Below are 59,789 nucleotides of genomic sequence, written 5' to 3' on the forward strand. Positions count from 1 at the left end.
CTAGCCACAGTGGTAATGCGAACGTCACGGGCTATTCTAGGTTGTACCCCTTGGAGAAACCTTTCCCTTCTAGTCCCATTAGTGGGCACCAGTTCCATTTCAAACTTGGCTAGTCTGACAAACTTTAAAGCATACTCAGTCACTGACAGATTCCCCTGAAGTAATCTGTTGAACTCTTCAGCCTTTGCAGCCTTGATGGAATCATTATAATACTTTTCATTGAACAGAGTCTAAAACTCTTCCCAACTCAGGGCATTGACAATTCTGGTCTGGGATATCACTTCCCACCAAAATTTGGGCATCCTCCCGAAACATATACGTGGCACAAGCAACCCTTTCATTACCAGACACCCTCATAAAGTCAAGGATGGTGGTAACCATGCTCATCCATTGCTCAGCTTTAGCTGGATCTGCACTACCTTAAAAAACTAGAGGGTGTTGTTTCGTAAACCTTTCATAAAGAGGTTCCCATTTACTTTCAGCCTCTGACAACTGCTCAACTGATGGCACCACTATAGGTGGTGCCTCTGGTGGAATGTTCCCTGCAAGAACCTATTGTTGTCTCAGGAGGCAGATTTCTTCTTCCTGCCTCATAACTCTAGCTTGTAAATCAGTAAACAACTACTGCCAATTATCAGGAGTTGGCTCTGACTCTGGTTATTTTCCTGGCCCTGTCTATCATTCTGGCCCTAATCTTCCTAGCCAGCTGATGAGTCTATCTTCCTTGGAAGCATATTATCAATTTATACTGTGCTGAAATAATCAATACAAGAAATTAGGCAGTGATAACTAAACCTCTTGCCGCCTCACGGTCCAAGATCAAGCAAATATTCATCCATGTTCCACAATCATACATATAAACATATTGATTCATGATCATAACATTTAATATTTAGCATTTAGCAATTAACAATTAACAATGCAAATAAGCATGTTCTAACAATATCAATACTAATAAGCACGCTCTTGCTTATCATGCAGTAATCAAGGCCCAACCTTATTAATGTATCTCATGTAGGAAGGTAAAGCATTTATATTCTATTTAAGTAGTTAAACACATAACCACATAAATAGTTACCAAACCATGAGTCGAGCTAGTCTTCAGTGACGAGTGACATGCCCAGCCACTTTACATGAACCCTAAACCTTGGCACACTCTTAGACCAAGTTGGAACGCCATGGTTACTCCAAGACCATTACTATGGACTTTAAAGAGTGCTTAACTCGCTAAATGAGTCATTAGGTTATAAACGTGCATTTAGGTGTCATTAATAGGCCAGGGTGAAAAATCTCGGTCAAAAGGAATGGATATATTTTATTTAAAACATTAAACGGTACATGGGCCCAAAATGGTCATTACAGTATAAAAGTTACAACCCGCCGACCTAAGCGGCAAATTATAGGGTTAAACCCTAGTTCCCATGAGAAACACCTTGGCCGTGGTGCTAAAGTGACTGCATATGTACACATCGCCACCTAAGTGGTTGAGCTTTTCTTTCCCTTTACCTGCACCACATAGCATCTGTGAGCCAAGGCTCAGCAAGAAAACTTATTACTACATGTATATAATGCCAATAAATGATCATGTAACCATTCTGGGTCTTGCAGCCCTATTCAAATAGGTGACTAATGAGTCACACCCTGGATAGGTGACTAATGAGTCAGACGTTCGGGCTCCGCACCCTAAGCCATGTGACATTACAGTCACCTTAGCCTTTTGGCCCTGGCTCTATGTAACTTGCCTTTAGACTAGACCAGCGCTTTAGTTTTCTTTGACCTTAGGGTCGGTCAAGCATTTCATGCTCATGTTGATTTAGATCTAATCATTTTTTCTTGCGTTAAACACATTAATGCCGCTCTTGACTCCTAAGCTAGTACCATACGACTAGTGCTCAGTACTACCGCTAATCTTGACTGATAAGTCACAACTTCACAACCAATACTAAACACCAATGTCGTTCCCTGACTAATAAGTCAGTGTCATTCACAAGTAAGCAAAGCTGCTATGCATTTACAATGCAATAAATGTCCAAATATAGAGCACTCAACATGCCTCATCAATAACCATGCATGTCACATACTGGTTGTAGTTTTCTTACCTCTGGTTTGAGCGTGAAATAATAAAAGAGCGACCCTTGAGAATGATCGGTCCTTAAGTCCTTTAGCGATCACCTAGTCATAACTAAATATGAAATCCCATTAATAAAATAGGTAATAAAAGGTTCATGGTCTAAAACCTCGCTCTCGGGACCTCGAATCCTACTAAAATGGTTAGAAAATTTGATCTCGAGCCTTAAGAAATGAAACCCCGAGCCTAAAATCTCTTGAAAACCCCTCCTGACACAAAAGGGAGGGGCAGGCTGCGGTGTGCCACCAAGATAGAAACCTCTTTGTTTGGGATGCCAGGGGCGGGCCGCGACTTGACCCAGAGGGTCACAGCATGTCACGGGCTGCCAACTTCACTACTCGAATTGACGGAACGTGCGGCACTTGTTAGCGCTCTTAGCTAGCAAGTCAGACTAAAATTCACACTTGCAGCAAAGAAACTCAATGGTTAGCCACGTTACAAGTCTCACACATGTAAGGGCAATGACAAAGCAGGAGCAAGCACAAAGCAAGCTATCCAATGACAACATCCCACACAATAGCTAGAACATGCAACATAGGCAAGTGGCACGCGATGGCCCAACGAAGGTAACAAACAAGCAACACATAGACCATAAAGAAAGCATACATAAAGGGACATGGATAAGCATTGTTTTATTCATATAAGGCCTTGATAGGGCAAGGGAGTACACAACTTAAGCCCCTATCTGCTGGTGACCATGGTGCTTCTCTAAGTCACCAGGTCACCTCCCTCTAAGGAGTTTTCTAAGGAAATAAAGTCTTCCCAGGAACATATATGATTTTCATCTGGGAGACATATGCATAATTACAAAAGTACCATCCCCTACCCATGAGGTTTCTTGGTGCAAGACTTGACTTATGATCAAGCACCAAGGCATGCTCATATATACAAAATGGGCCCCTGGAGGTGTGTCATGTCGCAGCACACCACACTCTCCCCCACTTAAATCTTCGGCATCCTTGACGAACCTACTCCTTGCTGATCTTCAATCTTTTGCGTAAGCTTGTGCAAGTCCTCCACTCTTTCCCAGCAAATTTCTTCATCTCCGAGCCCCTTCCACTTCACTAGAAACTATTTCTTCTTCTTTCTGTCCATGACCATGGTCCTCTCTACTAGGATATCTTCTGGTTGTCTGCTGCTTCATGGCATGACGCTGACTCCTTCTCTAGAAGACTGGTTGCAAGCTGGATCTTCATGATATGGTTTGAGGTTGCTGACATGCAAGACTGGGTGTATCTTCATCCATTCTGGTAAGCTGACTTTGTAGGAGGTTAGGCCCACTTTTGAGATGACTAGAACAGGAACCTCGTATTTGCGAATGAGTCTGATGTCCTTATTCCCTCATAATCTCAATTGTTAGGGCCTCAGCTTGATCATCACTATGTCACCTACTTTGAATTCCAGTGGTCGTCTTTTCTGATCTGCCCATTTCTTCATTCTCTTTGATGCCTTCTCCAGATAGGCTCGGGCAATCTCAGTGGTTTTCTTCCAGTCTTTCGTGAAATTAAAGGCTCTCGGATTTCTTCCTTAATACTCATCCACTGTGTGGGGTAACAATGGTTGTTGGCCGTTGACAACTTCAAAAGCGCTCTTGTTTGACGAAGAACTCTTCTAAAAGTTGAAGCAAAATTGAGCTACATCTAGTAGTTGCGGCCAATTCTTTTGGTTGGCGTTGACAAAATGCCGCAAGTACTCTTCCAGCATCCCATTGAATCTTTCAGTCTGTCCATCTGTTTGAGGATGGTAGCTCGAGGAAATGTTTAGTTGTGACCCCAAAAGGCTGAATAACTCGGACCAAAAAGTCCATGTGAATCTTCTATCTCGGCCATTAACTATGTTTTGGGGTACTCCCCAATACTTAACAACATACTTAAAGAAAAGTCTTGTTGTCTCTTCTGCCGAGCAATACTTCGACACCGGTATGAAGGTTACATACTTTGAAAATCTGTCCATGATCACTAAGATCACACTCAAGTATCCTGTCTTTGGTAGACTAGTAATGAAGCCAAGCGACACACTCTCCCATGGTCGGCTTGGGACTAACAAAGGTTCTAAAAACCCTGGCATCTTGTGTCTCTCCACTTTGTCTTGCTGGCAGGTGAGACAGTTTTTGGTATACTCCACGATATCATCGTACATTTGTGGCCAATAGTACCCCTGCTTCTACAGGGCATGTGTTCTTTGCCACCCTGGATGACCCACCCACAAGATGTTGTGACACTCACTCATTAGTGTCCTCTACAAATCTCCCATCTTTGGAACATATAAACGGCCACCCTTGGCCCACAAAAGATCGTCTTCCACCCAAAACTGGTGAGTCTTTCCCTCTTTTGCGAGATTCATGATGGTCTTCACCACCGGGTCCTTCACTAGGTTCTCCTTAATGCACTCTCAGATGGGAGTAGTCACCGTGCTAGCTAACATATTTGCTAGCAATTTTAGAGCCGCTAACTCAGCTTTGTGACTCAGAGCATCAGCTGCTTGGTTTAGACGACCCGCCTTGTGTTCGAAATGAAAGTCAAATTCTTCTATGAACTACTTCCATCTTGCTTGCATATGGGTAAGCTTTGGCTGGGTGAGGAAATGACTCACCGCGGCATTATTTGTTTTCACCACAAACTTCGACCCCAACAAGTAGTGCCTCCACACTCGTAGACAATGAATTACTGCGAGAAGCTCCTTCTCTTGTGCAGTGTACCGCCTCTCTACCTCCATAAGTTTGCGGCTTTCATAAGCTACAGGGTGGCCCTCTTGTACAAGTACTCCTCCCAAAGCATAATCAGACGAATCTGTCTACACTTCAAAGGGTTTACTGACATCTAGTAAGGCGAGGATAGGATCTCACATCATGGCTTCCTTCAGACTCTCAAATGCTTCGACACACCTATCAGTCCGCGTCTAAGTTACACCCTTCTTCAACAACTCGGTCAAGGGTGCTTCTCTTCTTGAATAGCCCTCCACAAATCTTCGATGATAGTTGGCTAAACCAAGGAAAGAGCATAATTCCTTCAAATTGGTGGGGGCCTTCCATTCTTGAATAGCCCGCACCTTCTCTAGATCCATGCGAATCCGACCACGTTCTACAATGTGGCCAAGGAACTTGATTTTCTCTTGTGCAAACGAGCACTTTTCTCGCTTCACATAGAGTTGGTTCTCTCTCAATTTCTGAAACACTTGAGATAAGTGTCGTTGATGTTCTTCTATTGTGGAGCTATAAACAACAATGTCATCCAAGTAGACTACCACAAACTTATCTTGGTATTATTGGAAAACTTGGTTCATCAACGTACAGAATGTGGCTGGTGCGTTTGTCAACCCAAACGGCATGACTCAGAACTCGAATGCTCCATATCAAGTCACACACGTTGTCTTCGGTTCATCCCCTTCTACTATCCGCACTTGATAGTAGCCTGATCTCAAATTCAGTTTTGAAAAGAATTTCGCTCCACTTAACTGATCAAATAAGTCTACGATCAAGGGAATGGGGTACATATTGCGCACTGTCACCTTGTTGAGAGTCCGATAATCAATACATAGTCTCATGCTTCTTCTGAAATAGCACAGGCGCACCGAATGGTGCCTTCGATGGTTTGATGAAGCCTGCCTCTAATAATTCCTTCAACTGCTTCCTCAATTCTTCTAGTTCAGGGGGCGCCATCCTGTAGGCCGTCTTTGCGGGTGGTTTGGCTCCTGGCACCAGTTCAATCTGATGATCAATCCCCCTTCTAGGTGGTAAGGCTTTGGGGAGTTGATCTTGCATAACATCCCCATACTTCTTCAAGACCATTCGAATCTCAGGTGGAATGACTTCATCCACCGTATCCTCATATACTGTGGGTAGGATAATATACGTGGGCTCTTGTCTTTTCACGCCCTTCTTCAATTGTAAGGCTGACAACGACTTGGTTTCTGGGGGCTGCTCCACTTTAGCAGGCACCACTTTAGGTGTCTCTCCCATTATAAGTAAATTTCTCGTAGTTGGGACGAGAATGACTCCCTTCTCCGTAAGGAAGTCCATACCCAATATCACATCAAAGTCATCCATTCGCACGACCACCAAGTCAGTTTTCCCCTCCCACGAGCCGATCTTCATGTTCACTTTCTTAGCCACACCGGTTGTGGCTAAGGCTTCTGAGTTAATCGCTTTCATGTGGCCATGGTCCTTCTCCCATTTTAGTCCCAGATGTTTAGCTTCGATCTCTGAAATGAAGTTGTGAGTGGCGCCCGTGTCGATCATCATGCTTCCGGCCATTTTACTATTTAGAATGGCGTCCACATACATTAGTCCTTTTCCAAGGGTCTTCTTCAATTTCGCACCATGTTTCTTGAGAGCATTTAGCATCCGGAGGGCACCCATGTGCGTATATTCATCCTCCTCTTCTTCGTGGCTTGTTCCCCTTGGGAAAATGACGCCTGGAGGGAACTCATCTTGGATTTGTGAGGACATTCTGTCGACTTATGAGGTCTGGTACAAATCCAACATGTAAGAGGTTTCTTGAATGAGGGGTTACTACCTTTGTTAGGAGAGTTAGACTCCACACTCCTTTTCTCTCCTCCCCCACTCTTGCTCTGCCAAAACTTTCCTGACTTTTTACCCCCAACGTTGCTTCCGCTAGTCAACAGATTAGTCTTCTTCGATTGAATGTTCCCTGATGAGTAATCAGTCAGACGTTCGACAGCAGCTTGAGCAGTGGCTAGGTCAGCCACTCGTTGTCTCTCGAGCTCTTGGTTTGCCCAAGGCTTCAAACCTTCTAAAAATGCAAAGAGCTTGTCCACTTCGGACATGTCTTTGATATCAAGCATCAACCCAGAGAATTTCTTCACGTATTCTCGGATTGTTACAGTGTGCTTCAGCTCTCTCAACTGGCATTGAGCTATGTAGGCAACATTTTCAGGGAGAAACTGCATCTTCAATTCTCTCTCTAGATCTTCCCATGTTGCTATGGTGCATCTGCCATTCTGAATGTCATCGTACTTCGTCCTCCACCACACTTTGACATCCACAGACAAGTACATTATTTCCATGGCGACCTTGCCATCTTCTGATTCAGCTCTCACGGCTCTGAAGTAATGCTCATATCAAAGAGGAAGTTCTCTAAGTCCTTTGCGTCTCTAGCGCCACCGTAGGACCTCTGCTCGGGCACTTTTACCCGTCTGTATTCCATGCCAATGGGTCCAGTTGTAGGCTGATTCCCGACCACCCTCATGGTAAGGTTCAGTTTAGTGTTCATCTCCAACATCTCGTCCTTCAATTCCTGAACTGACCCCCTACAATTCTCTACGAGGTCATTTAATGCTTCTTGTAGGTCTTTCACCGCTTGTTCCACTGCCTCAATACGTTCCTCCCTCTGAGGACTATTGGATGTGCCTGAAAGGTTCTCCCTTCTCTCGATTGTAGTTATGTGGGCTAGTAGATTGTTCGTATCTTGCTCCAATACAACCACGCGATTTTGTGCGTTATTCATCTCTAGTTCTAGCCTGACAGAGCTAAGATCCCTGACCCTCTCGTCCAGGTAGCGCTTCGATCCTTTGAGTGTTGCTCACCATCATGCAGGGTCACCAAGCTTTCTCAAACCTGGCTCTGATACCAAATGTCACGGGCTGCCAACTTCACTACTCGAATTGACGGAACATGCGGCACTTGTTAGCGCTCTTAGCTAGCAAGTTAGCCTAAAATTCACACCTGCGGCAAACAAACTCAACGGTTAGCCCGTTACAAGTCTCACACATGTAAGAGCAATGACGAAGCATGAGCGAGCACAAAGCAAGCTATCCAAAGACAACATCCCACACAACAACTAGAACATACAACATAGGCAAGTTGCACGCGATGGCCCAACAAAGGTAACAAACAAGCAACACATAAACCATAAAGAAAGCATACACAAAGGGACATGGATAAGCATAGTTTTATTCATATAAGGCCTTGATAGGGCAAGGGAGTACACAGCTTAAGCCCCTATCTGCTAGTGACCATGGTGCTTCTCTAAGTCACCAGGTCACCTCCCCCTAAGGAGCTTTCTAAGGAAATAAAGTATTCCGAGGACATATATGATTTTCTTCTGGGAGACATATGCATAATTACAAAAGTGTCATCCCCGACCCATGAGGTTGCTTGGTGTAAGACTTGACTAATGATCAAGCACCAAGGCATGCTCATAAATACAAAATGGCCCCCTGGAGGTGTGTCATGTCACAGCATGCCATACGACGCGCCTGCTAGACAGCAACCAAGGGAGACTCTAGAATGGGTTCAAGTTGCGACTTGCTTGAACTCGGTCGCAACTTAACCCTGCGAACCCAGCTCCCCAACCTATTTCTCAATTCAAACATAGCCAAACCTTCAACTAATCAATCCCAAAATCACAGCCAAACATTTATACAACATCACCATCAGTTAAACCACAAAACCCAAGCTTTATAACACTTAAAACCACACCAAATAACCACTTCTACAATCAAGATTCTCAAACCTTCAAGCAATATAAAAACAAAGTAAAACCAGAAACTAAGGCTTAGAATTTTTACCCCTATTACAAATTACACCTCTTTCAATTGCTGAACTATGATCCTAAGCCTCCAAACCTTAACCTTCAAGCTCCAATTTCCACTTAGCTTCAAGACTCCAAACCGAGAAGGAGAGGGAGAGATGATCGAGAGAGTGAGAGGAATAAGCTACTCTGTTTTACCTTAGACTCTTCTACAGCCCTCTAAGTTAAAACATATCCCATGGTCAAAAGACCAAAATGCTCCTAGGGTCATATAATTCCTTAACAACCACCCAAGGGCAAAACAGTCATTTCCCGTCTATCCAATTAATTATAATTAACGACCTCCAATTCATGTTACTCCCAATATTCTCAAATAATAATTAAATCATATCTCATTGCCCGCTCATTCCCGGTAATGTACTAAGCATCAAATTACCCCCAGGCTCACCCGAGCCTGGCAATTAAACCCTATTATGACCAAACCGCTAATCTTGCAACCTAAGATCGTCTCATGCCAAATAGCTCGAACATATCCACATAACAATGTGGTGTCATACCATTATGCTCTTAACAGATCACAATTACGAAAATGCCCTTCTAACAAGAAGTGGACCCACATGCATGCAATTATCATCATATCATAATATAACTCACATAATCATGCATATAATCACATAATTGCATATTAAATCAATTATGTCCCTCTTGGCCCCCTAATCCAGGCATTAAGCCACATTAGGGAATTTGGGACAGTACAAAAACGGGGGTGATCATACAATTAGCGGATCGTTCTAATGCCTATCCAAGGGGAGTAGTAGAGGATGTATTGGTTAAAGTAAATGAATTGGTGTTTCTGGTGGACTTCTACATTTTTTATATGGAAGATGACTCAGTTCCATATTCTACACCAGTTTTATTGGGAAGGCCATTTTTAAAGACAGCTAGAACTAAGATAGATGTTCATGAGGGAACTTTGGCCATGGAGTTTGATGGTGAGGTGATTCGCTTTAATATTTTTGAGGATATGAGGTATCTAAGTGGTGGTCATTCAGTTTCTTCAATTGATATTTTGGACTCATTGTTGTAAAGAATTCTTTATTTACATGGAGAGGATGGGTTAGATGTTGTTTTGAGGGGACCAATAGAATTAAAGAAAGACGATGTCACAAGTAAAGGAGACGGTGGCTGCACTTAATAGTGGTGGCGAGGTTTTTAAGAAGGTATCGTTCTTAGAGGTACCTATTTCTCATGAGCAACTTCAACCATCTGTTAAATCACCACCCAAGCTTGAATTAAAACCACTACCAGAGCATCTCAAATATGTTTACTTGGGTGAGAAAGAGACATTACCAGTCATTATCACCCCACACCTTACCCATGTACAAGAGGGTCATTTGATAAGGGTACTTCGGGAATACAAAACATCCATAGGGTGGACCATAGCAGATATCAAGGGAATAACCCTAACTATGTGTATGCACCATATTCTCCATGATGATGGGTCAAAGCCTTCTAGAGAAGCTCAACAAACTTTAAATCCACCTATGATGGAAGTAGTTAAAAAGGAGATACTGAAGCTCTTAAATGTGGGTGTGATTTACCCTATTTCAGATAGCAAGTGGGTGAGTCCTGTTCAAGTGGTTCCTAAGAAATCAGACATCACTGTGGTAAAGAATGATGAGGATGAGTTAGTGCCCACAAGATTCCAAATAGTTTGGGGAGTTTGTATTGATTATAGAAAGTTGAACACTGCAACTCGAAAAGACCACTTCCCTTTGCCATTCACCGATCAAATGCTTTAAAGATTAGTGGAACACACTTATTACTACTTTCTTGATGGTTATCCAGGTTATTATCAGATTGTTATTGCTCCTGAAGACCAAGAGAAGACCACATTTACATGCCCATTTGGCACATTTGCTTTTCCTAGAATGTCATTTGGATTATTCAATGCTCCTGCCACTTCTCAACGATGTATGGTTAGTATTTTCTCATATTACATAGAGAACATCATAGAAGTGCTTATGGATGATTTTAGTGTGTATGGTGATTCATTTGATAAGTGCTCCACAACTTAACTCTAGTTCTTAAACGATGTATTGACATTAATCTTGTATTTAATTGGGAGAAGTGTCACTTTATAGTGCAACAAAGTATTGTTTTAGGGCATGTTATTTCGGAAAAAGGGATTGGAGTGGACAAAGCCAAAATTAATCTCATTCGTTCTCTTCCACCACCATCAAGTGTGAAAGAAATAAAATATGTTCTTGGTCATGCAGGATTCTATAGGCAATTTCTAAAGGATTTCTCAAAGATTGCTTCCCCCTTATGCAATATTCTTCAAAAGGATGTGGCATTTGAATTTAATGATAAATGTTTGTTTGCATTCAAAAAATTGAAGGAATCCTTGATATCTGTAGAGTCCAAGAACTTTACTTAGCTAATTATTTAGTAGTATTATAGTATGTTTAGTATTATCTTTGTAACTGTGGATTTTTGGTTCAGACCGGGAATTTTTTTGGACACTCATAGTAGTACTTGTAGATTTTCTAAGTTTAACCTATAGTTTAAGAATATTAAGTATAACCTAAGGTTTGATTATATGACTAATATTAAGGATAATATTTGTTATATTATAAGGTTTAGATATCAACCAATAGGATTTTAAGCACATGTTATGAATGGGTAATTAAGGATTAAGTATTTTTGAGGATTAAATTAAATAAGGGTAAAGTTTGAATGTTATAGGGTCAGTCAGCAGCTTTGAATACGTTGAAGGCTTAGTCAAGGCTGTTTACTCCATTCAAACTTAGCTAAAAATGTGTAATTTCGTGTTTAAATATTCAGCGTGTGCCGATATATCGCAGCTATAGGGAGCGATATATCGCAGCACGTAGATACGGAAAACACGAGACGATGCACGGTCGCCTCGGGCATACTGGCCCAGGCGATATATCGCCTACAGGGGGCGATATATCGCCTCCTCCAGCATAAATTCAAACACTTTTGAATTCATTTCCTTTCAGCCATTCAAACTCCTTCAACAGTCCAGCATCTTTTGAACGAGTCTTCAGCCTCTGCTGAACGATTATTCAAATGATTTTCACCTAAAAAGCCATTATTTTTATTCAAGTAAAATCAAGATACTTTCATTCCCAAACTCTATAAATAGGACCTAGTACCCAGCCATTATTCACCTTTTGCTCTAAGTTCAGAAGCTGCTAGTGTTAAGTGAGTGTGAGAGTGTAAACACCTAGTTTGGGAAAATCATAAGCTTAAACATCATAAGCTTATCAAACACTTTGGGAAGTGAGGTTCTATAGTATTTCGGTTAAGGTGTAGATTGGTCTTTCAAGTCTTTGAGGTAACCAAAACTCTAGTTCATTTCTGTATTATGTTATTTTCTTTCTCATAGTCTTCTACTCAATCTCTAACCTTAATCTTCATTTTGGTTAGGGAATCTAAGTTCTTGAGCACATAAGTTTCGGTAAGCATGTTTCTCAAATGGTTTAGTCTTTCCATCCCTTTCATTTCACCTCCTTTCTTCTTTAGACTCACTCTTTCTAATGGTTATTAGGAGTGTTCCAAAAGGTCCCAACTCAGTCCACATATCCCGGTAACTTTGGTAAGGAAAATAGGCTAGAATCTATATGTTTATGTTATCTTATGTGTTATGTTATGAAACATGCTATAAATATGTTATGAATGTGTATGTTTGTAGGCTTGGGCTTATGCCCTATTTGACTAACAAGACCCCAAAAAGATTATGGGCATATGCCTACTTAGCTAGTAGGACCCCACTAATCTCATGGGCATAAGCTTGTTTAGTCTATGGGACCCCAAGTAATAATGGCCATTATAATAAGTGTATGTATTAAGTGTTATAATATGTCTTTACGTTTATTATGAAATTTATGTGTATGACTATGTGTTAGATTTTCCTTGCTGGGCATTAGGCTCATTCCTTTTTGTTTTATGTGCAGGAAAATAAGCTTTAGAGGCGGTAAGATTCGTGACGCTTAGAGGATGTGTATCGATGGTGAATGGAGTCAAGGGGCCGAGCGTTATTCGATTCGAGGATGTAGTCTTGTATTTACTTTTTATGGTTTTACATGTATTTTCCGCATTTTCTATGTAACTCTTTTCATTTTAAGTTATTTTTGTTTTAAAGACAATGGGTACCCATATCCTACTTATTTTCATGAAAGTAACCTTTGTTTCTACAAGTTTATAATAAATTATGGTATTTTCGCAAATGTATGTTTTAGTAAGAATTTGTATGTATAGTTCGATAATGGTCCAAGAGTCTAGATTAGTGGGTCATTACAATATCAACACCTATTATTCATCCACCGAATTGGGAGTTACCATTTGAAATAATGTGTGACGCTAGTGATTATGCAGTAGGAGCGATCCTTAGGCAAATAGTTGGTAAGGTTCCTCGTGTTATATACTATGCCTCTCGGACTCTTAATGATGCTCGGTTGAATTACTCTAGTACGGAGAAAGAGCTTTTAGCGGTCATCTTTGTTTTAGAAAATTTTCGGACTTACTTGATTGGAACTAAAGTTATTGTTTACAATGATGTTGACGGTGAAATCTCGTCAACGAAATTAGATCGGAAAACTCAAAGGTGAGTATGGAGATATTTAGATAAGAACTTAGAATGAACTTATGGAAGGATAAACACAGATCAACAATGGAGTGAGCCTTTGTATATTGCTTAATAGCTTGAGTGTACAATGAATTTTCCAACCCCTTATTCTGAGGGGTCAAGGTCTATTTATAGTTGGGCTATAATGGCCCCTTTATACATGGTGGTCCCTCATGACAAAATAGTACATGAGTACACTGTCAGGGTTGCAGCACAGGTGGTAGTGGTGTTAGAAGAGTGGTGGTCTGCTCTAGTACGTGTCAGGGGTTTGCAAAAGTACTCCTGCCTAGGTATCATATTATGCCTCCGCTACTTGCCAGGTAGGGACCTCACAAGCGTGCTAAGGGAGTCCTTACCATGTACCATTCTTGTACTGCCACTACCTGTCTGGTGGGGACACCGTATCCGTACTCTGACTCCTCTAGGTTTGTAGGTACATTCCATACTCGTGCGTGTACCCTGGACCTAGTGGATGTTTCCACCTTCTAAAGGTGTGCATGTTGATCTAGCCCCTTTTATGTCTATCTAAGCATTAGATTGCTTAATGACGGGAAAGGATACATATGGGAGGTAAACTTTGATGGCTGGATTAAAGGGGTAAGGCGTGAGAGGTCCCACGGGGTGCCCAAGCATGAGGCCAACCCGCGGGCAAGCTTGGGTGTGAAGCCGTCTCACAGGGTCTTAGGCATGAGGCTATGGTGAGGCCATCTTTCGCGAGGCCCCTAAGGGCATCCATGGTGTGCGAGATGCCTAGTGGTGTCGCAAGGCGTGTGTGGTCCCTGACATGCGCGGGTGCCCCTGGTGGTGTCGCAAGGCGTGTGTGGTCCCTGGCATGCGCGGGTGCGAGGCCCTGATGCGCAGGTGCCCCTGGTGGTGTCGCGAGGCGCGTGCAGTCCCTGGCATGCGCGGGTTCGAGGCACCTTAGGGGTCTCAGGACCATGGTGGTGTGAGGCTGTTGGAGCCGCGAGACCATGGTGGTGCGAGGCACCTTAGGGGTCGCAGGACCATGGTGGTGCGAGGCCGTTGGAGCCGCGAGACCATGGTGGTGCGAGGCACCCTAGGGGCCGCGGGACCATGGTGACGCGAGGTCGTTGGAGCCGCGAGACCATGGTGGTGCGAGGTCGTGGGAGCAGCGAGACCATGGTGGTGCGAGGTTGTGGGAGTTGCGAGACCATGGTGGTGCGAGGCCATGGGAGCCACGAGACCATGGTGGTGCGAGGCACCTTGGGGGCCGTGAGATGATGGTGGCATGAGACCCTTCCAGGCGCGAGGCTCCCTAGGCTTGAGGCGCCTCCTGGTCGAGGCATCAGTGCATGCGAGGCCCTCTTGGCAGTGTGCAAGGCCTTCCTGGCCGAGACATCAGCACACAGGGCTCCTTGGCTGAATATGAGGCGGGATGGTCCCATTGGGCACGCGGGTCTCGCGTAGGTGCAACATGGTGGCACTTGGGCGTAAGGTGACTTAGTCTCCAGAAAGGCAGAGACTTGCGGGGGTTTGAGAGTTTTGGCCAGAATGTGGTCTCGTGAGACCTATTGGTACGAGCCCGATAACATGACTAAGCGACCCTTAGTCATATGTTCCGTGTAAGGACTAGAGATTTTTTTTTTCTTGGTGGATTTTCGGCATCCACAAATGACCATGCAGCTCTTAAATATTTACTAGCTAAGAAAGAAGCAAAGCCTAGACTTATTCGGTGGATTTTACTCCTTCAAGAATTTGATCTTGAAATAAAATATAAGAGAGGCTCAGAAAACCTGGTGGCTAATCATTTAAGTAGACTTATTCGGGATGAAGATAAGTTTCCATTAAATGAAAATTTTCCCGACGAACAACTCCTACCTCTTAAAGAAGTTATTCCATGGTTTGCTGATATTGATTATTATTTAGCCCCTAAAGAGTTACCAGGAGATCTTACACAAGCTCAAAATAACAAGATTAAGCATGATACAAAGTTCTACATTTGGGATGAGCCTTATTTATGGAAACACTGCGTTGATCAAGGCATTCGAAGGCGTGTTCTCGATTTTGAATTTCTATCTATCCTTGCTTTCTCACATTCTCATGCTTGTGGAGGTCATTTTGGACCAAAAAGAACAGCCCATAAAGTACTTGACAATGGTTTTTATTTGTAACGCCCTAAACTCCAGGGACCGTTACAGTGTGCCTTGTAAACAGTGCTAAACTTGCTAATCGAGTCATTTAGCCAAAATCCTGTAACTAAGTATGATTAGTGGTTTAGGGATTAAAAATTTTGGTTAACATATAACATTTCATTAGAACGTTTATTATATACATTGGGATCCCAAAAATATAATTTAAAGGTATATTACAAGAAAATATTTACAACCAGCCGATCTAAGCGGCAAAATAGGGTTTAACCCTAGTTCCTCTTCAAACCTCAGCCGTGGTGGTCAAGCAGCTGCATATGTACACATCGTCACCTAAGCTCTCCAACTCAAGGATGGTCCAGCTTTCTTTTGCCTTTACCTGCACCACATAGCACCCATGAGCCGAAGCCCAGCAAGAAAACTCAATATGCTCATGAACAGTCATAATATGTCATCAAATCATAAGGCACACGCCTAGCAAATATAGCCCTATTCAAGCAGGCAAATGAGTTCACGTAATGATGAATATACAACATCAACCGATGATCATAATAATCATCCTGGGCTTTTAGCCCCAAATAGAAGAGTGACAGTTGTAATAGTCACTAAGGTGGGTTCCGTTCCCAATAGCCATGTGACGATAGGGTCACCGGGGCTTTATAGATAAGTGATCATTTCACTAGCTTAAACAAGATAGGTGTTTAATGAACTAGTCACCAAGATAACCTATCGCATGACCATAGAGTCACAACCGTGGGATTTCGCTCCCTAGCCATGTGACAAATAGTCACCTAGGCCTTTGGCCCTGGCTCTGAGTAACTAGCCTAGACTAGTCAAGCGCTTATAATGTTCATCGACCTTAGGGTCGGTCCAGCATCAGTGCTCCCAGAGTCATTCAATGCTGATATTGATTAGATCTAATCCTTTATCGGCCCTGCGTTCAGGACGCTTATGACCTTTTTGACTCTCAGGTCAGTGATATGCGACCAATGCCATCCCTGACTAGTAAGTGCCATACACAAGTAAGCAATGCTACCAAACATATATCATATGTCAAATATTCGAATACAGGGCACGTAGAGTAATGGTAGGAAAAATTTATGAGTCACAAGATATTCTCAACACATGAGATCTTGGAATATTAGATCTGAGCCAGTTTTCAGGAATAGAGAAAAATAATACGATATATTTTTTTCTCTGTCAAAAGTCTTGTGGTATATTGTGTTGAAAAGTATATTCTTCTTATTGATTTATAAAAGAATTAATTAAATTTTAAAATTTAAATTATAAATCAATAATTAAATAAAAGAAATATCCAAGACTCATTCTTGGACTCTATTACACGCCAACTACAATGCATTGTAGTTGGCGTGTAACACATCCCTGATTTCAGGGATGTGTTCCAACTATTTTCTTTTAATTATAATTTAATAATTATTTATTAAAAAATATATAAACGTGATAACTTATTTATCAGATTAATTAAAGAATAAATATCATTTCAAATTCAAATCCAATTTGAATTATCAAAAATATATTTTTCACATTATTTAAATAAATAAAATAAAATAAATTCAAAATTAATTATCTTAATTATTTAAATGCTATTTTCTAAAATACCAAAATAATTTTTGAAAAATATAATTAATTTGTTAATTTCAAAAATTAATTAATTAATTTGTCTCAATTACATATTTGACCATGAACAACAAATTTCTTCCAAATATGTCACTTTTCTAATTTTTCTCAATTTCAACTCTTACCTTGTATAGTGTTGATAGAGTCATCTCGATGACCTATGGACTTATAATTTCAAGCTCCAATAAATTTAGATTATTAATTAAAACTATTTAATATAATAACCTTAATCTATTAATGTAATGTCCTGGTTAGCCAAGACCGTTACACTGCGTGTTTAAAATGGTACTTAACTTGCTAAGCGAGTCATTTGGATTTAAATGTGTAATTTAAAACTAAACCAAGGTTAGGTATTCAAAAAAAATTTGGTCAATGAAGTAATCATTTTCCATTAAAATTGTTTAGTTTGTACACGGGATCCCAAAAAATGTTTACAGACTGATAAAAGACTGTTAAAATACAAACTAGTCGTCCTAAGCGGCAAAAGTGGGTTCAACCCTAGTTCCTCCCAAACAATCCCGGGCGTGGCGGTCAAGCAGGTTGCATATGTACACACCACCCTTGAAGCTCTCCAACTTATGGCTGGTACAACTTACTCTTGTCCTTACCTTCACCGTAGAGCACTCGAGACAAGGCTCAGCAAGAAAACTTAAATCAATAGATTCAAATAAGCAACAAAATATAAACAACAAGCTCAGCAGTAATAATCCTACTCAATCAAATACATGGTCCAATTTAAATAGCCAATGAGTTAGACAAGTGCAAACTGCACTTCTAATTATTTAGGTGGCGTTCGGGCTAGACAAGTGCATATTGCACTCCCAGGTTGCCCTAGCCAAAATGGCCTGTGTTCCGCACGCTTATTACCAACCTCAACTCTCTTAGGCCGAGCTTTCAGACTTATTGCTGGCCCCGGCTCTCTTAGGCCTAGCTTTCAGATCAATTATAATCAAACATACAGTTTGCCTATCACACAATCAGATACAACGTATACAGGCATGCCTAATCAAGTAATCACAGACATAATTATAGTCATATTCACTAACATGTAATTCCAAGCTAATAAGCATACCAATTCCAAGCTAATAAGCATACCAAATCAAAGCTAATAAGCATACCAACCAATAGCTCTATGTGCATATACTAGTTTTCTTACCTTCAGTCCCGAGCAGATAGCGTATGGCGACCCCAGGCACGATCCTTACTCCCGAGCCTAACGGTATAACCTAGTCACAACATAATAACAGATAACCATCAAGCACTAAACTATTTCTAAGCTTTGAGATTAATTCCTAGCCTATGGGACCTTGAATTCTACTAAACCAGGTAATAGAATCCTTCCCGAGCCTTTAGGTTTGAGTTCCTGTGCTTAAAAACCCTATTTGGCCAAAATCCCCAATTTGAGTCGCGGCACCCCTCACAAGCGGCACGACCCTCTACAAGTCAACATATACCCTTGTTTCCCTAGACGCGCATTGCGGCACTGGGTGGTTCAGAGAACCGCCCTAGCCCTTGAGTTCATGCGGGCCAGGCCGCGACGCTCCAAGAACAGTGCCGTGGCGTGACCCCGCGGACTTAGATTTTTCCAACATTTTCCAACTATTTCCTTCAAACCAAAATTCCTAAATTCAGTCCCAAAGTTGAACCTAAGTCCCAATTGAGTCTAGGACTCTCAATAACACAACTTAAGCATCATAAAATGCCCCCAAAACTAAAAAAAATCCTTACCAAAACTCAAAGTCAAAAACTAAAATTTAAACATCAACAAAACTTAAACAATAAAGAAATTTCATCAAAAAAATAGAGTACAGGTCTTACCTCAACTGAGATTTATGACCCCCAAGCTGCCTCCTAATCCAAGTCCTTGCCCAAGCCCTCAATTTCTTAGCAATCCTTCTCCAAGAAATTAAAAAATCCCTAAGTGCCTCAAGGGAGAGAGAGAAATGAGATATAGAGAGAGAGAGGAGGTGACTGAGTGTTGTGTTTTTTATTTTCTAAAGGCTTCTAGGGGATTAAGGTAATCCAAGGCTAGGTAAAATACCAAAATACCCCTAGCCTTTACCTTGGTTTTATAATGTCCTCAAGGGCAAAATCGTCCTTTGCCACATTTCCCACTAAACCTCAAATAACACTATAAATTCCCGATTAACCTCGACATACCCAAATTGTAACGCCCTGGATAACCAAGACAGTTACACTGTGTGTTAATAAAGGTGCAAGACTTGCTAATCAAGTCATTTAGTTGAAAATGTGTCACTAAACCATTATTGAACTAAGGTTACAAGATTTTGGTCAGAACAGATAAATTTTCATTTAAATAGATGCTTGTTACACGGGATCCCAAAAATAAACAGGGTTAAAGAACAGTTTACAAAATCTCAAAGGTTATAAACAACCATAAGCCAATCTAATGGCAAAATAGGCATTTTAAGGTCTCATGTCCTTGTATCATCCCTCGACCATGGCGGCCAAGCAGTCGGCTATGTACATTCTGCCCCTAGAGCTCTCCAAATCAGGGTTGGTCCAGCTTACCCTTGCCTTTACCTGCACCACGTAACACCTGTGAGCCAAGGCCCATCAAGAAAACCATATAAAAGAGCATACACAATAATCAATAGTCAAATAATACACAAATCATCAATCAGATACTCAGCAGACCACATTGTTCACATAATTTGTGATATCAAACTACAAACCAATAATCAATTATCCAGGTAATAAACATGCCACGATCATCAAATTAATAAAAGTAAACATATCACTCAATATTCAAGGTCGACACCCTTAGGCCACACCCTCTATTTATCCCAATGACTCCGGCTCGCTTAGGCCGAGCTCAGTGATTATATAATTAACCTCAGCTACCAATGGTCGAGCCACGTCCATGTGCGCCAATATTAATTTCAGCACTCTTAGGCCGTTTATCTCATGTCCACATGGCATAATACCATCATATGACATTGCATATAAATATAGGGAACTCTTAGTCCCAACATAACCACATAACCGGGTGTAGTTTTCTTACCTTTGTTTCCGAGCAGAGAAGGTGAACTGAGTCCGAGCACGATCCCTAGCCTCGAGCCTTGGCGACAAACCTAGTCACAAGAATTATTGGTATCTATCAACTTCCAATCAGAAATAAAATGCTTAGGTAGCAAAACCAGCTTCCAGGACCTCAATTTTTACTAAACCGGGCAGTAGAAATTGTCCCGATCCCCTAGGTTCGAACCCCCGAGCCCTAACGACACTAAGAACTCTTCCAAGTTCAAAACCCCCGGGCTGGTCGCGACTTGGCTCAGTAAGTCACGACTTGCCCCAAGTCAGAGAGCAAGCTCTCATGCCAAAGGGGAGGCGGGTCGCGACTTGGCCAAGCAAGTCGCGGCGCGCCCCCAAGTTAGAGAGCTCCCATGGCCAGGAGGCAACACGTGCCGCTGAGCCCCCAGGCAGGGTCGCGGCGCACCCTGCGAACCCAGGAAAAACCTGGGTTTTCCTCCTTCTTCTTCCAACTAAAAACTCACCAATTACCCAGAATTTTCCCCCCAACTCCACACTAAACCAATTACGAACTTAGACCCCTAATCACACATATTTTCATCCTATAATTCCCAGCAACAAAACAAGAAGCAATACCTTAATTCCTCCACAAGAATCACAATACTAACTCCTGGAATTTTCCTACTCAAACCTACAACCAAAATTCATCATTCAATCCATGCTTAAAGCTCAAGTTCAACCTAACCTACTCAGCAACAAAACCCAGAAATAATCAGAGACTAAGGTCAGAGTTTTTACCTCAAATTATAGTCCAATTCTCAGCTGAGTTCCCTGACTCAGCTTCAATTCCTTAAGTCTTCTTTTCAATTAAGCTCCCAAATACACAGTCAAACACCTAAGTTCACAGCCCCTTTTTCCCTTAGCTTCAAGGTACCCCAAATGAGAGAGAGAGAAGGAAAAATCATGAGAGTGAGGAAGAGAGGGTATTTCTATGAGTTTCTTTCTTCAGTCATTCCACAACATTCTGTTGTAATCTTAGGATAAGCTGAATATATCCTTAGTTTAGGAAATGCCCTTTTTACCCTCCCATAATAAAACTAATATATAACTTAATCTAGGGGTATAATGGTCATTTATTCCCAATTCCCACTAATTCCTCAAGTGTTCCTAATATTTACCACTTAAATCTCATCATCCAATTAATCACCAATTATTTACCCAATGTCTAATAATCTCCAATATATCTCCTAAATTCCTGAAAATACCCCCAGGCTCCCCCGAGCCGGGTATAAATCCCCATCGTGACTATTTCGCCAAACCACTCACTAGGACTGTCTCGAGCCATACGCTGCAAATATATCCACATAATAATGTGGTCTCAACAATTTATCACATATAATCACATTTATGCCCTCAACATGCCAAAATTACAGATATGCCCCTAAAATCTAAACAGAGCCTACGTGCATACTAATATTCATAATCATGCATCTCACATATCCATATAACCATATAAGCATGCTTATCACATAATCATGCATTAAATAATTTAAATCACATATAAACCAATTATGCCCTCCCGGCACACTAATCAAGGCCCTTAAGCCTTATTAGTAATTTTGGGTCGTTACAAAAATAATCACCAAATAAATTCCCATTTCTCGATAAACCCCTGAAAATGTACTAAATTACCAAAATACCCCTAGGCTCACCTCGAGTCGGGTATTAAACCTCGTTGTGACTTTTTCACTAAATTGCTAACTAGGATCACTTCGGGCCACACATCTCAAATATATCCACCTAATAATGTGGTCTCACTCATAAGACATATATAATACAAATATACCATCAACGAGTCAAACATTACAAAATTGCCATTTTAACAGAATCGGACCTATAAGCACATTTAATACACCTAACACGTGCATAAGTAGTCATATCATAATATAACTCATATAATTCACATAATCGCACATGAATAATCACAATTAACACATAAAAATCCAAGTATGTCCTCTTGGCACAATAATCAAGGCATTAAGCCTTATTAGCGAATTTAGGACGTTACAATTAATCTCAATATTATTCCACTAAAAATATGAGATTGCACTCTTATAATTATAGATATTTTATATTGAGTACTTTTAAAACATAAAAGTGTCCATCGATTTAATCACTACATACAATTCAATCATCTATTCATGGTTCATAATTAAAGTATGAATTAATCACCGTTTTACCTTTTTAATTATATCTTGTTTCCTAAAGTACCATTAACTTTACTAGTGAATGTTAATTCATAAATTGATTTATGAATTTGAGCTAAATAATCTTTCAGTTCCAAAAGCCAACCCTTAAGATAACCATTATTCAATTCCTCTCGGAAAGGTATAGATTCCATATCTGTATATTTTTTCCCCAACCATTTACATCAATGAGTTCTCAAAACAAAAGTTTTTAGCCTGATCATTCTGTCAAACCATAACGAGTGAAGCAAAGAACTCATATGGCATAAATAAGAGTTCATAATAACTTCAAGATTAAGATCAATTTGTATATGATCATCTTATTAATATGTTTAATTAATACTTATAAAGTAAATGATATTATTAAGTATTAATAACATATCGGGTCTTGTTCATGTATAACCACTTTATACAAAATACCTCCACTAAGATATCCTACTACATCAGTAATCCGGATCTAGATTACATGTATTCATAATACTAGTGAATCGTACTTACAATATTTAATCTAAATACTCCATATAACATTATTTTACTGCGAACTGTTTAAATTCGTTCCCTGCAATCTTAATCCTCTCGTACCAATATAAGATTGTAGTCACAATAACGAATTTGTAAATTTTCTAATATTCATATAATATTATTCTATTAATAATAATAAACAAACAATATATGCAAAAATTTATTTCATAAAACATTATTCAAAACATATGCTTTAAAGGGCATTAATCCCAACAGTATGATCCTGGCTGGTATTAATAATTTTTTAAAAAAATCATATCCCGCTGCGTATTCTTATTTTTCTCATTTAATACCAACAACTTCATGATGTGCTCCAGGGCAAGAGGGTGCTTCAGTTTGCTGAGATATTGCTCATCTTCAAATCCCACAGCTTCATACCTTTGTGTGGGGTAGGGAATGGGAGCTTCATTCACCTGCTCCTCCGTCATTCTCCGCTGCACCGGCCTCTCCGCGGCCGGAGCAGATTCTCGTACCACTAGCTCTCGTACTGGTGCTTGGGTCTCCGCCCATCCAACCTCTTGTCGCCTGCCCCCTTCTCGGGCCATGGCATCTATTTCTTCATCAAAAGCGTAGAAACCTTGTTCATGTAGGTGTTAGAGCTCCTCGAACATCTGAGACATAAACCAAGCAGTTAGCATTTTGACCGAAAGAAAATGGGCTAAAATATAAGAACCCTAAGACAACTGCTCGGGGAGTGGAGGAGGAAATAAATTCTAAGGGCAATGAGTGTCCCCGAAACCTTAAATTGCTTCCAAAGAACACCACTGTAAACTCAAGAACTTCGCCAGAATCTGGAAATTTTTCAAATTCCGGTCGAATACCTTGAACGCCAAAGAGCCTAAATGGTCCATTTCGGCTAGTCTTGACACTAGCATGGACTTATAAGGACACTAAAAGAGGTAAAAAAATGACCTCTAAATCCTAAAATCCTAAGAGCCTAAATAGAAACCCACAAAACCTCAAAAGAACATCCAAACAGGAAAGAGAAAGTAAAAACTCACCCGAGATGAATCGTGGGTAGGTGTTGTATCGTGTATGAATGCAGAAATACTTTGTGCGGTTGACCCAAAAATAAATTGATTCTCTCCAACCTTACAAGGACACAAAATTTATGGGCTTGAGGGTTTATTCCTGATGAGAGATTTTTGGAGCTCTAGTTTGCGAGAATTTCAAATGCTGGTGTTAATGAAAAAAAAGGCAAATTTTGAGTTTTATACTCGAGAACTTGGAGTAAAAGTTATTCCTCCATGACTGTTGATCACCTACGGAGTAGGCACTTGAACACGAACCAATGGTTACATATACCAAGGCGCGGATTGTGATCATAACATGGGAAAGGGATGTCTCGGGTACAAAGTGAAAGGACGTCTAAGGTACGGATTGGACGTCTTAGGCACGAAAAATACTCCTCATTAAATGGAACCGATTGATGGGCCCACCAATAGGGAGTCACACGCGGTGTCACCTTTTTGTGGGTAGCAAGCCTCGAGAAGCCCAAACATCTCCCCTCGAATACGTCCCTTAAGATGAACCCTCTCGATCTAAGTCTCCACTATTCGAGGACGAGTGAAGATTTGGGCGGAAAATGTTGTCTGTGTTTTCACCAAGTGACACGTGGCAATCATGAGAGAATAATTAAACTTCACAAAAGACAACGAAGCCCTGGTGAGCTCGCCTAGAGCTCCTCGGAAGGCAAGCCTATCTGTCTTGATCGTGCACCGCCTCCAAAGAAGGATGTCCTCGGGGAGGTACACCTCGAGGACTATAGTTATGATGCCCTCCCTGTGCTTTTTGCTCAGTCCTTCAAGCCTGCGAGAACCGTTCTCCAGGCTTGGAGTATAGTGCCAGGTGTCAAGCGAGACACCCTGGACCACAAGCAGCTGTCTGACATGTTACTGTTACCCTAGTTGTGGTGTCAATTCTGTATGAGCGACAAGCAGGATGTCTCATGTCACTGCCTGACATGGGAAAACGTGCAGTTACCTCTGAAATTGTCAAGGATGTGTTACCCCAAAAAGTTGCGGGCTGTAACTTCGTAAGTGGGCCTGACGAGATACGCCCAGGCCCACCAGCTTCATAATCAATGGAATGTATATTTATTTGCATTAATGCCCATTAAGGGAGAAAGCTTTGTAAGTAAATCCCCATTAAGAGAATTAATTGTCATCAACCATCTATAAATAGGGATAGGACACACTTTGTATTGATTCCAGACTATTGTATTCAGAGCATTGCTAAAACATTATCTGACTTCCATTGAAACTTGAAACCCTCAAGCTTCATAAATCATAATACAAGTGACTCGTGGACTAGGGTTAATTAATAACTTGAACCACATAAAATCATTGCGTTCTTCTTTCATTTTCTTTAAATTTTTATTTAATTAGTTGATAGCGAAAAAGGCAGTCAACAAACATATGTAATATTAGTTTGATTTAATTAAAATTAGTATTTTTTAATTTTTAACTTTTTGAAATTGGATTTTAAATATGATTTAAATTTTTTTAAATAATAAATAAAAGAGTAAATGGCCACTAAAATACTCAATATTTTCAAAATGTTACACTTTTATACCAAATCTTTCTTTAGCACTAATTATATTCAATGCCTTCAAAATGTACACTTTTATACCCAAATTTTTTTTTGTCGTAAATATACCTAATATTTTTAAAATGTTTAACTTTTATACTTGTTTTTTAAAATTATTTTGAGAAATAATAAGAAAGTGAAGGAAAAATGTAGGATTTTAGTTATTTTTAAAATTTTAAATTATTTTCACTTTCAAAATAATATAAAAAATTAAGATTAGTAAAATTAATCAAAATAATTAAAACTTATATTTTTTTTACTTTTTTTTAAAAACTTATATTTTTAATTGATAAAAATATATATGTTATTAATTATTTTAAATCATTTTTATTAATTTTAATAAAATATTTATTAATGTTTAATTTAAAATAGTTATTTTGAGAAAGAATAAGAAAGAAAAAATCATTTAAAATTAAAAAAATAATTAAAATCTTATATTTTTCTAACAATTTCTTATTATTTATCAAAATAATAAAATATAGGTATAAAATCCAACGTTTTAAAAATATTGAGTATATTTACCGCAGAAAAAGTTTGGGTATAAAAGTACAATATTTTGAAGACATTGAGTATATTTACTGTAAAAAAAAAGATTGGGTATAAAAATGCAATATTTTGAAAACATTGAGTATTTTAGCCACCATTTACTCTAAATAAAAACTAATTGATGTGGACCAATCACAAGTAAGGATTTCAAAATTGGAATAAAAAATAGATTACTTGCTGCGTGACATGTGCTATCACTCGTTAAAACGTTAGAGTTAACCTTTGGTACCTACTAAACACCTAATAGCATGTTTGGTTTGCATGAATGGAAATTGGAATGGTATGAAGATTCCTATTCTTATGTTTGGTTTGGAGTTTGGAGTTTGGAGCATGGTAATGGAATTCCATAGGAATTATTATTCATATGTTTGGTGGAATTTTTATTCTACTCTAAAACCATTGGAAACCATTGGAAGTGAATCATTTCCAAAATAATATTAAAAAAAAATGAAATGACAATTTTGTTGCAAATTTTTTATTGAATATTTTAAAAAATAAAGTATGGATATTTTTGTAAATACACTATTTATTCCATTTTATTCATACCCCGCACCAAACAAAATAATTATAATTCCAATGTTCATTAAAAAACTAAGTCAAACATCATAATATCATTCACATTGCTATTTTTATTCCATTACATTTTTATTACTATTCTAATTCTATTCCAGAATATACCATTTAAAAAAAAGCACACAAGACCGTACCTACTAAACACCTAAGATTGATAACATTTGGTACTTTGTGTAAAAAAAACATTTGATATTTAACTGCAAAGATATTAAAAATTATAGTATTTTATACATAATTTTTTTTATTTTTAATCTATGATCGATATAAATTTAGTAGCAAGTAACAAGATAAGATTTTTGAAATAATAAATAGGGATGTAAATGGGGCGGGTTGGCCCCGCCCCACTAAAGATTTGCCTCGATCCGCTAAGCTTATGCCCTGACCCGACCCGCCCGGTTAAGACATTTGATGCGGGTCGGATCAGACCTGCCCCGGATGTGATGGAGCGAGTCAGACCCGACTCGGTAAGGTTTTTTTTTTCTTTTATAAAAGAAAGACTAATTTTTTAAAATATGTTACAATATAAAAATAAATGGCAAAAAAATCTCTCATACTAGACATAAATGAGCTGTCTAATTTTTTTTTATAAATGGTCTTGCATACTAAAATAAAATAAAATTTTAATATTTTTCAAAACAAAACATCAATTTTCTCCTCTATATCTCTCAAATATACTTTGTCTTATTTATATATATATTTGGATCGTGGATCACCCTAAATAATTGTAGTAGTTAGTTTTTAAAAAAAAATTATTTATTACAAAAAAAAAAAAAAAACCAGATCGGATCGTGATCCGACCCGCTTCAATTGCTAGCGGGTTGGGTCGGATTTCGACCCGCTCTGTTTTTGCCCCAATTATATTTGGATCATAAGCGCCTGTCGTGTTAGAGTTCCGACCTGCCTCGATCCACCGGGTTTATTTTACCATTTCTAAAACTTAAAAATTGCATCCAATAACGAGGGAGAGGTGGTAAAATTGTTTTTTTTTTTTAATTTAAAAAAAAATACAATTTAGTCATTTTTGAAAGATTTAAAAAAAAAAAAAAAAACATAAACAATCAATGGTTCGAGTTGGACCGGCCGGGGTGACTCGCTCAGTCATACTCTTCTTCAAGCTTCAACTTCAAACCCCGAGGTTCCAAGAAGGCCCTGGTTCGTTTCGATTGATCAGAATGCCTTTCATTTCGAGGATACAGCGCCAATCCGACTACAGTCTCTTCTCTCCATCCACACCTATTGTTATCGACAATGGCGCCTCCTATTTTCGAATCGGGTATTTCACTATTCTTCTTCTTCGTCTTCCCAAAAAAAAACCCTAATTTTGCTTCCCTTGCAAATCCTGTCTTTGACTAATTGTACTTTCTTCTTTCATTCCCAGATGGGCTGGAGAGACCGACCCCCGCGTTATTTTCCGCAACATTGTTCAGAGACCTCGCCACAAAACAACTGGTAAGCCCTTTTTCCCATATATGATACGCTTAAGAACCTTATCTCATGTTTGATTGGTTACATGAAGTGAAAGAAGTTTCTTTTCTAAAAAGTTCTTGTAATTTTAATAAAATTAAGAAAAAAAATACCCAATTCTTGGTGGAAAACTCACTTACTAAATTCAAAGTTGTGTGTTTGTTTTCTTCTCCTCTGTTAAGCCTTAGTTTTGTTACGAAGTGTTTATCATTGCCAATTCAAGTATGCTATGCTATTGGTGAGTTTCATAAAAGTTTTTCTGTCTGATCAGATGATAACTTGTTTCTTTTAAGATGATAACTGCAGTGATTATTTTTGTTATTCTTCTCTCTTACGGCTTTTCATTCATGTCTTAGGTGAAACTGTTACTATTGTTGGTGACCATGATTCAACACTGCTTAAGTATTTTGACTGTACTCGCTCGGGACCTCGTTCAGCTTTTGAGAGCAATGTTGTTTATCAGTTCGAGATAATGGAATACGTAAGCTTCATTCTTGTTATTCACTAAAGAATTTCGGATGGGAAAAATAATCTTTATTATTTTTTTTGGTGTATTTTTTCATCTATACAGTAGGTGTATTTATAGGGTTTTTACATCTCATACTCTTAATTACGTAATAAAATACAATAAACACAATTAAGTACAAATTCTATAAATAAGGAAACTAAGAAATAACAACTATAATCAAATCATAGGATTTGATTTCCTATTATCTGTCAACACTCCCCTTGAGTTGGACTATAGATATTGATGAGTACAAACTTGTTTATTAAGAAATCAAATACTCCTGATAACCCTTTTGTGAGAATATCTATCAGCCGGCTGATAATCTGCTTGGATATATAATTCCTTCATCAATATTCTCCTTAATAAAGTCACGATCCACTTCAACATGTTTAGTTCATATTCAACATGTTATGGGCAATACTAATGATAGCCTCGTTATGACAATAAAGTTGAATAAGGGATTCGTACTCAATCTTCAACTCCTTTAATAGGCGTTTGATCCATATTGCTTCACACTCCATAGGCCATATGTCTATATTCTACTTTTGTACTGCTTCTAACAACCACTGTTTGCTTCTTACTTTGTCATGTTACTACATTGCCCATACCACTATATAATACCCAGATGTAGACTTTCTATCATCAACTGACCTAACCCAGTCTGCATTTTTGAACACTTCAACTTTTCTTTCAGTTGTATTTTGGAAGAAAATATCTTTCCCTGGAGTTTGCTTAAGATACCTCATAATTCTATATATTGCACTGAGATGTCCTTGGCACGGATCGTGCATATATTGATGGCAAATTCCATCCCTAGAAAATGCCTGAGTGTACCGAGATTCTTGACTTCGAACTCTTTTGCCAACATTTCTTTGATCAAACTGATATCTTCAGTGTTGTTACCAGTGACAATTATGTCTCAACATACACAATTAGCACTGACATTTCCCTTCTCGGAGTGTTTAATAAACAGAGTATGATCAGTCTGACCTTGCGTGTATCTAAGTCCTTTGACTACTTTCAGAAAACGGTTGAACTATGCTCGAGGAGATTGTTTCAATCCATAGAGAGACTTGTTTAGCTTGCAGACTTTTGTTGTATTGAGAGATTTTTCAAAAGCTGGGGGCCGACTCATACATTTCTTCTTCTAAATCACCATTCAAGAATGCATTCTTCACATCAAGCTGATGCATTTCCCAATCCAGGTTAACCGCAAGCAAGAGTATTACTCTGAAGGGTGTTGAGTTTGGCAACTGGAGTGAAAGTTTGTGTAATCAATTCTGTAGGTTTGAGTAAAACCCTTGGCAACTAATTGAGCTTTGTACCTCTCAATAGATCCATTAACATTGTATCTGACGGTAAACACCCAGTTTCACCCTATCACCTTTCCTGGTGGCAATTTCACTAATTCCCAAGTTCCATTCTGTTCAAGTATTCTCATCTCTTCAAGAAATGCTGTTTTCCATTGAGGAGTACTGAGTGCTTCACCGATATTCCTGGGGATCGCAACATTTGATAGACTAGAGGTAAAAACTTTAAATGGTGATGACAATTTTGAATAAGAAATAAATTGTGAAATAGGGTGTTGAGTGCAAGATCTAGTTCCCTTTCTCAATGCAATAGGAAAATCTAGTTCTGAATGAATATTTAGATCAGATGGAGGTTTAGAGGGTAGAGTACCTAGATTTTTTGAAAGCAGTGAGTCTACCACCGGATTAGGCTCTTGACTGTGATGAGGATTTGTGACTTGTTTATTTCTTCAAGAATACACCCGTAGTTCAATATGTTGCTCTTGAGGAGGAGGTCCATCTTCGTGAGAGGGTTGATGTTCAGGCTCAGAAAACATCGGAGATTTTTCAAGCTCAGAAACTATCAGAGATATTTCAGGCTCAGAAGAAGAGAATGGAGTGTTTTTAGGCTCAGAAGAGAGAGGAGGGGATAGAGGTAATTCTAACCCCCACGACCATTTAGCTTCTTGCTCGTGAGTCGTGATGCTCCCCCTAAAGCGAGGTGGGAGTGAAGTAAGAAGTATTTTCGAAGAAGGTGACATCACGTGAGGTATATGACTTTCTGGTGAGAGGACAATAGTATCGATAACCTTTTTGTGTAGGAGAATAACCTAAAACACTGTCCTGATGGCTTTAGGATCAAGTTTACCCCTATTTAGGGAGTGAATGTGGACAAAAGAAGTACAATCAAAAACTTTGGCTGGAGAGTATTTGTGGACACATGATGATATAGAGTTTGAAAAACATAATATGGTGTTTTGAACTGAAGGAGTCGATTGGGAAGACGACTGGGAATACGATTAATGAGATAAGTAGTAGTGAGGACAACATCGCTCCAAAGATATTTTGGAACATGCATAGTAAATATGAGAGCATAAGCAACTTCCAATAGGTGACGATTTTTTCCGCCCAACCACCCTATTTTGTTGGGGTGTATCCACACGGGAGCTTTGATGAATAATCTTATGATAAAGGAGAGAGGGACTAAGAGTAGTATTGAAATATTCAGTACTATTGTCAGTACGAAGTCTCAAAATAGATGTTTGAAATTGCGTTCGGATCATATGATGGAAGTTTTGAAAAACTTGGCCAGTTTCAAACTTATGTTTAAGCAGATAAACCCATGTGATACATGTGTGATCATCAATGAATGTAATTAACCAACGCTCACCATGAGAAGTAGCGACTTTTGAGGGACCCCAAATGTCACTATGAATAAGAGAGAAATGACTGGAAGGTGTATACATTTTTTTAGGGAAGGAAACTCGTGTATGTTTGGCAAATTGACAAATATCAAATTGAAAATTAGCAACCAATAAACAAAGATGAAAACAATTGTTTTAAATATAAAATACTTGGATGCCCCAGTCGACAATGCCATAACATGTTGTTCGATAAGTTAAATTAGAATCAGATCTTGTAACATAGGAATTAGAAATAGAACTTGAATCCAAACAAAATAGAGAATGTTGCTCTTTTATTTGAAACTGCCCATCAAAGAAATAAAGTCCGTTACAAATCCTAGCACAGCCAATCGTCCTCCTCGATGATAGATCCTGAAATTGACAAGAATTTGACACAATTTAAGTAAGACAATGATTATCAGAAGTTAACTTATGGACATAAATTAAATTGCATTTCAAGGAGGGTATATAAAGAACTGATTTAAGATGTAAATCAACAGACAATATAATGGTGTCAATTCCTACAATAGGAGAGTAAGAGCCATCTGCAATTTTGACACTAGATTTAGTGGAACATGGATAATAAGAATCAAACAAGTGAGGAAAACTTGTCATGTGATTAATTGCGCCAGAATCTATTATCCATGGTGTTTGAAAAGCAGAAGAAATATTATCAAAGTGTGCAGTAGAGGTACTATGAGAGCCGGGAACAAATTTTGATTTTATGGAAGATGGAGTAAGGATAGTGGGCCCGGACTTGAGAGAAGCAATGGTGAACTGATGTTGGGCTTGAGTTTGGGCTTGCATTTGGGCAGGCCCACTATTTTGAGATGAGACTTCTTCATTTGACATCTTAGGGCTTCAGTATTGCAAAGAGGAGGTCGAAGGACAGTTAAGGAAACCGACTATCACTTGTGCGACTGGAGGCGATCGACGACTGGAGGAGACCTGTGACAAAGATGCTTAGAGGACGGTGCGACTGGGATTATCGAGGAGGCCGACTTCAATTCGTGCGACAGTAATTGGAGGATGCCAAACACCTGCGATGGGAAGCGATCTGGAATGGCGACCTGCAACTGCAACTAAAGGAGGCTTGCGCCGGGAAAAGATCGATGATTGAGATTTGCCGAGGAGGCTGCTTGGAACGGATTGTGGGACTAAAAAAAACTGTCGAGGATATCACCTGGAATGCCGGAAAAGATGGAGGTTTTCCGGTGAACTGCCGGATAAAAAAATAGATCGGAGACTCAGGGCTCTGATACCATAAAGAATTTCGGTATGGAAAAAATAATCTTAATTACAAAATAATAGGATTTACACAACTCATACCCTTAATTACAAAATAAAATACAATAAACACAATTAAGTTTGAATCCTATAAATAAGGAATCTAAGAAATAACAGCTATAATCAAATTATAGGATTTGATGTCCTATTATCTGTCAACATTCACTTTTGACTTCACAAGCATGTGATTGAAGTTCCTATAGGACCGTGCATAATGTTCTTATATAAACTAGGCAATATCACATTCATTTAGATATTTGCAACTACAAGGATTGAGCAAACTTATTTTCAATTCTTTTTTATTTTGATCATTCATTTATGCGTGTGTATGCTCATCTTTTTGTTTGACTAATTTATTGAATTGTGTTCTAATTAATATATTCTTGCATCTGTAGGTTCTTGACTTTGCGTTCGATCGATTGGGTGCAAATGAATCACAGGTGTGATTATTTAAATATATATTTATTGAAGAAGTGACTTTCTTTTGTATGCTTTGTGTTTTTCAGCTTAACATCCCCCATTTTCATGTTCAATGTGTATCTTAAAATAGTTTCATCCATGTATACTTCTGGCTCCTTCTGCATCAGTTTATTATGTTTGTATTCTTTTCATTTGGTTTTGATAATCTATGTTCGGTAGGCAGGTTTGCTTTTTAGGGGCATTTCTGTTGCAGCAGCTGGTTGTATATTTTTATTTTGTCGGTGATAGTTCTTATCAAGAATTTTTTTTTTGTGTTAGGCCCGGCCCATTCAGACCTTGTTATATTTGGCTATCCTTTTGGAATGGTTCATTATTGGTATAAGTAATCTTGGTTTTAGAGAGCTGAGTTGGTTCCTAGTAATAGTATGAGTGATTAATTTCTTATTGTTCTTCTTTTTAGTGATAGATTTTTCGCAAGACGTTTTTATTTTTTGTATAAAAGTTTAAAAGTAGTGCTTGACTCTTGGTTTTATTCTTGTTTGGTGGCAGAGCAGATTGATCATCCAATCTTGATTACTGAATGTGTTTGCAATCCAGTTTATTCTCGGGGTAAAATGGCTGAACTGCTATTTGAGACTTATGGTGTTCCATCAATAGGTAACAACATCGACCTTCTTAATATTCAGAGAGTGGGCTAAATTGTTGTGGTTGCACCTGCAATACACACACTAATTAAGGCTCTCTTGTTATGTTCCCTTAAAAGATGTTTTCTCAGTTGACTTAAGTCTTATGTATTGATCGGTTCCTTCTACATGAAATGCTCAATTGACATCATTTATCTTCTTACCATCTTCACAGCATATGGTGTCGATGCTGCATTCAGCTATAAGTATAATCAACAACATGGGGTTTGTGCTAAAGATGGTCTTGCTATCTGCCCTGGATTCACAACTACACATGTCATCCCAGTATGATTCTCTAGCCTTTGTATTCAATTAGTTCTGACAATAATTTCTGAAATTTATTATGTTTAGTGTTTACATGAATTTTTTGGGCTTGTTAAATTTTTTATGGAACAGATTACAATATTATTATACTAGTGTTACATCTTTCTGTATGAAATGAAATATGTTTTTCTCTTGCAAATATCCTCTACTAATGTACTACTATGATAGACAATGATATTAGATTGAGTGGTTGATGTGCTTTTGTTTGGTATTGAATGTTGTCTCTGCTTCAGTCTCTCTTTGTTAGGATTGGGTTGGATGGCTGGGTGTATTGTTAAAGGACAGATGGCAATATTGTTTGTTAGTGTTAGGATATGGGTTATAGGAGAGTGAGCCATTAGCAGTGCTAGCTGGCTGTACTGTAGAGGGCAGGTGGCAGGAATATTGAGATAATTCTAGAAATTTGTTAGGAATGTTCTAGTATGTTAAGCCTTAATAAATAGAGAAGGAATTGATAGTAGTGGGTGTGGAATGATTTTTTAACTGTGGTAATTTTTTTGAATTCATTGGAGGCTCAAGGGATCCTCAAATTTTCCCTTCTATCTTTGGTTTTCTTGTATTTTCTGAGATTGAATTGTAATGGAGAAGGCTCAACAGCCATATTCATAAATTAGCTCCTATCAATCAGAGCCAGGTTGATCCACTGTGGGACTAGTTGATGTCGAAGTTGACAGAGATACTTCTCTGGCTACAGAATTTCAGCAAGCGGTAGACTCAATTCCATCCGACGTTGACAACATCGATCTAATGAACATGCAGCTCAACATCATGAATTGGGTGCTAGCCCAGTTCCTTCAAAGCAGGTAATAAGCCTCCAATCCAGGCCGTGTACACTAGGAGGCCCCGAAATAATTAGGTTTTTATGGTGTTAATTGTACCCTGTTTTATTTAGTTTTATTCTGTTTGATTAGTTAATCTAGTTGGCTGTTTTAGGGCTGAGTTGTAATTGTTGTATTTGGTCTTTCTTTTTCCTAGCTGGCATTAGATTGTTATATTGTAAAAGGACCAAAGCCTATAAATAAGGCAGGGGTCTCATTTAGAAGGCAGCTTGTGATAGAGAGATCTAGACTTTGGAGAGAGCAGCCCTCTCAAATGGTTGTAATTGGAGATACTAGCATCTCGAAAGCTAGATTGTAATTTTTTCTCACCATTAATAAAGAGGTTTTCTTTGAGGGATTTCATTCTTGGTGTTACTGTGTTGATAGAAAAATTCTATTCTCTAAAATTGTTCTATCAATTTGGTGCGGTGAGCTGCGGACATGGGACCTAAGAAGACCATGGAGAAGAGTGACTCTACTGCTGTGTTCGAAGAAGAATTGGAGACTTTGAAGACTGAGTTCTCTGCATTCAAGAATTCAATGGAGGAGATGGCAACTAAGCTTCAACAATCAAAACATGAGTTCCAAGAAAATCTGCAGCAACAATTCAAAGTTCTTTCTGACATCCAAGAAAGATCAAGAACTCATCAAGAACCAAGGGAGGGGAGCAATGATGCTACTGGCAGCCAGGAAAAAGGGAAGACCAAGGAGTCGGCAGTACCAATTGAACCACGGCAGAGTGGATTGCAACCGGGTTTCAGGAGTAGGTCTACAGCCACATCTCCCATGGCAGGATTCAGAGGCACTCGACATTCAGAAGGGGGTCCTTAGACCGAGGACAACAAGAGACTCGACTCCGCCATGAAAATCGACTCAGAAAGTTGAAGATGCCAACCTTTGATGGAGAAAATCCGGATGGCTGGATAATGTAGGCAGAAAGGTTCTTCATTTGCCATGGTTACGAAGAAGAGGAGAAGATAGAGGCAGCTTTCATCTCATTCTCTGGTGACGCACTACTGTGGTACCAATATGAGAGCAACAAACGTGACATACATAGCTGGGAAGAATTGAAAAGGATGCTACTTCGGCATTTCAGAGATACCCAGGAAGGATCCCTATACGATCAGTTTCTGACAGTCAAACAAGAGGGTTCTGTTTTGGAGTACAAAAAGAAATTTATCAGGTTGCTTGACCCAGCCGTGCAACTGAGCACTTTCATGAATGGGTTACTCCCTTCTTTACGGGCAGAATTGCGTATCATGAGACCAAGGAATGTAGATGAAGCCATGGAGGTAGTTCAGGATATAGAGGACAAGAATAAGGTTCAAAGGCAGCGATATTCAGTGACAAATAGGGCATCAACCTCGGAAGCATACCCAAAGGCAGAAAAACCAGCAGCTCGTCCTCATTTAGCGAATTCCACCACTGAAGTTAGGCGACTTATTGAATCTGAAATTCAGTACAAACATAAAAAAGGATTGTGTTTTCGCTGCGATGAAAAATGGTCACCAGGCCATCGCTACAAAAGGAGGGAATTGCAAGTTATAATGGTGCCCGAGGTGATTGACGACACCGTTTCAGACCCAGAATCTGATGACAACAGCGAGAACAAGGCCGAAATGGACTCTACCGATGTCCACGACAATGTGGAAGTGTCCTTCCAATCCGTGGCTGGATTGACTACTAATTCGACTATGAAACTCAAGGGGGAACTCGGCTCTACCCCTGTGGTAATCCTCATTGACTCGAGGGCTACTCAACTTTATTTCCAAAGCCTTGGTCGCCAAAATGAACCTACCCGTTACCAAGACAAAGGAGTACGGGGTCACAATGGGAAATGGAGACTCAATGAAATGCGGCGGGGTTTGCAAAAATCTGAATATACATTTCCAAGGAGTGGACATTCGAGATGATTTCTTACCTTTACAACTGGGAAGTGCAGATATTATACTCGGATTACAGTGGCTAGCCACTCTTGGGCTGACTAAAACAAATTGGAAACTACAGACTATGGAGTTTCAGCTGGGCAAACGGACTGTCACAATCCACAGAGACCCGTCCTTGGACCGCTCAATGGTGTCCCTAAAGAATATGGTGAAGACCCTACAAGTCGAGAAGCAAGGGGTTTTACTAAAGTTGAATTTTGTTGGCAAGGATGAGGGCCTTTCAGCCATAGAGGTACCTGAAATTTTTGCACCTATTATTGATAAGTATGCAGCTATTTTTAATATGCCTGCAGGCCTGCCCCCGCCAAGGACACACGAGCATGCCATCAACCTCCAGACGGGATCTGCCCCCATTAGTGTTCGTCCCTACAGATACGCACACGTACAAAAAGCTGAAATAGAGAAATTAATCTCTGAAATGTTGGCAGCCGGAATAATACAGCCGAGTATCAGCCCCTTCTCAAGTCCAGTCCTCTTGGTAAAAAAGAAAGATGGTTCGTGGAGATTTTGCGTGGACTACCGCGCATTAAATAGAGCCACCATACCAGATAAGTATCCAATACCTGTGATTGATGAATTACTAGATGAACTTAATGGTGCTGTAATATTTTCGAAATTGAATTTAAAATCAAGTTACCATCAAATCCGAGTGAGGCAGGAGGATGTGCACAAAACAGCATTCCGAACACATGACGGCCACTACGAATTCCTAGTCATGCCATTCGGGTTAACTAACGCTCCAGCCACTTTCTAGCCCCTAATGAATGACGTATTCCGATCCTATTTGCGCCAATTCGTGCTGGTATTCTTTGATGATATTCTAGTGTATAGCAAGACGTTAGAACTCCATCAGCAACACTTATCTCAAGTTTTTGACCTCCTACAAAACCACCAGCTCTATGCCAACAGAAAAAAATGCTCTTTCGGACAGCCACAAGTGGAATATCTCGATCATATCATTTCTCAACAAGGAGTAGCAGCTGACCCAGAGAAAATAAAAGCCATGACCGAATGGCCACTGCCCAAGACAATCAAGGCTCTCCGAGGCTTCTTAGGCCTTACCGGATACTACCGAAAATTTGTAGCTAACTATGCTCGCATAGCACAACCACTAACAGACCAACTGAAGAAGGATCAATTTTTTTGGGGGACAGCCGCTGATTACGCTTTTCAGCAACTCAAGGAGGCGATGACTAAAGTTCCAGTTCTAGCTCTACCGGATTTTTCCCAACCTTTTGTCATTGAAACGGATGCCTCAGGACACGGTTTGGGGGCTGTTTTGCTACAAAATCAGAAACCAATTGCTTATTACAGCCAGGTTTTAGGGATACAAGCTCGAAGAAAATCCATTTACGAAAATGAATTAATGGCCATCGTATATGCTGTAACTAAGTGGAGACCCTACTTGCTAGGAAGAAGGTTTATAGTAAGAACTAACCAACAAAGCCTCCGGTTCTTACTAGAACAACAGGTAATTGGTTCGGAGTACCAAAAGTGGGTGTCGAAGCTCATGGGAATGGACTTTCAGATTGAGTATAAACCAGGAGCTCACAACAAAGTGGCCGATGCCTTGTCAAGACAAGTAGATGTGGCCTCCATTGACACAATGGTCACCACGGAATGGGGAATTATGGCCAGAAATAGAAAAAGATTCAGTACTTAAACAGTTATGGGAAGACATCAAAACGGGCAGCAAGACCCACCATGGTTTTCACATTCACCATAGCTTACTTCACTACAAAAATCGCTTGGTTATTCCAAAAAAGTCCACTCTCATACCTAAGATCCTAGCTGAGTTCCACAATACCCCTTTTAGTGGACATTCGGGGGAACTCAAGACTTATAAAAGAGTGGCTGCCGAACTCTTTTGGGAAGGACTCCGTGACGATGTACACAAGTTTGTCCAAGGCTGTACATGTCAACAAAACAAGTTACTCACCACATCTCCAGCCGGCCTATTATAGCCCTTAGCACTTCCAGCTCAAGTTTGGGATGAGGTCACTATGGATTTTATTGAAGGACTTCCCAAATCTGAAGGGTGGGATACTGTCCTCGTTGTGGTGGATAGGTTGTCTAAATATGCACATTTTATAAGGCTCAAACATCCATTTTCAGCCCCTACAGTAGCTGATTCTTTCATGAAGGAAATAGTGCGGTTACATGGCATTCCTCAATCAATAGTTTCAGATCGGGATAGGATCTTCCTAAGCTTATTTTGGAGTCACCTATTCAAGCTACAAGGCACTACATTGAAGAAGAGCACTGCCTACCATCCACAAACCGACGGTCAATCCGAAGTGCTCAATCGATGTCTAGAAACATACCTATGTTGCTTCTTGTTTCAGCAACCAAAACAGTGGTCAAAGTGGTTGGCGTGGGCTGAATATTCCTACAATACTTCCTATCACTCGGCACTCAATAGCACCCTCTTCAAGGCTCTATATGGGAGGGACCCTCCTGTTCTATTACCCTACAAAAAAGGGACTGCATTGGTATCCTCAGTGGACGAATTGTTGGAATCTCGAGATGTCATCCTAGATGATCTCCGAATGCATCTCCTTCGTGCTCAACACCGCATGAAAATCCAAGCAGATACCAAACGAAAGCTGCTGGAATTTTCAGTTGGGGACATGGTCTATCTCAAAATCAGACCATATCGCCAACGTTCTCTTGTCAAACGCTCCAACGAGAAGCTATCAGCTCGCTATTATGGGCCTTTTCCTATTGTCCAGCGCATCGACACAGTAACTTACAAGCTTCAGCTCCCAGCTCATGCCCGAATCCACCCTGTATTCCACGTGTCCCAACTCCGTCGAGCCATTGGTGACGAACCAGCCATTCCCACCATTCCGCCACAACTCACCGCTGACCTCGAGCTTCAAACAGAGCCTGAAGCAGTCCTTAATACCCGTTTTGTTGCTGCCAACGCCATCCAACCCTCTGAAGTAATCATCAAATGGAAGACTCTACCTGATTATGAAGCAACTTGGGAGCCATACCACACCATTCTCGAGCAATTTCCTTCTTTTCACCTTGAGGACAAGGTGAAGGTTTTTGGGGGGTATTGATAAGCCTCCAATCCAGGCCGTGTACAGTAGGAGGCCCTGAAATAATTAGGTTTTTATGGTGTTAATTGTACCCTGTTTTATTTAGTTTTATTAGTTAATCTAGTTGGCTGTTTTAGGGCTGAGTTGTAATTATTGTATTTGGTCTTTCTTTTTCCTAGCTGGCATTAGATTGTTATATTGTAAAAGGACCAAAGTCTATAAATAAGGCCGGGGTCTCATTTAGAAGGCAGCTTGTGATAGAGAGATCTAGACTTAGGAGAGAGTAGCCCTCTCAAATGGTTGTAATTGGAGATACTAGCATCTCGAAAGCTAGATTGTAATTTTTTCTCACCATTAATAAAGAGGTTTTCTTTGAGGGATTTCATTCTTGGTGTTACTGTGTTGATAGAAAAATTCTATTCTTAGTTGGAGCTGTTAGTTCGAGACGCAACGTTCCATAGACTTGATCCACGGTGTGGGCACTCGCAGCTCGTTGCCAGAGGAGTAGCGTTGCTGGCTGATGTCCAAGAGCATGATGGGGGTGCCACTGTTTCCGTCCAAGTGGAGTTGGCATGCTCGAAGGGTTGGGAACATCAGATGCTCTGCTCCTGCTCAAGATACAGCCCAACTGCGTTTTCCCTTTGTTGTTACGAAGCCCAACATCATGGGCCCAAGTAGGCATCAAGCCCAATATTTAGGACAATACTTTAAAGCACATGCGTCATCTGTTTTGAGTCCAGGGTGAGGAAATTCTATCCACAAACCTAATCTTGCTTTTTACGACTTCTTGTGCCTCTTCTTTTCCACTCACTCGCTCCAAGTGCAACAATGGCAGCACGAGGTGATTCACACGTGGGATCTGACCTTTGTTTCAGTGGTCACGGTTGTGGATGCAAGGCAAGGAGGCAGGGGAGTCAGGATCATGCATTTGGGTATTATGCTATAGCAAATGGCACACTTACAGAGCTGGATTTTTGACAGAGGGAGAAGAACCACATTTTGGGAGTTTCGTACATGGATGTTGACAGATAATAGGAATGTAAATTAAATTAGAGGATTTGTAAATTAATTTTATTTATTATGTGATTGAGGGTATTGTTAACATAATCCCTATATATGTGTACAAATTGTAATGTAAAAGAAGTACAGAAATAAAAAACAATTGTTTCTCGCCAGTTTCGATATGGTATCAGAGCTTTAGGTTTCCTTCTGTTCTTCGGTCATCTCTGTTCGACCACTATATATATAATTATAAATTTATTTCTTCTTTCATCGTTTCCGATGAATCCAGAAGACATCCTTGGCTTTAGACGACTCTAGTTCGATGCAGTTCTCTCAACAACTCAGAAACTAGAAACTTCCCGGCCTTCAAGCGACCCGCATCCCTCTCGGCTTTAGGAGACTTCAGTCCGGTGACTTTAGTTTGGCGTAGATGTTTTGAGCCAATCCTCAAGAAAAGGCAATCGCAAGCCTCGGTCTCCCCTCCCAGCCTCGGTCTCTTTAGTCGCAACTCCTCAGTCGCAACTCCCAGTCGCACGAGTTAAAATGTCGACAATGATGATGTGTCCTCTCAAACTATTGGGCCTCTCTCAGCCCAAACACAGCCCACTGAAATTGTTTCGAATTCCAGTTCTGCCCAAATTCAGCTCAATAGTTATATGGGCTCTCTTTATAGCCCTGACAGTGGCTTCCTTCATATCACAACCCATAAGCTTGATGGAAAAAATTATATACAGTGGACCCAATCAAACTTGTCATTTGTGGTTGTGGGAAACTTGGGTACATCACCGGTGATCTCCCTACACCTCCTTCCACTGATCCTACATACAAGGTATGGCAAGCTGAAAATTCTATTGTTATTGCATGGCTAATTAATTCGATGGACTCAAAAATCAGCCACACATTTATTCTTTAAGACTACTAAGGAGGTGTGGGACACTGCTCAAAAAATGTATTGTGTTCTCTCGCTAACGCTTCTCAGATTTTTCGAAATTCGTACCAAGCTCAAATAAATCAAACTAGTACCCAATATTTTTCAGACTTAAAAGACTTGTGGCAAGAACTAGATCTATATCTAGATACCACACCGCTTTGTGCTAACTGCACTACGATCCAGCGACAATAGTTAGAGAAAGAACGTGTTTTTAAGTTTCTTACTGGGTTAAACAACAATCTTGATGAAGTCAGAGGACGTCTGGTTGGTTGTTCCCCATTTCCTGATGCTGAAGAAGCATTCTCTGAGGCTAGACATGAAGCACGTCGTCGTGTCATACTCACTACTCCTGAATTGCAACCTATTGAGAGTTCGGCCCTTGTTTCCAAATCAGGCCCACAACCGCATGGCAGATCCAATCCTGACCCTCGACCTAATCATAAGGGGTGACAGACCTTGGTGTGATCATTGCCAGCGTCATGGTCATACTCGATCCACTTGTTGGGTAATCCATGGCAAACCACCCAACTGGACTCCGCGTCGCCAGAATGAGAGAAAGGAACAAATTGCACATTGATCAGAATAGTGATGCTGCCGCTTTATTCAGTAAGGAACAACTTGCACATTTATACACTCTTCTGAGGCAATCATCCATGAAACCCAATTCTGATCTTGTGACTCAGTGCTTCTGTTGCACACTTTGGTAATTATCTTTTGCTTCCCAAACACCATGGATAATCGATTCAGGCGCCATTGATCACATGATGGGTACTTCATTTGTTTGACTCAAATTGTCCTTGCTTCACTAAATCTAGTGTCACAATTGCAAACAACACATTCTCCTATTGTCGGAATTGACACCATTAAATAATCTGTTGATCTACTACTTAAATCAGTACTTTATGTTCCCTCTTTGCAATGCAATTTAATCTCTGTCCACAAATTAACTACTAATAATCATTGCTTTGCTAAATTCATGTCCAATTTTTGTTAATTTCAAGATCTATCATCGGGGAGGATGATTGGCAGTGCTAGGATTTGTTACATTATTTATTTTAAAGATCGCATCCAATAAAAGAGCCCTCTTCTCTGCTACGTTTGGTTTCAAGTTCTATTTCTAATACTTGTTAACCATATGTTTCAAATCTAGATTCTAAAACAATTATGTTAGCATTGTCAACTTGGGCATCCATGTTTTTTATATTTAAAACATTATTTCCATCTTTTTGTGTCAATAAAAAGGTTCGCTGATTTCCATCGTGATATTTGTCAATTTGCCAAGCACGCACATGTTTCTTTTCCTCAAAAAATGTATACACCGCCCAGCCCATTCTCTCTTATTCATAGTGACATATGGGGATCCTCCAAGGTCGATACTTCTTATGGTAAGCAATAGTTTATCTCATTCATCGATGATCACACGAATCACCTGGCTCCATCTTCTCAGAAATAAGTCTGAAACATGTCAAGTTTTTCAGAACTTTCATCATATGATCCAAACACAGTACCAAACATGTATTAGAATACTTCGTACCGACAATGGTACTGAATATTTCAATACCACCCTTGGTCCCTATCTTCTCCAGAATGGGATTATTCATCAAAGCTTATGTGTGGACACTCCACAACAGAATGGGATTGTTGAACGCAAAAATCGCCATCTCCTAGAAGTGGCACGTGCTCTCGTGTTTACTATGCATGTTCCAAAATATCTTTAGGGCGATGCTGTCCTCACCGCTACTTATCTCATTAATCACCTTCCCAGTCGACCCCTTCAGTTCGACACCATATTCTGTTTTTCAATCTCTATATCCTCACATTTCTACAAATAGCCAGTCAAAGTCTTTGGTTGCACTGCTTTTGTCCATGTTCACTCCCACTGTAGGAGTAAACTTGATCCTAGAGCCATTAAGACAATTTTCTTGGGTTACTCTCCTACCCATAAAGGCTACCGATGTTAATGTCCCCTCACCAAAAAATCATTTATCTCATGTGATGTCGCTTTTTTCGAAGATACTCCTTACTTCACTCCCACATCGCTTCAGGGGGAGTATAACCATCACCAACAAGAAGCTCAGTGGTTGTGGGGGTTAGAATTACCCTTAACCCCTCAATTCTATTCTCTCCAGAACCAGAAATCACGTCTTTCCCTTCTTCTGAACTAGAAAACCCTCCAATCTCTCTTGAGACGACCTCTCATGAAATAGAAATCACTGAACCAGAAGGACATCATCAAGATCAAAACGTACAGAAAGAGATAAGGGTGTTTTACAGGAGAGAGAAATAAACAAGTTACGAATCCTCATCACAGTCCAGAGCCCAATTCTGTGATAGAACCACTTCCTTCAAAAGATCCAGGTACTCTTTCATCAAACTCTCAGTCAGATCTAGATATTCCAATTGCATTTAGGAAAGGAACTAGATCATGCACCCAACACCCCATTTCAAAGTTCATTTCCATTTAAAGTTTTTACTTCTAGTCTATCAGATGTTGTGATTCCCAGGAATATCGAAGAAGCACTTGATTCTCCTCAATGGAAAACATAGTTCTCGAAGAGATAAGAGCACTTAAATAGAATGGAACTTGGAAACTAGTGGAGTTACCACATGACAAGAAGGTAATAGGGTGCAAATGGGTGTTCACAGTGAAATACAATGCCAATGGATCTATTGAAAGGTACAAAGCTCGGTCAGTTGCCAAGGGTTTTACTCAAACCTACGGAATTGACTACATGGAAATGTTCGCTCCGGTTGCCAAACTCAACACTATCAAAGTACTACTCTCACTAGCAGTTAACTTGGATTGGGAGTTGCATCAACTTGATGTTAAGAATGCATTCTTGAATGGGGAACTAGAAGAAGTGTATATGAGTCAGCCTCTAGGTTTCGAAGAATCTCTTAATACAACCAAAGTTTGCAAGCTAAATAAATCTCTCTATGGCTTTAAACAATCTCCCCGAGCATGGTTCAATCATTTTTTGAAAGTTTTCAAAGGACTTGGATACATACAAGGTCAGGCTGATCACACTTTCTTTATTAAACACTCAGGAATTGGAAAAATGGCAGTACTGATTGTATATGTTGATGACATAATTGTCCCTGACAACCACACGGAATAAATGAATTCGATCAAAGAAATGTTGGCAAAGGAATTCGAAGTCGAGGATCTCAGTGCACTCAAGTATTTTCTGGGAATGGAATTTGCTAGAAGCAAAAAGGGCATTTCTGTGTCCCAAAGGAAATACACTGTTGATTTTTTAAAGGAGACAAGAATGCTCAGAAGCAAGCCCAACAAGACTCCAATTGAGCTCGGAGACAAGAAGATAATGTTTGAAGGAAGTCCAGTGAACAAAGAGAGGTACCAACAACTAGTAGGAAAGCTCATCTACCTCTCACATACTAGACCTGACATTACCTTTGTAGTAAGCCTGGTCAGTCAATATATGCATGATTCGTGTCAGGGACACCTCAATGCAGTATACAGAATTCTGAGATATCTCAAGCAAACATTGGGAAAAACCTTTTCTTCAAAAAAACAACTGAAAGAAAGGTTGAAGTATTCACAGATCCAGATTGGGCTGGGTCAGTTGATGATAGAAAGTCTACATCTGGATATTGTACAATTATATGAGGCAATGTGGTAACATGGCGGAGTAAAAAGCAAACAGTGGTTGCAAGAAGCAGTGCGGAAGCAGAGTATAAAATCATGGCCCATGGAGTGTGTGAAGCAATATCTATAGTCCAGCTTAAATATGTACATACGGATGAATAGTTGGCTAATATTCTCACAAAGGGGATGTCTAAACGAGTGTTTGATTTCCTAGTAAACAAACTTAGATTCATCAATATCTATAGTCGAGCTTAAGTGGGTGTTGAAAGATAATAGGAAATCAAATCAGATGATTTGAATATGGCTGTGAATCGTTAGTTTCCTCATTTAGAAGATTTCTAAATTAATTTTATTTATTACTTGATTGAGGGTATTGTCTGTATAAACCCTATATATGCGTACAAATTGTATTGTTAAAGTTATACAGAAATAAAAAACAATCGTTCATAATGGACAGGCTTTCAGAAATCAATTTGGGCAATCAGTTATGTTGTTTGGAAAGGACCAGCCATCATGATAATGTCACTTTTTCAATTTAGCTCAGCAAATGGGCAGTGATGGACAGGGCTGTCTTTTAAAGGGAATTGCTATGCAAATGGTACAAGACCAAGCACTTATTTCCCTTTCTGGTACTAATTGTCTCCTTACTTCCATGGCTGAATCTAAAGGACTTGATGATAAATATGAGTCATTTTGGCTACGAGGTTTATTCTTTGAAGTCATTCATTCTTGCCGATATGAGCCGCTTCCTCTTGGTCCTCAACTGGTGGTTCAACAAGTCTTCCATACTTTGGAGTTGGCTTTGGTTGGTGTCGTTGCTGGTACACTACATGGAGTGGTATCTGATACATGGATTTTTGGGCAACAACATTCCTGGCACTAATTGTTTTACTCGCAGGCTTACAATTTTGGGTCATGCTCATTATTTTATTGGGCATAGGTTGTCAGTGTGATTATTTGGTGAGGCCCGCAGCAACTACAATGAGTCATGGGACTAAGCCGCACAAGCATAGCACTCCTTTCTTCTCCATATGTCTTTGGATGGTGATGACTCTGCAGTAACTACAATTCCTTCAATCAAAGAACCTGCTGTTTATTACTTTTCCTCACCTTGAGGACAAGGTGACTTTGGAGGGGGAGTAATGTTAGGATGTAGATTTAGATTATATGAGAGTTAGCCATTAGCAGTGCCAGCTGGATGTATTGTAGAGGACAGGTGGCAGGACTATTGAGATAATTGTAGAATTTGTTAGGAATGTTCTAGTTTGTTAAGCCTTAATCAATAGAGAAGGAATTGATAATAGTGGGTGTGGAATTATTTTGTAACTGTGGGAATTCTTTTGAATTCATTGGAGGTTTAAGGGATCCTCGAATTTCCCCTTCTATCTTTAGTTTTCTTGTATTTTCTGAGGTTGAATTTTAATGGAGAAGGCTAAATAGCCATATTCAGAAATTAGTTCCTGTTAGCCTAGAGAATGATAATGGAGATGATTCTAGAGTCTGTTAGGAATATACCAGTATGTAGGCATTGGGGAGGAGGGGAGAGTAGACATGGGGAAAAATATTGTTAGTGTAGTTGGAGCTTAGCTCTTGGGTGGTCCAAGACCCTCGAAGAACTTGAATTATCTTTTCATTCTGTATTTTGTTTCACAGTCAGTAATTAAAATCTTTATTTTGGCCATTGCTACTCTGTTCTGGTGTTTCACGGGTTTAGGGTCCTATCACTCTTTCAGGGAACTTGTACTAATGTCCAGTATATATTAATGAGTTATTATGTCGGTCATAAATTATACTGTTTGATGGAGATTGTGAGAATGTGTTTCTGTGACTTCAGTTTATCGATGGTGAGCCGGTTTATAAAGGATGCTGTAGGACTAATATTGGTGGATTCCACATCACTGACTATATGAAGCAACTCCTTTCCCTTAAATACCCCCATCACATGTAAGTATAATTGGGTACACATTTTGGAACTTTAAGTATATTGTCAATTTTTTTTATTTATTCTTTAATTTATTTATCTGTATAAATTTGAAAGGGCTCGGTTTACTTGGGAGAAAGTTGAGGACCTGAAGATGGAACACTGTTATATTGCGCAAGACTATGGTTCTGAAGCTCAATTATTTCAGGTAATATAATTGCTTTTACAAAATCATTATATCACTATTTTAAGTCTAATGGTACCTTCTACGTGCTTTTATAGATAGGGGCCAAGGAAGCTGAAGAGAAAACAAGGTGCTGGCAGCTTCCCTGGACTCCTCCTCCAACTGAGGAGCCTCCTTCAGAAGAGGAGCTTGCTAGAAAGGCAGCTATAAAGGAAAAACAAAGTCAGCGGTTGCGAGAAATGGCTGAGGCAAAAAGGTCTTCCAGGATAAATGAGCTAGAGAATGAACTACATGGCCTAGAATTTCTCCTGAGACAGCTTGAACAAGTGCAGGAAGTCGACATACCATCCTTCTTGTCAGAAACTGGTTATGTTTCAAAGCAGGAAATAGATTCTGCTTTGATGAAGGTAACACAATCTTTAAGAAAGACAAAAGGTGAACCAAAGGGTGAACAAGCTGAAATTGAAGAGAAGAATGATCCTGTTACAAGTGAAAAGTTCCCTCTTATTGATATCCCTGACAACGTGCTGACTGCAGAGCAGGTATGCTTTTATGTACCATGTGCTTATTCCTCCGGCCAATTTGCAGTGTTTGTTGATTTCTCATAAAATAATTCATACAAAATCCATATCTCTATACATCCAGAGATCTTAACTCTCTCATTTATGTTTTCTTGGCAGGTTAAGGATAAGAGAAAGCAATTGTTTCTTAAGACCACATCTGAAGGTCGGCAACGAGCTAAACAGAAGCGTCATGAAGAAGAACTGGAACGTGAAAGGAGAAATCAAGAAGATGAAGTAAAACGCTTGTATGTGCTTAGACCCTGTTTTATATGCTTCAGTTTAAGAACAGCTTTTTTTCTTACTATTAAAACTGTAATTAATAACCGAGTACTCTTTTTCTCACTCTCTCCTTTACATGTGGAATAATAAAGAAACAAACAATCTATATCTAAAAATTATTTAAGATTTAACGCGTTAAACAATTAAAAGAGGAAGAAGGATAAAAAAAAGAGTATTGCTATCATAACATTCTATACTCGGCATTTGTTTATTTAATTATTTTATATTTTTTCTTAATAATGTAGAGAAAACCCAGAGCTTTATGTGGAGCAGTTGCAAGTCAAATACAAAGAACTATGTGAAAAAGTTGAGCAGAGAAAGCGACTTAAGACAAATGGGGGACATACGAATGGAAACAATATATCTGGAGGTGTTGGTCGCGGTGAGAGGTTGAATGCTACTCAGAGAGAGCGGATGCGTCTTTTAACAACAGCAGCCTTTGATCGTGGTAAGGGTGAAGATACTTTTGGTGCCAAAGATGAAGACTGGCAACTGTACAAACTGATGAGCAAAGATAATGATGATGAGGATGAAGGGCCAAACGAGGATGAATCGGAGCTAGCTCGCTTATCTTCTAGGCTTCAGGTATGTTTATCTAGTTTATTGGACTCATGATACTTCTATGTTCCAGTTTCATCAATAAGTGATAACATATTACTGTGTCAGGAAGTAGATCCAACTTTTGTCCCGAGGTTAGATGTTGGAACTTCACAATCTACTGAAGTGCCACGGTTGCGTCCTCTCACTAAGGAAGATTTTCAGATTGTTTTCGGAGTTGAAAGGTTCCGATGTCCTGAGATCTTATTTCGTCCCAATTGGATTGGGATTGATCAGGCAGGTCTAGATGAGATGGCTGGAGTCTCGATAAGGAGGTTGCCATCACAGGACCAGGAGTTAGAGGCGAGACTGACCAGTTCGATATTTGTAACTGGGGGAAGTTGTCTTTTTCCTGGTATAAATGAGCGCTTGGAAGCTGGAATACGGATGATCAGGCCTTGTGGTTCGCAGATAAAGGTTGTGAAAGCGTTGGATCCAATTCTTGATGCATGGAGGGGAGCTTCCGCTTATGCTGCTTCGTCCCAGTTCTTCACCCAAACTTTTAGTAAGATGGACTATTATGAGAAGGGTGAAGATTGGCTTCGCAGATATGAATTGCGCTATACATTATGACCTATTTTGTTAATTGACAAGCTTTTTGTACATCAATCTTTCGCACCAGATAACAAGAAAATCAATTTTTAAACAAACCTCACTTAGGCTGTAGCTTAATGTATTAGGTACATCTTTACTGAAGTTTTCTAGGATTTTTATATGGCATTGCAGCTGCTTACCATCATTTTTTTTTTACTTTAATGGGTTTGTTCGTTATCCTACCTATTCTGTATTCCTTTATAAATGGTGCTCTAATTAGTGTTGTACACTAGTGTTGGTAGCATTTAAAAAAAAAAAAAATTATTTGTCTTTGATACATGAACTTAACTAATGATTTTATATATATAAAAAAAAAACAATGATTTTATAATCTTATTAAAATATAGACGTTGTTTGGTAACACTTAAAAAAATAATTTTTTATTTAATTAATTAAAAATTTGACAATTAAACATAAATTAGTATTTAGTAACTCTATTTTTATTTATTATTTTTAAAATTTTTAATTAAAATTCAATAAATTTTGAAAATAGAATTTTTTCACTTTTAAATTTTTTTTAAGCTGTTTTCAACTTTTTGTTTCTTTTTTTTCTTCTCAATTTTAAATAAACATTTCATTTTATATTGTTAAACAAAAATTAAAAATAAAAATTATCAAACACATTATTTTTTGTTTTTAAAAACAAAAAATAAAAATAGTTACCAAATATATTTTTATTATTTAAAAATAAAAATGATAATTCTATTTTTGTGTTAAAAAAATTCAAAAATAAAGATTTTACCAAACACAACCATAAGATATGTTTTCACATATTTACATGTGTAAGAAATTAAAATCTTATAACTGGCTATATTTACACTAATATGCAAGCTAGAATCTTTATTCGATGTAGAAATTCATCTTATTATGGTTTCCTCCGCATTCTTGAATATATAACCTTTAAAAAATGTCTCCACTTTTATAAAAGAAAATTTTATTTTAGAAAATTACAGTCACAAGTTTTTTTAATTTTGATTTAAAAAATAATGTATAAAACTTTATTATAAAAAATAATGTTTTTATACCATTTTTAGAAACTTTGAAAACTCTCTTTCTCTCTTCAAACTATTAGAGTAAGTTGTCATATATTGACCACCATATTGCTACACGCGCCAGATGGGAGGGAAGAAAATTTGCCGATGATCTCATGGTCCAAAGCTTGCTGCCATATTACGTCGAAGAAGACCACACACGTCGGTCAAAGTCGCTGGAGGTGCAACTTTGACTGCATTTTTCGGCCAACTCTGACCACCCCGAGTCTCAGTGGTGGTACTGTTGGAACGAGCTCTTCAAGAGGAATACAACCCAGGCATTCACTCAGGCTATATCGTTGGTATTTTTTCGATGAGTTTGTGGGTATTCCGCGACTTTAGAACCTTTTCCCAGCCACATCACTGGTTGTTTGAGCTCAAGAGTGGTACTATTGCGACCTACTCTTGAAGGTGATCAGCTTGATATGTGGGAAGCATATATTTTTTCGCCGTTATCGGAGAAGATGAATGGAATTAAAAGTAACATTTTAATTTCTTTAATATTTTTTTTGGTAAATCAGCAAGCTTTGAATTACTACAAAAAACAATTACAAAGAATAGGCGAAAGCCCAACAATTAATTACAAGCCATTAAAAGAGCCTCCACCCAAGCTTGGTCTACCCTATTGAGTTTGTTTAAATTCATGCGATGTAGTCTCTCACATAGTATGAATAATATTCTTTACAATAACATCAATTGTGGGAAGCTTTTGGTCCCAAAAAACACTATTTCGACTATGTCAAATGAAATAAACCATAGCAGAAACAATGCTGAAAGCAATCTTCCTTCTTCCTTGTGACAGCTTCTTTTTCACCAGCCACTTCAAAAGGCTCTTAAGATCATGCCCCTGGTACAAAATACCACTCCACTTCACAACCTCTACCAGAATTTTAGAACTAAAACAGCATGAGAAGAAGAGATGAGCGTGACATTCTGCATAAGTTCCACAAAGTAAGCAAGAAATATGTTGTATTGTACCAAATCGATGTAAGCGATCTCTAGTTGGTAACCTTTCAAGCAGAGCTAACCATATGATAACTCTATGTTTGGGAATACAAAATTTGTCCCAAATCATAACAAAATTCCATCTGCCAAAAGAATAATTCTGCAATTTAGAACAAAGAGCCGATATAGAAAACTTAAAGTTCTGAAACTCATTGAGAGAAAACACTGCTTTGATTTTATTTTTCGCTTGCACTATACACTTCCAATACCGACTAGCATCAAGAGATGCTTCATAGTCCCACCCCTCTCCTTGCTTGATATATATATATAGAGTTCACCCACTTTACCCATAAGTTGTCCTTCTTAGAAGAGATATCCCAAACATGCTTGCCCATGGCGCATAAATTCCATAAGGCAATATCTTTAAAACCCAAACCTCCCTCTATTTTAGAATGACACACATCAATCCAAGATGCATTCCCCGGGCCACTTAACCAATCAGCACCTTTCCAAAGATAAGCTCGGCACACTTGGTTAATTCTTTGAATGACCGATTTCGGAAGAATCACTAATTGCGACCAATAGGAATTTATAGTGAGAAGAACCGAGTTAATTAACACTATTCTACCCGCATAAGACAGATTCCTACTGCTCCAAATTTGAATTCTACTTATCATCTTATCCACCAAACAAACACAATCAGCTTTAGAAATCTTTTTAGAACAAATTTTCATGCTAAGATACTGAAAAGGCAGCCCACTCTTTTGAAAACTAGATAAATCCACAAGTCTATCTATAGAAAGAGAATCCATACCTGCCCCATACACCGCATATTTTCTTACATTCGCTTTGAGCCCTGAGGAGTTGGAAAAAAGCTTAAAACCCCGCAGCAAAAGAGTAGCAGATTTGTAATCACCTTTACAGAACAAGAGGAGGTCATCCACAAAGCAAAGATGCGTGAGCTTTAAACTCTTGCATCTTGGATGAAATTTAAACTCAGCCTCCTTAGCCACCTTGAGCATGCCTTGATAAATACTCCATTCCTATAACAAATAGAAGGGGAGATATTGGGTCATCTTGTCGTAAACCTCTTTTAGATTGAAGATAACCATGAAGAACACCATTGATGGGGAAGGAAAACCGAGGAGTGGTAACACACTCCATGATAAGGTTTACAAATTTTTGAGGAAAGTTTAGAGCTTCAAGCATCTCTCTAAGAAAATTCCAATCAAGAGTATCATAGGCTTTTTGAAGGTCAATCTTGAACAAACAAGCTGACTTTGCACTTCTTCTATCATAGCCCCGAACCATGTCTTGATAAATCATAATATTATGAGCGATTTGTCTTCCTTTAACAAAACCAATTTGATTTTCTGAAATGATTCCTATAAGTACTTCCCGTAATCTCTTGCAAATCATTTTAGAAGCTATTTTATAGATCACATTGCAGCAAGCAATGGGTCTATAATCACTCACAGTTTTTGGGCAAACTGATTTAGGAATCAAAGTCATTGTGGTAGCATTTATCTCTTTAAGTAACCTTCCTGAGTTCAAAAAAGATAGAACAACTTCAGTCATCTCATTTCCTGTTATCTCCCAAGTATCTTTAACAAAAGCACTACTATAACCATCTAGCCCCGAAGCTTTATCATCAGGAATTGAGTTCAGGGCATCTTTCACCTCTTCTTTAGTATAATCTTGCAATAACCAATCAACTTGTCTCTGAGTCACCATTGGCCTTTCTTGAACAATTCTCTTGTGAACTCTAGTTCTATTAGTAACACAGGTTCCCAACAGATTGTTATAAAAATCTAAAAAAGCTTTGATAACACCCTCTTGATCATCATTCCAACTTCCAGTCTGATCTTGTATGGAGTAAATTGTGTTTTGCTGCCTCCTCCTTTTAAGACTAGCCTGAAAAAATATTGTATTATCATCTCCTCTTTTTATCCAAGCTACCTTGGCTTCTTGGCTGAGGTAATTAATATAATTTCTGTGAGACTCTATATATAAAAGTGTCGAGCCCTAATTTCTTCCTCAATTAACTCTGCATTTCTAGGATTTTGTTGATAGCTTTCATGATCTTGAATCTCAACATTTCCCCTGCCTTGTCTGTTCAACACTTTTAAACCAGATTTGAGTTGCTTTAGGTGAGAAACAAGACAGAACATGGGAGTACCAGCTGTCTTCATCGTCCAAGTCTTTTTCACAGTATCAATAAAACCTTCCAAGTTCTTCAAAAAATAAAAGTACCTAAAAGGCTTTTTTATATTCGGGTAAATAGAAAGAAGGCCAGAAGAATGATCAAACTCACTTTCAGGGAAAAAAGTGACCTCAGCTGTAATATATTTGTCCATCCACTGCTTATTTGCTAAAAAACTGTCCAATTTTGCATAAACCCGATCTTTGCCTTCTTGTTTATTATTCCAAGTGAAGAAGTTTCCATTGAATTTGATATCTTCTAAATCACAATCTGCTACACAATTCTGAAATGGAATCATCTCATTTGCATTACCCCAGTAATCAAGCCTTTCCTCAATGCTCAAAACCGAATTAAAGTCCCCTCCAACTATCTAAAGAAGATTCATACCGTCTGATAATTGCATAAGAGCTTTCACAATTGCTCTCTTCCTTTATTGTCATTGACTGCATAAACCACTGTTAAACCAAACCAGTCCCCTCTTTTCGGCTTTAACACACAGTGGATATACTGACTAGTACCCCCTTTTATATCGACATCGAAACTATGAGGATTCCACACAATGATAATCCACCCATTAGGATGATGAGCCAGATTATTAGTAAAACACCAGCCCTGAAACATTTTTAGGTATAAGACTCCCATTCTACGAGCCTTAACCTTTGTCTCAAGGAGCCCAACAAATCCTATTTGTTTGTTATGAATCATCTTCATAACATCAGTTTGCTTAGAGGATTTGTTGATGCCCCTGACATTCCAAATGAAGATTTTATCCATCTATTGGTGGAGGGTCGCCCCCTCCATCAATAATGGATCTCATCTCACATAATACCTCTCCAACATGCACTTCATTAACATAAACATCCTCCAACACATCAAAAGAGTTCCTAGTCTTCACTCTGGATGAGCTAGCTATCACAACCTTCTTCCCTTTAACCTCCTTGAAATCTTGGTTATCCTCTATGGCAGCTGCTGGAATCAGTTCACTCTGTACCCCTGATACTTCCTTAGGTTTCCATAGCTTCTTGCTTTGCTCCACCATTTTCACTTTCTTGCACACATTACTGGTATGACCGATGCCTTTACACATTTCACATTTATCTGGCTTCCATTCTTAAGAGACTTCAAGATAAACCATCTGCCCTTTTTCATCTTCAAATTTTATCTAATTTGAAAAGCCCTTCGAAACATCCATCTCTATTAACACTCGAGCAAATTGGAGCTTGTCCCTATTCATTGTAGCCTAGTCTTGCTTGATCATTCTCCCTAAAGTGCTTACAATTTTTGACATTGATCTCTCTCCCCAATACTTTAATTCAAGTTGTCTCAATTGAAACCAAACCAGTACTTTCCAAACATCCTCTTTAGTAAATCTCACATCAGGATCCTAAGCCTTCATGATTAAAGGCTTCCTATCAAAAAATTGATACCCCCCTTTAAGAATCCGATCTCTATCCTCAACCGAGTGAAATCTGACCAAGAAGATGCCATGAGTAAGCAAACTCACTCTATCTATATTATGTTGCTTCCAAATTCTCCTAAAAAAACCTTCAATCACGTGTATTGGGGGATTAGCTCCTAACACATAACACACAAGTGTAGAATTCCAATATTGAATCTCATCAATTATATCCTCTTCAATGATTTTAGTACAGCTCTTACCTCTCCCATAACCTCCTTTCCAAAACACAGAACAGGGAATATCGATGAAGTATTACCTGATTTGATCTTCGTTGAGCTAGCCCCCATTATTTTTGCAAACGTTGTTTGAACTTCTGATCTCTGTATTGGCTCTTGTTTAGTTGAGTGTGGAGATAACAGTATCCCCTCACCATAATCACCAAGATTCGATTTCGTTACAATCAAAGGCACACCAGGAAGTGAATCTAGATCATGTTCAGCGTCTGAACATTGTAATTCATCTATTCCCAGGAGTTGGTCCATCTTTTTCGTTTTCTTGACCGAATCCGACGAGCTTGGACCTTGCTTCTTAGTCTTCGGAGTTTTGGTCGCATTTTTACGATGTCTAGGTCTCCCTGCCATAGCGCAACCCTAGCAGAGCTTAGAGAGCCCTAACGTGTGGTCCAAATGTAATTTCTTTTATATTTTGTTAACCAAAAAGTAACCAAACTTTAAACTTAAACAAAATTTAATATACCAACCAACTTGATGGGTTACTAAAAAGTATTTGTCATTTCACATTTAAAAGTTACAAAATAATATTTTAAATTAGCCTATTTTATAAAGCAATTTTGATAGGTTTCTAAATAAACTTATAAAGAAACCAAACGGTATCTTAAACATTTTTTTTTTGTGTTGTATATAAAAATTAACTATGTAGTTGCTTGTTAACTTGATTAAACAAAAATTCATAATAAAAAAACCAAAATGTGAAATTTTTATTATAATTCAAAAGTAAGTTCTAAGTTTCTTTTTTGTTTGATTAATAAAAAATATTATTATTTACATGTAAATTACATTAGTGACTAAAAAGTGAATTAAAAATTTTCATTATAAAAAGTTACAATATAGTATACTAAAAGTAGCTTTTGATGATAAGCTATAAAGTAATTTGTTATAATCCACTGTAACTCATTAGTTCTTAAAAAATGTTTGAAGGTAACGTAAAAATATTTAAATAATAAGACACTATAATATAACCTAAAAAAAGACTAATCGGTATTTTAAGATAAAAAAGTTTCAACAAATAAATTTTGGAGGTAACCAAAATGTATATGAAATAATATGCTCTAAAATTAAAGTTTTTTTTTTTTATGAAAAAGTAACCAATTGGTATCTTATCACCATTATAAGTAACAAAAATGTTACTTTTGAAAATCCAGAAAACGGGAAATTCAGGATTTCGGGAATGTTTCCAATTCAAGTATATTATTTTTGGATTCAGGTATATTTTGATGATGTGACAAAGTATTTTTGTAAATAAAATTTTGTAGGTGATTTTTGTAATTATTTTATGTTATATGTATATAATTGTAAATATCCCTAACTATTTTTGCCATTTCTATTAAGGGTGCTCAGGATTAACCAATCCAATTACCCCCGAACCAATCTAATTACAAAAAAAACTAGATATCCAATTACAATTGGATTAGATTGGATGGGTTGTTGGATGACACTCTGAAAATCCAATTAGGAATAAATCCAATCCAACCTTAATTAAAAAATATATATTATATTAAATATAAATATATTTAATTATGTTAGTTTATGTTGGTTGTCATTTAGTAGATGTTATTATTGTTGTTGTTTTGATGCTATGCTAACACTTTGAATATATTATTGTTGTTATTTTCATGCTATATTAGTACTTTAGTTATTAGTTTGAGACTTACTAGTTTTATATTTTAATAGTTGTGGTGTAAGCTTAATATTTCACTTGTAAATCCATCATGTTAAGGGCTTAATGTGATAATTTTAAGGTTTTAATGTAGTATTATTATTAAATATCGTTATTTTTTTGTATGTTTTTTTTTTATACTTTTTTACTTGTTAATCTTTTTAATATTAAAATTTAAGTTAAGAGATAAAAAAACATGATTAAAAAAACCGATCCAATCCAATTATAATTGGATCAGATTGGATTGGATTTTGAAGCCAAATTAGATTGGATTGGATGCTTATTTTCAACATCCAACCTTTAATTTGACTGGATTGGTTAGAGGAAAAAATGTTGGATCGGATCGGATGAGCACCCCTAATTTCTATTGTAAAGTAGGGATGATATCTATACTTTGACCTTATCTTATAAAAAGAAAAGAAAATGTTTTACTGTATTTTATCTTATTATATTTTTTGAGTAAGATATCAATATTATCCTAACGGGTTTAGGATATTCATGATAATCCTACCAAATTAAAATTTTAAAGAAGATTAAAAAAATTAATATAATTATATTTATAAAATTAAATAAAATATAATAGTAGTAATAAATATAAACAAAGTTGAATTAGTGAACTACAGAAAATATATCTTAAAATTTTTCAAAGCAAATAAATAAATAATTGAGTAATACTTATAGTAAATACTAATAGTACCTATAATTATAAGAATTAATTAAAAAGTAGTATTAATAATAATTAAAATAAGTAATTTTGAATAGAATGAAACTTCAAAATTAAAAAATCCTAATTAATGTAGATGAAAATAATGTGAATTGAGGGAAGGTGATAAATATAATATTAGGATTTCTCACTTATTTTCTATTATGATAGTCTTATTTTTATTAAAACAAATAAAGTTGAGTATGTCTAAAAAGATTGTTAACAAAATATGAGAATGCTTCAAGACAAACTATCATTTTCATATATATGAAATGAATCCATTTTCTAAGTATTTACATAACAATTGCTATAATTTCTTAGTCTCAAATATTATAGGCATAGAATAGAACCAAGTTTTAAAAAATAAAAACTACAAATATGAAGTTTGTTATGGTAATTTAGTTAAGGAGAAAACAAAAAAGGAGTGCTATCAAGATAGAGTTTGGAATCAGTTAACTTTAGGGTTGATGTCCTAAAAATATATGTAAAGACATTTTAGGTTGGGATTAAATAAAAGTACATTTTTTTTTATAATTGAATGTTTAAATTATTACTGAATAAGTATTATAAATATCAGAAAATTTCATATTAATTAATGAGAATATGATCTTTGTATGAGTACGAGATGATTAAGATCATATATAATGAATAAAATAGTTAACAACATATTAACGTATTGAATCTTTAATGAATGATTGCCAACACAGTTCATTAAGTATTTTTGTAATACATGTGATCTAGATTCATATTGCTGATGTAGATAGACATCTTACTGAATGTACTTTATATAATTAGATTATATATGACTGGAAAGATGTGAATTAATTTCTTTATAAACATATTGTTTGCCATAAATACTTAATTCATATTAATAAGATGATCATATGTAGATCAGTCTAAATCCTGAGTAGTCATGAACTCTTGTTCATGTCTATTGAGTCTTTTGATTCACTCGTTAAAGTTTCTTAGAATAACGAGGCTAGTGACTTTTGTTTTGGAGATTCAATAGCATGAATGGCTGGGAACATAATCTTACAAGATTTGGAATCCAAGCATTCCTAAAAGGATCGAATATTGGTTCCCTTAAGAGTTAATTCTCGAACTGAATAGTTATTGAGCTCAAATTTATTATATAATTATAAATGAACTATTCACTAGTGAATTAATGGTACTTAAGGAACAACATGTAATTAGAATGTTAAAATGATAATTTTGACTAGCTCTAATTAACGAATTTATAATTAGATGACATAACTACCTGAAGTGATTATATCAATGGATTGCACGAAATCTATAAATATAATTATATAATAAATAGGAGTTGAACTCCATATTAATATTGGAGTGATGATGTAATTAATAAATAAGATTATTTAATTAAGTGTCTAGTTTATTGGAGCTTAGTATTATAGGTCAATTGTCACCAAGTTACCTCTGTTCAACATTGTCTAGGGTGAGGGTGGTATTGACAAAATAAATTAAGAAATGACTAAAATTACAAGGAATTAATATTTCAGGACAAAAGTATAATTATGTGATAATTATATGTAATTAATTTAACTAATAGATTTTATTTAAAAACTATATATGATAATAAATCATTTAGATTTTATAAGATAAAGCTAATTTTTGAATTAACTGATATCTATGCAATTATAAAATGATACATTATTTTAATGTATAGATATTTTATCTGATTAATAAATAAATAAATGAAAAAAAATTGGGGAGCACTACTGTGCTACACGCCCATCACAGTGATTATCGTTTGACCAAGAGTCAGACCCAATTTTGAATCGTTTAAATTTTAAATATTATATTTGAATTATTTTATTTATTAAATTATTCTTTAAAATACCTATTTTGAGTTATTAAAATATTGATTATTTATTTAAATCTAAAACTAATTAGTTATTGACTAAGTCTATATTGATTGAAAATTTAGGTTTATAAAATCTAACCGTATCATGATTTTTAAATAGACACATTATTCAATTTTTAGAGAAAACTTGAAAAAAAACAATATACTCTCTTAACTTTCTCCTTCTCTAAGCTCTCTTGATTTCATATGTTGAGTACATCAGGAGAGTCTATATTGTCCATATCATCCTACGAGCCCATACATGTCCTAGTGTGTTAATGATTGGTTTGGACGACCCATTGTGGATCTTGGTGCAATCTTGTAAATTAGAT

The 59,789-nt window shown here is 38.1% G+C and overlaps 1 protein-coding gene across 2 annotated transcripts; it reads left to right on the forward strand.

Moving 5' to 3' along the window:
* Window positions 1–27,551: 27,551 nt before the first annotated feature.
* LOC133798399 (actin-related protein 5) lies at window positions 27,552–49,504 on the forward strand. 2 transcript variants are annotated; one of them, XM_062236667.1, is made up of 12 exons: window positions 27,552–27,762; window positions 27,868–27,938; window positions 28,310–28,434; window positions 32,836–32,880; window positions 33,415–33,517; window positions 33,719–33,828; window positions 47,056–47,165; window positions 47,260–47,350; window positions 47,425–47,868; window positions 48,007–48,134; window positions 48,414–48,753; window positions 48,835–49,504. In XM_062236667.1, exons 1-12 carry the CDS (start codon window positions 27,662–27,664, stop codon window positions 49,336–49,338), a joined length of 2,172 nt encoding a protein of 723 aa, XP_062092651.1. In that variant the 5' UTR covers window positions 27,552–27,661; the 3' UTR covers window positions 49,339–49,504. The 2 variants fall into 2 exon arrangements, with proteins under 2 accessions (XP_062092651.1, XP_062092652.1); XM_062236668.1 differs by lacking the exons at window positions 27,552–27,762; window positions 27,868–27,938 and having other exon boundaries at window positions 28,372–28,434; window positions 33,410–33,517.
* Window positions 49,505–59,789: the final 10,285 nt, after the last annotated feature.

Source organism: Humulus lupulus, chromosome 8, assembly GCF_963169125.1.
Source record: "Humulus lupulus chromosome 8, drHumLupu1.1, whole genome shotgun sequence".
NCBI classification, from domain to species: Eukaryota; Viridiplantae; Streptophyta; class Magnoliopsida; order Rosales; family Cannabaceae; genus Humulus; species Humulus lupulus.

Coding starts and splice junctions, on each gene's coding strand:
- LOC133798399 (XM_062236667.1), top strand. CDS start 27,662: ATGCCTTTCATTTCGAGGATACAGCGCCAATCCGACTACAGTCTCTTC. Junction 27,763..27,867: donor GCCTCCTATTTTCGAATCGG/GTATTTCACTAT, acceptor TTTCATTCCCAG/ATGGGCTGGAGAGACCGACC. Junction 32,881..33,414: donor TGGGTGCAAATGAATCACAG/GTGTGATTATTT, acceptor GTGGCAGAGCAG/ATTGATCATCCAATCTTGAT.